The 72,089-nt window shown below is 40.7% G+C and overlaps 2 protein-coding genes across 2 annotated transcripts in view; one reads left to right on the top strand and one right to left on the bottom strand.

Moving 5' to 3' along the window:
* The first annotated feature begins 20,757 nt into the window (after positions 1-20,757).
* On the top strand, positions 20,758-42,474 carry LOC120729968 (homeobox protein aristaless-like 4). The gene is made up of 4 exons (XM_040026003.1): positions 20,758-21,476; positions 31,393-31,706; positions 38,522-38,650; positions 38,936-42,474. The coding sequence occupies exons 1-4, from the start codon at positions 21,134-21,136 to the stop codon at positions 39,254-39,256; spliced, it is 1,107 nt and encodes a 368-aa protein (XP_039881937.1). The 5' UTR covers positions 20,758-21,133; the 3' UTR covers positions 39,257-42,474.
* Positions 42,475-55,805: 13,331 nt separating this feature from the next.
* The window catches only part of tspan18b (tetraspanin 18b), a 35,659-nt gene continuing 19,375 nt past the window's right edge, over positions 55,806-72,089 (bottom strand). The window contains exons 2-9 of the mRNA XM_040026004.1: positions 71,841-71,924; positions 60,719-60,814; positions 59,449-59,643; positions 58,957-59,031; positions 58,273-58,371; positions 57,856-58,032; positions 57,020-57,103; positions 55,806-56,709 (exon numbers count right to left, since the gene is read on the bottom strand). Of these exons, the coding sequence (XP_039881938.1) occupies positions 56,662-56,709; positions 57,020-57,103; positions 57,856-58,032; positions 58,273-58,371; positions 58,957-59,031; positions 59,449-59,643; positions 60,719-60,814; positions 71,841-71,843 (777 nt within the window). The 5' untranslated portion in view covers positions 71,844-71,924 and the 3' untranslated portion in view covers positions 55,806-56,661. The remainder of the gene's footprint in view (positions 56,710-57,019; positions 57,104-57,855; positions 58,033-58,272; positions 58,372-58,956; positions 59,032-59,448; positions 59,644-60,718; positions 60,815-71,840; positions 71,925-72,089) is intronic.

Here is a 72,089-nt window from a genome sequence, read left to right on the forward strand (position 1 = left end):
GAGCCTGGCCTGTGTTTGTGCTTTCCCGTGGTTTTAGATTTGATGAACAGATTGGAGAGAAGCCTAACCTTCTCAACTGCACAGAAACTTCTGACAATTTGAGGGAAACTTTAGTATAGGGATATTTTCCACAGTTCAAACTACTTGAAATACTCTGTGTGTTTTAGCTGAGGCAGCTGTTCCGATAGAGCGGGCAGGAGACAGTGCACATGATGCCTACTCGCTAGCAATGGATGCACTCGAGTATTAGCTGTGCTATGCGCACACTGGGCCAATCAGACGAACTTTATACCACGGAGATTGTATGTAAAAGATCAGCTAATGTTTAAGCAGGCTATGTGAAGTGTTAGAAAAAAATCAGGTTTGAAGTGTAAGTGTGAAAATGACTTAATTCTCTGAAAAAAAGGAAACGTGGCTCCCTTTCTTCATCTCCTAACTCCCTCATAATCCCAAGCCTAAGAAACAGAAACTTGTATTTCAGGGTAATTAAACAATGTTTGATTTGTATTTTGAACCATTAAACACCAAACAGAACATTAGGGTTAAATGAAGGTGTTGTACTCTTTAAAAGGGATGGAGCTGATGGATGGTTATAGCCCATCTCACAACATCCACACAAACAACACACTGGCCTACAGAAACTCTCTACATTGGCCAAGCGGCCTGTGTTCCATCCACTGACTCTCCACTGCTGCCCTGCAGGCTGAGCGTTACCAGAGCACTGCATTGACTTGCACTGCAGCCTCAGCAGGACTCAATAAAGCCCTGTGCCTCTTGTGTCATCCCTACCAGCTGTACACAAGGCCGGGAGTGTAGTGGCGTGTTTGTGTGCTGAGGGAGGCCTGTTTCATCTCCAGTGCCCGTGTCACAGCAGTCCCATATGGGTAAACCTAAAAACATCCAGCTGTGAGCGCATGGAAACCAAGGAAACTTTTTGAGAATTAAACCACAGTGGCTCGCAGCTTGTTTCTATCAAACAGCTGGCCCCACAGAAACAACAACCACTAATAGCGCTCACTCTGGTGCAGTGTGCAGCATGAACATTAGATGGCAGTTCTTCTCCAGGTAGATGCTCTGTGTCTTGGGTGGCGCACGACAGGAAGATTAAGGGAAAGCTGGTTTTCATATGGATGCCAGTTCAGGACCACGATTAGAAGTGAATTGGAAGTGACGACCTACACTCAAAGCTCTGTAGAAATGAATGAAAGTTCAGCAACACCTCTAAAGGAAGATGTGGTTGGACAATTATCTTCAGCACCACAGCGATTAATCACAGTGCGGCCTGTCAATGTCAAAGCCATCTAAAAAAAAAAAAATGAGCAAAGTGCTATTGATCATGCCCGCCTTGGGTTTCACTTGCACTCACACTTTATCAGATGGAGCTAATTGGGAACATATTTAGTCTGAGGTCCTGAGAGATGTGTCTGTCAGGAGTCACATTCCTGCTCCGATTCTCTGATAGCCCGTAGCGCCTGCAGTCTGGCTGCAGGACAGGCTGTGGGAGTCAGGGTTTGGGGGGGTTGGGTTGTAGGGATTTGGTATGGCAGCAAACTTAGACAGGGATAGGTGAGTAATAAGCGTGCATCCTTTAACTCTCTCCGGGCATGTCCTTCTGAACAGATTAAATATGTGCCGAGGATTTATTAGGTAGAGAATATCTGGGGCCCCAGAAAACTCCATGACTGAGTTCCATCCACATTGACTTTTCTCCCACTTTATATTTTCTTTCTTTTTATTACACACAACCTCTTTCACCTATTCTCATCTACCTTCCCATGTGTTGTTACCCCACCATGTCTTTTTGAGTCTTTTAATCTTCCCCCTCTTATTGTCCTTTCAGCCAGCCATATGTACAGACGTGTGACATGATGGAGTCTGATTATGATGATGTTTACCACTTTAGCCTGGAGGCCTCATGTCAAGAGGAAGGCTGAAGAAGTACAGCGCAGAAGCATTCAAATCCATTTACTCAATCAAATGCAATAAAGCAACAATATAAAAGCCCTGCACTAAAAATGTTTATCACTAAAAGAATGCTGTAATCAGGCAGCATAACAAATTGAACTATTCAGGCTATAACTAGACCACATAACTCCTTAATTCATAAGCTAATTGTTTTTTAGTTTCCTTAGTTTTTCTCATGTCTTAGGTACCTAGCTTCATTTGTCTCCATATAATTGAGGTAAGGTGGCACAAAACGAAATAACAGCATATTCAAGTAATAGTACTAAAATACTAGTTGGCATTTTTGCTAATACTCACATAATAAAAAGTGATAAAAAGAAACTCAAAGCTACCTGTTAGCTTAGTTAGCTTAGATCTGGCCCTATTTAACCAAAGTGAAATTCAGTATTTTTCAAGGATTAAACAGGACCTGGAGCATCACTGATTCCCTGCTAGTCCCAGCATGAAAACAAAAATATACAGACTTTGCTACGTCCAAAACCAGGCTAGTTGTTAGCCTTCCTTTTCCTATCCATGTTAAGTAAGCTAGCCAGCTGCCAGCTTTAACTGCAGTTCTACCATATAAGCAGTAAAGTAGTACATATCCTTCAATCTTCTCCTTTATCTCATTGTAAATGAGTGAATTAGGAATTTTCCAAGACATCAGGATATCCAGTTTACATGTCCAAACTCCCTGGGAAATCTGAGAAATCTTCTCTGTGATGCATCAACTTCTGGAAATGTTTGGCATACACTTTGCATCTCAAACACAAACAAATTTGTCTGTTTTATTTTTCAAACTAAATTAGTCTGAGCGGCCTAATATATTTTTATTCGTTTGATATAGATATCCTACAGTTTGTCACGGTCCAAATTCTTTTGATCTATCATGCAGGGATAGTAAATCTGTTTTGAACCAATCTACAGGATGTTTTCTTTTTTCAGCATACAAAATTCTTGGGCCATAAGTCACTTTATGCTCTTAAATGATCCCCATATGTTGAGCAGCGTTGGCTTCTGATAACCCTACTACACAAGCCCTTCATCAAACATGCTGAGGGGAAAAGTGCCGCCCTACTGGGATGGACAAGCAGCAAAACTGCAGAACAATAATAAATGCAGCTGCATGCTGTGAGCACATAATACAGATTAGAAACTACAATCGTAGGAATTATGTGCTTTATAACTCCAAAACCACCGACTTATGTTTTCATGGATGAATAGTAGAGAAAATGAGCTAACGTGACACATGAAAAGATTCTTGAGGGTTCAGTATGATCATGAGTAACTGTTAAAGGTCAAAGGTGAACTGTGCCTGTGCTGAAAGCAGAGAGCAGGTCAGTATAAAGAGCAAAGCTGTCAGGCAATATAAAAAATTATGCTTATAATTGAGAGTCTTAATAACCTTTGTGATTTATTCTCTTTTGTTACATGTGAATACTACGGTAATCACACAGTTAGGAACTTTTCAGTGATTGATTGCTGTGGTGTCTTTTCCTTCAGCCAACTACTTCCTGTTTCTTATTAAACACAGCCCGGTCATGCACGTAATATTTTATAGAGGCACTTTATCCCAGCGACATTAGACAACTTCTTGTACCAAACACTGTTGGGATCCCTTACGTGCTCTATTTAGATGAGCATAAAACGGCCTGCCTGGTATAAATCTAAATCTGACACATACCTCCTTCTCATCAGGCATCAGTGAGAAGCCAGACCATTACCAGGAAGCAGACCGTGGCAGTGTATTTCACTTTCAAGCAATCAGCGATGGAAACTCCAATTAAGGTGGTGGAAAAAGGTGGCTACTGCTTTTAAAAAATCGGTACAGATGTGCAGGTAAGTGACCATGCGGCAAACCTTCGCTATACAGCGCCAGCCTCAGTGCAATTTCCGTCTCTAATTGGACTTCCCATGCAATGCCTGCTTCTAATCAGTGCAGGCAGTCACATTGGCAGGATGGTAGGCCGCATTTGGATGGATTATGAAGAACGTAAAAACAGAAAACTGGCTGGGCAGAGATTTTAACTTGCATATTTGTATTGGCTTTGAAAGTTTGACTAAAATAAAATATAGATATACTGACAGTAGCATCTCTATGCATAATTTTTATGCTGTACATGACTAAACATGGCAAATTTTCAACTGTAACAATGCATCATAATTCATAAAATGGCTCTGAAGTTGATTAATCAATCGCTATTCTTGAAAAGGACTCCCAGTATTTCAGTAATTGACTACTTCATTCATTTTCAAGAAAAAAAAAGAAAATATTTGATGCTTTCAGTTCACTTGATTGAAATGTGAGACTAGGTTGCACGCCTTGGTTTTCCATTATGAACTAAGTATTTTGGGGTTGCGGTATATGGTCGGACTTTCTGTGAAAAATGAAAACAATGCAGGGAATTACAAATAATTTTAACACAAAGAAAATATATCAATCTTTCAAGTAGGAAACTTAAATGTCTTTTTAAGATGTTCTTACTTTGAATTTGATGCCAATAACAACAACAACAAAGAAAGCTGGGGCAGGGGGTGGATGGGTGTGTTGCCTCATTTTTTAGCAATACTTTGCAAACACTTAGAAAGTTAGAAGATCAAATCCTGTAGCTTTGAAAGTGAAATATTTCAGTTTGTCTCTCAGCTCTTCAACAGTTTGTGCTTCCATTTGTCATTTTTTAAATTTCATAATGCAACAAATGTTTTCAGGAGATGAGAGATAGCCGCCTGTATTTCTCCAAAACCTGTGCATACTATTTAGCATTAACGGTGCCTTCACTTACCCATGTGACGTGCACTCCTCCTTACCACCATAGATGCCAGCATTTGAACTGCACTGAGAACAAGCTGAATAGTCCTGCTCATTTTTAGTCGAAAGATTAAACGTAACAGTGTTTCTAGACCTTGTTTATAAATGTTTTTTGTGCCTCAAACCCAATGCAATATTTTTCACTATAGAATAGTTTCGGTTATTAACCATCTTTTTAACCCTTTCGGTCTCGGTTTTGGGATTTGTCCCTTGCATACAAAGATTTCTATGGATTTTCTAAATCATTTAATGCTTTTACACGGTATAGATAATGAGTAAGCCCACATTTTTACAATCTTACATCTTAAACTGATCCACATATTTGCTTATAAGAGACTCACTATCTTTTAAATACTTACTTATGTTAGTATTTTACCTAATTAGTTTTAGGATTTTCCACCATTATATCACAATGTATTTAACTAACATTATAATATATCATAAATGTTCCCCTTTGTTTGTTGTGTCTTAAAACATTTGATAGGAATATAGATTTTTTTAAAAACCCCAATATGTATATTTCTCAAGTTTTGGCATAAATATATTGTCTTTGTATGAGTTATTACCAACCTTTTGGGAAATGGGGATGTCTGAAAGTTTATTAAATGATTAAGAAAGACACTTTCCACAAACATCTGGAGGGCTCCACGCCACCCACTGTAAAAAACAACAACAACACAGTGTTTGAACCTCCTCAATTCTCTACACCTGTTGTTCTACATCTTGCCTTTATGTTTAAATCCTGCCAATGCCATCCTTAGTTACGAATTTCTGTCTTCCCTTTGACTTCTTTACTTTCAGAGGAGCCTCACCTGGAACCAATCTGTAACACAATCAAAGTGTCCTAACATGAAAGCTCAGTTCCTTCCTTTGATAGTCCATTTCTCTCCACACTTGGTCTTTTTCTTTTTTCTCTGGTAGCGCTACAGCATGTCTGGAAAAAATTCAGCTTAAAATGGAGACTCGGTCACTAAGCATTATGCAGATTCTCTTGAAACAATTCACTCATGCTCTGCTTTTTGCTTTTGCAGACAACAGAATGTACCCTTTGTCTAAAAATATGCTGCGCCTAATGACAACTAAGAGCCTCAATTGTTGAGAAATTGAGAACACTGCTGTGAAGGCCTTAGGAAAATTGAGGTAATAAAATTTAACTATGAAAACAAATAACTTGTGCTAGCCATATCATTTACAAGTGTAATCTAGTGGTTTCTAACCCAATTGTTCAAACACCAGGAAAAAGACAATTAAAAAAAAAAAAAGGAAGCGTGAAAAGTGGAAACAAAAGTGTAATGTCATTTCTTTCAAAGCTTTCCCCCCCCTTCCCTCATCACTGGATTGCACTCATCCATCCAAAGCGTTGATTGCAGCTTCTGGATGAGTTGATGCTTATAGTTTGCATGCTGCCTGCTCATCAGTCATCCCTCTCAGCTTCAGAGTGTGTCCAGGATCGCGGGGTGATTAAACTCTAATAACAGTCTTTTGAGAAGTCCGAAGGGATTTACTCCTGAGTCAACATGCCAGACCCCATTTCCTTCACACTCACTGCTGCCTCTCAACACCCGACCTGCTCCAGCCACAGTAGATCTCCACACGGAGCTTGTATAGATTAGGAAAACCTTGGAAGTGACCCTGCATAAGGCCTTAAATACACATGGGTAAATGTGCCAATAAATCTCATGAATAAGTCTCATTTCTTCCTACGATAAAGTAATAAACTTTGCTTTGATTTTAAAATTTAATTGACAAATGAGACATTAAACACAAGTGATTGGGATCATGATAATTACCCCCATTAATCTTTTTTTTTTGCTGTTCCCTTTAGGAGCTGGCACAACGGATCATCTACCTCCATCTCACACTGCATTCACATTGCATTCTCTTCTGTTACACCAACCCACTACATGTCTTCTCTACATCCGTGAATCTTCTTTTTGTCATTGCCACCATCTCCAAACCATACATCTTCCCTTTCACTATTGTTGCTATACTTCTGTCATAATCCAGCCACTCCACCCTGGTTGCATGCTCTTCTTTACCTCTCTTGTGCTCTTTCTGATGCTTTGGGTGGTTGACCATAGGCATTTAAACTCTTCTATCTTCAATACCTAGACACCTCACTAGGTACTGAGGCAGGCTACTGCTGTCTCTTTCTCATTCACACACATACATACCAGTACGTACCTCCCAGTTTTCTTCCACCTGCTCTACTCTCACTGCAGATCACAGTGTCATCTGGTGGTGGTCAGAGGGCCCGGTGGCGCCAGTGTCCGGCAGCCTCGCCTCTGTCAGTGCGCCCCAGGGCAGCTGTGGCTACATCGCCATCGCCAGTGTGTGAATGTGCGTGTGAATGGGTGAATGACTGAATGTAGTGTGAAGCGCTTTGGGGTCCTTAGGGACTAGAAAAGCGCTATACAAATGCAGGCCATTTTACCATTTTACCATCTGCAAACATCATAGTCCACAGAGACTCCTGCCTGACCTCATCTGTCAACCTGTTCATCATTATTTCAAACAGGGGGTTTCAGAGGTGATGCCTGATGTAATCCCACCCCCACCTTGGACCAATCTGTACTGTCACACTGTCTTACATGTCCTTCACTATCCTCACATACTTATCTGCCACTCCTGACTTCCTCACACAGTACCGCAGTTCCCCTATTGGCACCCTGGCATATGGTTTCCTCTAGATACTCAAGTGGAACTCCGTTTGACCTTCTCTATACTTCTCCATCAACTTTCTCAAAGCAAACATCACATCTTTTTCTGCATGATGCCATAATGCTGCTCATTGATCATCACTTCTCTTCCTAACCTGGCTTCAACAACTTCTACCCAAGGTTTCATGGTATGGCTTATCAACTTTATCCCTTTGTATTTACTACAGCTTTGCACATCAGCCTTGTTCTTGAAATTTGGTACCAGTACACTTGTTCTCCATTTCTCAGACACAGTCTTCCCTCTCTCTGAGACATGGAGGTGCCATCTTTCCAGTCTTCATAGCTGCCCTCCTTTGTCCTCACTAATCCCTTTCACCATCTTTTTTCACTTTATTTTAATTCATCAGATCCTCAAAGATTTTAGACTTTAAAGTGGATTCACATAACATTTTTTAAAAATCCTTAGACCTAATGAAATTGAACTCTTGAGTGGCTAATTTATCACTGAAAAGCCATTATAGCACGGACAGGAATACATTTTTCAGAAATAAACGGAAGAAGCTGAGAATATTATATTGTGATAATAATAACAATAACAACAACAACAACAACAACAACAACAACAACAACAACAATAATAATAATAATAATAATAATAATCCTTCTGATCTTGATGTTGCAGCAGAAGGAATATTATTTATACATCCTTTGGTTACTTGGGGTTGGTATGAATATGTGCATTGCTTCATCTGCATCTTGGACGCACATCTTCATCTGCTTTGCTGACAGAACACAGGATCTTCTGCTGCATTAGTCTATTAGACACATCAAAGTGTTACCAAATTGTCTCCTGCACACTTCTGCTGTACAGATGTGGTAATTATTCTCTGATCAGAAGAATTTTTATTCATAGATTAAAAAAACACTCTAGTCATGTATGTCAGTGTACGCAAGCTTTTGTTTGAATGGGAAAACGGAGGGAAATCGCAGTATTTGATCTAGATTCCCGATGGTGCTTTCCCAAGCTGAAGCTGAAGATTGAGACGCCTGTCATAGTGCTAACATTTCAGACATCTTGTTTTGTAACTTCCCACGAAAAACAACACAGTGCCCCTTATCCACCATCCAGTGCCTCGGTTCAGACAATGTATGCTGCTCTTCCATGTGACTTTAATTGAATGATTAGATGTAATTCAATAAGCAATCGAAGGGCAGTGCGCGTGAGTTTGAGGCGTAAAGCAAAAGAGCACTGGTGAGTGGGCTCTTTGTCTGTGACCTTCCATCATTGCTGCTACCTTTCAGGCTAAATCATGCGGCCTGATCGGCTTCTGGCCAGCATCCCTGTGTGGACCACTCCACTCCAATATGCTCGGCCACCAATTTCAGGAACAGTTTACAGGTTTAGGGACTGCCATGTCTTGTGTTTGCCATGTGAGTCACTATCTTTAGACAGGAGTCAACCACACAAAAACATCCAATTATTATTGTCTGAGAGCAGAATTTCCACAAATCCCGTTACTTGGATACATCAAGCTCTGGGAATGTCGGCCTTAGCTAAGTCTGATAGACAAACATTCAGTCCAGCAAGATCACAAAACACTTGACGGTTTTCAACCAAAGAAAAGCGTAAACATCAGCTAAAGCAAGATTGTGAAATTTTTCTGAATTGTGGCAAAATTTATCCCAGCTTGAAATATTACCCGTGCATGAAGACCCATTAGCCACACGTTCACACAGCTGTTTACTGTCATTCTGCCCTAGCTCATGCACATTTGGCAGGAAACAGTTGGCATTATAATAAAGAAAATAAAAATGTCCCGTTCCAAAGCTGTACTATGATGCAGTGAAATAGCTCCATAAATTACCTCAAGTCTGCTAATTCTCAGAGTAAATCAAAGTCCACAGAGGAGCTGCAGTCTGTAAAATATGGCTCATTACTAAACCAAAGAGACGCGAACCCTCGGCAGGATTAGAAAAGTCAAGGCTGGTTATAAAATATAAAAGACAATGTTAATTTTAAATCCAGGATTGTAGAAATGTCAAAGAATTCTTGCCACCATTTGAGGAGCTGACTTGTGGAAGCAATCTTGGCAAATGTGTGTGGAGACAAGTGTATTATCCCACATGTGTCTTTAATGCTTGATCACTGCACATGCCAACTGTCATATGTTAAAGATAGACAGCACCCTCTTCACTTGTGCCAAGAAGGCCCATAGATTTACAGTAATAACCTGCTGCAATAGTGAGAGCCGAGGTCTGCAGGCCAGCCAGAGGCTCCATTCTCAAGTTATATGTTGTAAAGCTTTGTTACTAATAATTGTTATAGACTCCTGGATGCTATGATGACTACTGCAGCTGACTGAGATCACATCTGAACCCACAAATCATAGTTAAGTCAGCTTCATCTGCAGCAATGAACAAAAGAAAAATGGGCTTACAGTAACACGCAGATAGAAACATCTATAGGTAAGTAATTTAATCAACAACCTACAAGGGCACTATGAGAGTGGTCTCCTGACAAGACTATTAGCGAATAGCAAATACTCTGTCTGTCTGCAATCCTGGAAACAGGCAGACTGATAAACAGTACCCCAAAATAGCCATGAGTTATAGCAACAGGCTACTGTAATTGTGACGTATTGACATATGAAATTTTAGTTTTGAAATTTTTATCAAAAATCAAAAATGTCTCAAAAACAACTGAAACAATCATATCTCTACCAAAAGTCTAAATACTGGATGAAACGGTGTCTCCTTTATACATCCACAATGACACATGTTAAAAACAAAAGGGCTAAATAGTGTTGAAAATACAATGTAATGCAATTTTATTTTATTTTTTGCCAGCATTTGTTCTTTGTTTTGAAGCAAGAACGCCTTTTATTTGCTTTTTTTTTTTTGGAAAAGCTATAATTTTTCTTTGAATTTCGCTCAGATCTTCAAACCAAGAGCAAATTGAGTAATTAAAGTAGTACAACAGAAGAAGGTAACGCTTTGTTAAAAGCAGCAGTGAATGGACATGTGATAAGAGAAAAGGTTAGAGGCTGTGAACTAACATTGTGCTGTGGTGGATGTGCGGAGGGGGGTGAGCGGGACTCCGAGTCGCTTCAGCCGTTTGAAAGAGGACAAGGCAGTTGTTCAACAAGTGTCCTACGAAATTAAGTGCTGGGAGCATGACTCTGATTAGACGCCATGTGAAAGAGCTTCTTTTTCGTCTCAATGAGAACATTCCTGACAATTAGGTGAATGAGTGGAGCTCTGTTTGTCTGTCGGAGGCGACCTTTTCTGTTGGGTCAGAGACTACCTGGGAGTCCATGTGATGCATCTGCATGCAGCTCTTCAGTGCCAGCATTAACACATGGCAGGTGAGGAGCCCCTAATAGTTAGTTAAATTAGGTTACAGCAATTACAGTAAATACTACTACTGTTCACATTAGTTGCAAATAATACATCGCAAAGAAGTAATAAAGAAACAGCAGGATTTTTAGCTTTTTTGTTGTTGCCTCTGATATGACTGGAATCTGAAGCTTTATTCTCAGCTGCAGGGTCGACCAACAGCATTTATTGGCTGTTGCATGGTCAGAATATATTATGACACAGCCACAAAAATTAATCTGGATGTTGCCATCTGGGATGTCGAGCAGTCAGAAATGCCAAACCCTCGCACTAGAGGAGAGACAAAGAATGGGAGTGATTATGTGACAAAGGAAAAAAGGTCAGACATAATAAAAGTGGCAACATTGAAGAAAAGTTTTCTTTTTTGTAACAGATGGGAACAGAAAGGAAAAGAGAAGTCAGATTTGAGCAACAAAGGGAAAATAAAAGAAGTCATGCAACCTTAAAATGCTGTGGGCCAACAAAGGGTTTGCAAAAGGAAACTTCGCAAACAATGGAATAATGGAAACTTGGGGAAATTGGACAATTATTTGGCTGGTTCATAATACCAGCCAAACAGGATCCCAAGTCATTTAATGTTCTCAATAACTGACTAATGCAACACCACTGAACCAAGAAAATAAATTGTAATCTGACAAGAATGGAAGCTTTTGTCTATCTTTCACTCGTGTCTAAAATGAAATATCTCAACAACTTGGAGGGATTATTTGTACCTATGTTCATTGTCCCCAGAGGAGGAATTGTAAAGACTATTGTTAGGTAAAAGTCTGACTTCCCCCTTGTATCACAGTGAAGTTCACATTTGTGGTTTGAAGTGAAATGTTTATTGTAGAAGTTCTCAAAGTTTGGTAGGTAGTTTGGTAGCAGTAGTTCCTCTGTTGGATGGATTGCCTTGAAATGCAATATAATTCTGAGTATGCCTCGTTATGATGAATAATAACAATATTTAAACCTTTTCAAAATAGTGCTATGATCAGAACAAGATATAAATCAATTCTTTAAAAACAAACTGCAAAACCAGACCAAGCGGTACTTTCTGTTAATAACTAAATATGAAATTGCTAACAAGCAAAACAGCAATGATGTTAGCATTTAGCTCACTATTGTGTCTGCACCCTCTGAGAGCTGCTCTAGAGCTGCAGGAATCTGGACTTTGTTGTTGGAACAGATAACAATCGGGTCAAGCTGCACTCGTCTTTGCATCTCCCCTTGAACATATACAAGTTGGTGGGGAAGGAGGAGGAGGAGGCAGCTGGGTTAGTTACCCAGTCACTCACATTGCCTTCCTGTTCAGACTCCTTTAAAGTAAGCCCTCTATTGGATTACCGCTGGCCTGAGGGAGAGAGTGGGTAGAGGTAACCTGAATAGAGAGGAAAGGAGGGTCAGCGAGCTGCTTTAAGTGAAAGTGGAATTTCGAGCATGTGTGTTTGTTTGTAATTGGGTATGTTTGGGACTGAGTTTAACATCCTGAAAAGCCTAAGGGGTAGGGCATAGGTTAGTCATCGTAGCCCCGGCATGCACTCTACATGTGCCACGAAGCTGCCTGGTGACGTTCCAGAGCATCCTTGGTTTTCAAAGGTATTAGGGGTGAGTTAAAAAAAAAAAGAGGAGGGGGTGCTTTTGAACGTCTGTGAATCTGTATCTCTCCTTCTCTAATCTCTGAATTATGATTCAAAGCTTTTTGGGTGTGAAGATGTCAGCACACCGTCGCTGGCAAAGATGAAAGGAACAGACAGGTTTGTGATGACAGCTCCTCTCCTCAACTCTTCTCTCAGAGATTTAATTTTCTGGAGCTCGCCTCCATTTTGCTGAGACATGCCAGACTGCTTCAGCTACTGGCAAGTAAAATGTGGACATCATGCTGCCTGTGTAATATACTAAAATCACACAACTTTGATTTGAAAGCAGATACATATGATTTACAGACAATATTAAAATCTCAAACCATGAAAGCAGATCCCAAGATTTAGTGAAATATTACTATCCTGCAGACCCTGACATGGGATAGCATAGCACTCCAGGAAGACCCTCTTATGGTCCACCTCTAAAAACTCCTTGGGTGAAAGGTTACTGCTGTGACAGTGCCGGCTCATCTGAGGATCTCTCTTTACCCCAAAAGCAAAACACCCGAGGGCAGAATGGTGGGGTTGTCTGGCCACCCCAACCTGACTCCCCGGGATCCTGGCAGGGAGGCAGAGAGCTCAGGATCAGGGCTCCCCCCTGCACAAATATAGACGGGGTCGTGGGTCATCTGGGGGGCTCACACAAGGCTTTCATCCCATAGAAGCTCATTTCAGGGGAATGTGGCTCTTTCCCTATTGAGATAGGAGTCCTTGCTGAGCTCTGTGTGGCTGCGCTGAACCCAGGATTGACAGACTTGTTCCCGGAGACCCGTTTGTTTTGTTTTGGTCCTGCGTCTCTGTGCACATTGCTTGGCCTGGTCCAGACATTGCTATGGGAAGATCAGGCTGGGTCAGCACACACACGGTGCTCTGTTACAATCCAAACACTTAACTAAAACTGTATCAAACGGGGAGCGAGAGAAGACCTGGGTAAAAAAAAATAAAGTTGCAGTATTTTTAGCCGTTACCTCTCACAGTCTTAAGATGCCACCAGTGGCTGATATAGCTATAGTCTCACTCCGAAATTAAAACACGAAGACATTTCTTGAACGATGACTTCCACATAATAAACACTTTTGAGTGAGAGACTAATGCTCAAGTGTAATTCCCTTTGCTTTTATTTTGTTCCTTGCCTCCACAAATTCAAGTCACATGTAAAAAGGAAATGACACTGTACTGACACAATGCAAGCCATTATACATTTAATTGAATGAACTTAGCCATTCTCCTTGCCTAAATACTGCACTCTTATTAGGCTGCTCTTATCTAAAAGCATGGAACTGACACTCAGTTTTCCAGCTAATTTGGCCTGTCTTAAAAAACATCACCATGCGTAAGAACATGTATTATAAATCAGAGCAATGGAAACTATAAAACCTGAGTGCACGGAGCTGCAACAAATGCTGTTTTCAGTCTGGAAGCACTTGACTTGCATTAGGCCGGCCTTGAATAGGATCCTCTGTATGAAAGTGCTCAGGAGCAGATATCTTATACTGCTAAATGTGTTTCTAGAAATAGTTTATAATCATATTTGACTACAATGAAGATAAGGAAAACAAAAATTTTAGTGGTAAAGTTATATAATTATGATGTAAGATGCATTCATAGTTTCTTTTCATAAAGAGCTGTTATCAAAGCACATTGTTATCTCTTCAGAATTCTTGGCAGATGGTGCAATTTCTGTCTGCACTCAAATTGTACAGCGTTATCACAGAGACTCATTATCATTAACATGTGATCTACTGCAAACTCAACTAAAACTAAAGATGCCCGCTAGCTGTCGTCAACTAGTGCTTGATATAATGACATTCAACACAAGCGCAGAGAGGTTTCTTCTTCACCTTTCCCTCAGTGTTTAAGGCAGTTTCTTTAGTGCCGTGGCATCCACAATTATTCAAAGTCATGCTCTGAAATCTTTCAGATGTATATACCTGACCTGAAACTGCTTCAGTTTTTCATTAAGGCACCACTATGAATAAATATATTGCACATTCAAGTTTCCAGATCTTAAGTGTTTGTTCTGTTAGCACAACCCTGTTATAATGGGCATTTCTCCAAGGTCATTATGTTTTACTTAAAATTATTATTTTTTCTTTAAGACTACAAATGTTGACAGAATGTCATATTAAAAAAGACCTTATATATAATAATTTCCATCTCCATATTTTTTTCTTGTGCACCACTACAGTAGCTTTGCATTATTCATAATTATAATAGATGTATGCTGATCCTTGGTGCAGCCAATCAGTTATAAGCTATCAATCCCCAGTTCAAGCCACCTTTCTTCTGATTGGCTACTTCTCACAAACAGAAGGTTTGAAAGGTGGTGGCCATTACACTATTAATGATGTCTGCTTTGAGTGACACCATACAGAGCCTGGGGTAACAAAAACAATGTGAAAATCAGGATTGAGAGTGGTCTTAAGTGTGAAAGATTATGTACACATATACTGAACTTTTAGTCTAACGTGAGCATCCTCTCTGACAGCATGTCTCAAGGAAAGGTTTAATCGGTCTTATTTAAAGTGCTAAACCTCAGTGAGAGCAATTTAGGTTATCTGTGTGTGTATACAGTCCTTTTAATACAAAGTGCAGTGAAACTGGGGCTAGAAAAAAAATTGACATAATGTTAATAATGCTAGTTTATTAATGCACAAAACAACTACCTGAAGCTTGGAGTTTAAGTTGAAGAGAATTAATAAGAAGCACAGATGTGGCCATGTGAGTGAAGAAAATAATAATGTGGCTTAAAATAAATAAAATCAGAGGTGGTCAAAAAGTTGCAAACCTGGTGGACAAAGAAGCACAAGTCTGTTGGATAAACAGAACAATAATTTCCATGATGAAGAAAAACCTCTTTGTGATCAGTAAGGCTCTCAAGATGCAGATGCACATGAGGCTTAATGAACCTCAGAAGGTTTATTGAATGGTGCACAGCACTGGTAGACCTCAAAGAAAAGAAAAAACGAAAGACAAGATACAGTCTGATAAAGCAGCGGGAGAAACAAAAGTATTCTTTGTGCTCCAATTCAGCCAAATTCACCAGACATTTCATCATTTAGCAAATTGTTTGGCGAAAAACAACAAAACAGCTTTTCATGGTGAAGAGATGGAATATCCTTCATGGGCCAACTCAGTCACCCGATGAAAACCAGACTAACGGCAAAAAAAAGCCTTCATAAGTGAGAGCTGAACTTGGCTGCAGGCTTTCGCTGAATAAAATATTAAATATTTTGACACTGCTGGACTGAATGTATATGTGTCCAATTACCTTTGAACACAATGACAACACTCGGCTCATTATTACAGTACACATATTCTGTTTCAGGTTGAATGGTTGATATTTGCAGTAAGGGTCTAAACACTTGTTTCGTAAGTTTAGACATTTTATCCTTTTAGCTTCTTTGCATCTAAATGCACAAGGACTAATGTGTACATTCATATAATACTGTTAATGGATGCAGATGTAAATGTGGTTATGGAAAAAACAGCAGTGGTAGTCCAGCAAACGATTGATGGATTTATTATTTCCTAAATTCATCTACAGATTATTTTATTTTTTAGAAAATGGAGAAATAAATGCTCATTATAATTTCTCAGACCACAACATGACACCTTAAAATTGTTTTGTCTAAAAGGAAGTCTATATCCCCAAAATACTAACATAAATATTATGTTAAAAATATGTATATTTTTTAAAACAGACAGCAGCAGCATTTATGCCACTTGAAAGACTGAATATCTGACATTTTATCTTTTTTTCAATTCTTTTAAATAAAATTATAATTAACCTAAGATATGTGTTAACTTGAGAACAGAATCATGACATTGGAGCTGGTGAATGTTTGGGACTTTTTCTTGACAAGTTAATAATGTGATTAATTTGTTGTCAGCAGTTATTCAACATTATTAAAAATGTGCATCATTTGTACAACAATCGAAGTGAAAAACTTTTCAGATCACATTAATTAAACCTAACAGTAAACCTTAAACCTTAGTCCGACACCATTTTTAAAAAAATCATTGATTAATAAATTTTGTTTAATAATTTGAGCTATAATGCATGAATAAAAACTCATAATAAAATCCTCAAATCTTTGCTTACATTCAGCTAATTGAAGATTTCAAAACTGAGGCAGTAAAAATAAATCCTGACTAATGAATTAACTGTAATGTGACAGATCTGTTAGGATACAGATTGCAAAGAGGATATACATTATTTCCTTAGACGTGTATCTATATTTTCTGTTGACTACGACAGCAATGGTGAACGGACGTTTGCTACTTTGTGTCTCCATCCATGGCTGAACCAGATATAGAGCTGAGTGATGAAGGCAGCACAGCGTTCACTCTGTCTGCCCCTACTTGGTCCTGTTTATTGAATTACACATCAGTACAACCGCTGCCTCTTTTTTCTTTCCCCTCATCTCTGCTTAATTTGATCAGAGAATCTGCTGATGCAGTGTGTGCCCAGCTCATGTGAAACCAATTTAAAGCTACACATAAAAATCTGCTGTCCCTTTTACTCTCACACACATATACAAAGGGCGTGGTGTGTGCTATTTGTCAGACATGCAGAGACCCATTTCTATTAATACTCTGCCTGTATATATCTAAGCAGGGGACAGCAGGTGAAAGCTGGGCACTACATATAATTATGGGGCAACAACTGTGAGCAGAGTGATGTTTACAGAATGACAGCAGGTTTAGGAGGGCGTTTTCGTGGAAACGTCAGTGAGGTCCATTATCTTGTTGCTTTTGCTACTGTATAAGGTTACTCAAACAACAGTGGCAACGCGTTCGGACAGAAGAAATTCAACAATCAGTTACAGTAGTGACCGTCTTGTGTGCTGAATTCTTCAAAAGCAGGCCCCTTCTGGACATTATTAAGAAAATTACGCTGCTGTGAATACTGCAGCAATTTGTGTCTGGTATTGTTTTTCCCCAGAAAAACAAAGCTTGATTTCCAAGTTTAAAGTTGGAAAAAGTCACACACACACACACAGGCACACACTGCTTCTCCTTTACTGAAAAACACAGAAAATTTACAGTAACTTCTGGACACAAGATGTTTCCTACTTGAAATGAAATTATATTTAGTCTGTGTGGAGAGTGATTAATTTACACACCAGTTCTCGTGTCAAAAAACAAATGTATCTTTCTCAGTCACAGAAAACAGTGTTCCTGCACCAACGCTGCAAGTTTTTAAGCACCAACATGTGAATGAAGTAACAATAAGCAAAAACATTGAGGGGTAGAGAATTTCAATATAGTCAAAAGTACTGTGCTGTAGCAGGGGGTGAATGCTGGTACTCCATACAGCAATGTCATCCCTAAATTAGACTGTGTCACAAAGGCAGAGGGAGATTTGATCTGAAGCTGTGATGTGACAGGCTCGTCTGAGGAGTCTCAGCCGATTTATGAATTTCCAACATTACTTTCTATAAGGCAACTGGACATCACAGGAAATACTTCAGTTTCAGTAACTTGCTGCTATGACATGTATCTGCTAAATGAACCAGTGATCCATCTGCACGACAACATTAAAATCACATAAAATCATCATTCCAATAGTTTCATATATATATATATATATATATATATATATATATATATATATATATATATATATATATATATATATATATATATATATTCCCAGCAAGCATAGAAACTCTCTGCGGGGTGTATATTTCCTGTCCCTCATGTCTATAGCTTTCCCACTTTCAAACAGAGCATGGCAACGCTGGGACTAAGTAATCTAACCTAAAGCCCTTTCTCCAGCCCATTACCGCTTCGCCACACCTCTCATACAAGAAACTGATAGCCGGAGGATTCTGCTGCTGATGCACACGAGGCCTGTGCCAACACAAACCCCAGAGGCAGAGAGCTGCTGCATCAGTGCAGAGCCCGGCCGCTCAGTGGTGAATACCTGGACATGGTTCCTGCTGGAAATTAAACAGGCAGGTCACCGTTAAGTGGAAACCTTTCACGGAGAATGCCATGCATTGGTGATGTATATCTGTGACAGCTGAGGCTTTAGCCTGTAGCAGTAGAATGGTTTGTATTAACGGAGGCTTGCATATACACTGTAGTAAAGGGAAACTCTGTTATTCCGGTTTGGAGAGCTGTGTGACAACCTTTAACTTCTTGTTCCTTAATTGTGACACGATTACCTTAAAAGATTTGTATTTTCTTTTCTTTTCTTTTTTTTGTAGGATCTTACTCTGAAAATAATAATAAAAATATATAGAAATACAATACAATTCATACCACTTATATTGATTTCCTATAAATGAGGTAAAATCATGCATGTAGAAATTCTCTCTCTTTTTTAAATCCTGCACACACACCAGCTAAACACTCTCAAAACAAACCTCTTTATTTGCAAAGAAAAGCCTGGTAAAATTATAAAATGTGCTAACTTTAATACTCAAAAATCCAAATAACAGAAAAGGTTTTTTTTGTCTTAGAACTCAAAGGCAACAGGGACTTTCGGTTTTAGCGCATAAAAAAGATCTAAAAATTATTTATCTCTCTTATCATTAGAAAACAGTGTGAAATGAATAATTACAGACTGCATTAAAAACCCGTATGTTTGTCTTGTCTTCTGTCTCACATACGATCATAATGCTGATAACGTAAACAAACACTGATCATTCTGTGGGAGCCAAGCTTTCTGCTGCTTGTTTATATTCGTGTGCTTCGTGCTCTCGTCGAGACACGAAGACATAAAACAGCTGAAATAAACTGCAGGGATCTGAAGTATAAAAGCCGAACAGGTTTAATCGCCCCTCACATTACCAGCCTCAACACAGGCTCAAAATAAAAAAGAAAAGAAAATGACTAAAGAAAAGTTGGGGTCGGTGTGGTGTGCAGCCAGAGTCATACTCATTATATCTGAAATGTCTCTTTGCGGGAGACTTTTACTAACAAAACAGTCAAAAGTCTCGTTAAGGAATATCTGCACAGCCGGAGAGAAGCCGGCGGTGGACAGGACATCGCCGACAAACTGCACGTGCACCGGGCCTCAACCGGTCATTTGGCTCTTTTCTTATTTTACAAGTGAACACATTTAAAATGTGAACAAAGGGACCTCCTCAGAGAAAGAAACATAATGCATACTAAAAGATTACTGCTTCGGGCAAAAAAGCAACAAAAACAAACCGCTAACAGCTTAAAAATAGAGCTAATTCGTTTATTGGTGTCTCATTTTATCTTATATGTTTTAAGAAATTCAATCCTCCTGCTGGCTGAGTACACGGCTGCAGATGTGGACTGCATCATGTTGCTAAACAAGAGCCACAATTAAAGTTATAAAATTAATTAAACCTGAAAGAAAGAAAAAGAAGAGGACTCGAGAATTTAGATTAATAAAAATAAATGCAGAAACAAATAATAATAATAATAATAATAATAATAAATATTAGTGTTTGGCCAAATATTAAGGGACTATTACCATGTATATTACCATGTCACCATGTGATATTAATGCGAATCAGACACGCTCGGTTGCGCCAGATTGTAAAAGATTTGGGATTTATTTTTCTCATTTTCGCTGTCTCTCAAACTGTTAGGTAATCTTGACAATATCCTAAAATTAAGGACGTGATTTGAGCCAGCTTAACCAATTTGACTACCGACAGACATAAAGGCCCATCTTGTTTCCTTAACCGCTTCATTCCAGCGTTTTATAGTCTAGAAAAGGCAAATTGCCGGCGCGGCTTCGTTGTACCAGATCTTTGCGCACGAAGCCAAGTAACCTATTTCAGCGAGCATGATGGGCTTAACGATTCATAATTAGGCCAATTCGATATTTACAAGTGCTCATTTTCAAATGGCAAAGCTGCTTAATGATGCTCTGATTCTCCTCCACTGTGAATGGACTTGTGCGCAGTAACAGACCCCCCCCTGATAATGCGCTTCGTGCGGGCCTCCACAACATAAACACAAACAAAATATTTATGCAACACTGAAGTCTAACGACGACTGAATTTAGGAGCTGTTGCTGCTCGAATTTCCGGCTTGATCCATTTACACTTGTGCTGTTTTCTCTCTTTTCCCCCACATATTTGGAACACAAATGTTTCCACAAATGTCATTTAATAAGCATCTGGCTTCCTCGGAAAGGAAGGGAAGAGTCCTTTACAGGTTAATAAAAAGATATAATTTTTTTTCTCTAAGTAGGAGGTTAAGGTCCATGCAACAACAGGAATCAAAGCGGTCATATTCATCCCCTAATTACATTAATGTCATGTGTTGTATCTCCCGCGTGTTTACAAAAAAAGCTGTCCCCCTTCTGAGCTTGACCTCCCATTTCTACTGGCTGCATAATAGCGGAGGTTGAAGCTCGGTGTGGGCCCTACTTCAGACGTGCGTCGAGCCTGAAGGTCGGAGTGCTGCGTGTGCGTGTGTCTGATCCACTGTAGGCTACTGAGGCGGCATCAGCTTGAGGAAGGTATTTCTCTTTACCCCGACAAACCTTCAGGGGGCTTTTAGCATTTGTTCAGTCTGCAGTCTCTGGAAAACATCTGATTCATTTTTTAACCAGTCCCAGATGCGCCAGTGTGAGAGTGTGTGTGCATGAGCGCGGCAGTGTGAGCCTGTCAGTGCGAGAGAAATTTGGGAGAATATCTGCTGTCTGTAGAAGGGGAGGGAAACAAGAACCGTGTGGATTTTTTTTTAAATATATCTTTTTAGGTATGAACGCAGATACGTGCGTCTCATACTGCGATATGACATCGATGGATTCATATTATAGTACATCTACTGCGCAAAGTAGAGATCACCAAGCGAACCCTTTCAGGACTTTCCCAACCACTGAAACAAAATACAGTCCCACGTTCATTCCGGGTAAAGGGCAGGCTTACGGAGAGAAGTCCAGGAGTCCTTTCCAGCCGGACTGCCAGTCACTGGATGGCGCTGAGGAGGGCACCTTCAACAAATACCAGCTCTTCATGCAGCGACCGACCTGCAAAACTCCCCCGGAAGGCAGCAAGCTGCACCCGGACAGCGCACACAACGGGACGCTCATCTCCTGCTATGGTGAGTGCGCACAAGACAAAGTGCGATTTCTGCAGGGAATATATGTGTTGGCCAGAAATTTAACGGAAATGCGAGGCAGGACCGGACATTTGCAAGCAATAAGTGAAATTTATAGTATTGTCTAACACACGGTGTGAAAATGAGCTGTCAAAGTAGAGCAGAGAGGAGGAGAAAGTGTGCGCATTGGTGTGCCATAAGTTCGTTTGTTGAACCCATCAGCCTGACTGGAGAAGCCGAGGTATGAAAAGAAAACACATTTTGAAAAACAGACCTATTTTCTTTGAGCACAACTGGTTCTGACTCAGGAACATAACCTTCACATTAAAGCCCTTAAATCCGGATAATTGCAGAAAAAGTAAATATTAGAAGTAGGCTGATTTTTTTTTTTTTTTTTTTTTTTACAAGTCTAGTGAGATTAAAGGATTTTAGGTACTTGTACACCTGCAAGGTGAGTTATAATTAATGCATCAAACCTCTGGGTTTTATTTTGATTTAATGAGGCGCTTTGACCAAAGGCAGTTTGGTATTTTTGTGCCTTTAAATCGACTTTTTGTCCGTTTTTTGCGCACTGGCGCTACAAAATAATAGCACTAACGGAGAATTTTGTTTCCTGTGTCTGTCACTGCATCGCTGGACTGGCGAGCCCGCAGCACCGCTGCGACTATTCTCACTCAACTACAACTGCAACATGTTATCGTCAACAATAAATTATCTTGATCGCTGACAAATAAACTCAACTCGTGGAATATTGCTGTTATTATTATTATTTGGGGCACTTTGAGACCTGTCTGCGTTACGCGGAACCCTCAGCCTTACAGCCTATGAAACATAAGGCCTAATTTTTTGAGAATTTTTTGGATGTGCAGGAAATGGGCCTATAATTTTTTTTCCAGCAAGTCCTGCTTATTCTGTAAGAGTAAACACAAAAGGGCAAATTCTTCTTTTTTCAGGTGTCTTTGTTAATATTAATTAATCCATTTGATGGAGGTTTATAAGCCAAAAGCAATGCTTAGTTTATGTCCCTTAATTGTCCGTGTAGTCATCTTCGTACCAAATGCATTTAAATAGCGTTTATAATGAAAGCTTTACAGTTTTGCGACAATCAGGACAATTCTGGAGCCACGCTTAAGGTCGGCAAAAGAAAAGGTTCTGCTTTTATTAAAATCAAAACAGACAACTTTATTAAGCCGATGGATCCGATTCAAATTATTCCGAGTGACAAAAGGTCAAAAGGGCAATAGGGTGAAAAAAGTAACAGACAGTAATCTTAAATATTTTTATGTCATATCTCTATAATATTCTACATCAAAAATCAGATTTTGGTGTACACTGAGGCAGACCGGTTGGCGTCAATTCCAGATGTTTACCACAGTGATATAGACGAAAACATCTGTTGGGATCACAGCTAAAACTAAGTGAATCGAGTCCTTTGCAGCAATCCATCCTAAATGCATCTAATGCAGTTCTCACTGAAGTTCAGAAAAGTTCCAAAATTTGAGATCTAAAAACTGCTCATTACACATAATGAATAAAAGTGCTTTGGTCTAATTCTGCTCTGCGTGATCTGCGAGGAGGAGACCGGCAGTATGTACATTTTTGTATAACCACCATCACACAGCCACAAAGTGCAAAGTGTTCTTTTTTGTTCTGAGAAAAAAAAATGGTGTCACTCTTCACTTTAGTCTGAACTGTCACCTTTTCTGCCTCCAACATTTTCAGCACCCCTGCACTGAACTAAATCGACTTGGCAAGTGCATTGACAGAATCATTTAAACACCATCATTAAATGCAACATTGCCTCCCTTGAGGAGAGCTGTGCAATGTTAATATTGAAAATGTTGCAGCCAGATGAAGGCATCGTGGCTCTGGGGAGGATACTTTGGGGACTTGCCAAAGCCTCAGGCGTCAACAGGGTTGTGCTGTTATGTGTGGTCCTCAATGGGAGATATATTGCTCAATGCTGATGCTTTATCTCCATCATGATGACAAAACTGTCTTGTCCCCAAAGGGAATTTTGAATGTGGTAACTTCAGCTACGGCTCTAAAGCTGTTTATGGCAAATCTCTATGTCATTCTGAAGATTTTACATGAAATTGTTTTCATACATCAAAACACCCAAAAGAGAGGCAACCAGCTAGGCCATCTCTTTTAGATATGTATTAAAACTGCCATTTTTAAAATATACATAAAGTGCAAAGAACTGGAATTTTGTATTATCGTGGAATGTATTTAATAACTGCTCCATAATATCCACATTTCTTCTTTTAAATTTACACCTTTGATTTAGGAGATCCAAAACCCCTGAAACACCTTTACATTCACATGATTTCAGTGCAGCTGAGTACAATTCATCTGAGAAAATTGTAAAGTTATAGAAATCTAAGAAATATTTTAAAATTCAATTTAAATATTAATCAAAATATTTCAAGCTTTTTTTATTTTTTATTTTACTTTATTAAAAAAAAAACATCCGGGTTCAGGTGGTGTGGATATACTCTTAAATCTTGTTTATTAATAATACAACGTTGTCTCATAAACCACGTCTGTAGAAAAAGCAGAAAACAACCCTGACTCAGGAAGCATGAATCAACATGCAGCCGTGCACAGTAGTGGCTCCGATCGGTGGGACTGTTCATTCTAAGCCTACGTTAATCAGGTAGACTGTCCTGCAGTGAAGACAGGGATGGAGCCGACTACCTGCTCACATGGCGATGAATGAAATAAAAATCCCTGGAGCTGATCGAGAGCTGAGGAATGCAGGTCAGCGCCGCAGGAGAGGGCCGCATTAATGCAAGGCAGATGTGCATTACTGGATCCTATAGTTATTATTCATACTCCCCAAACATCAGATCTCCGAAGCTACAGAGAGTCCCCAAGATGACAAAGTGGGACTGGTTTACATAACCCTGTCTCAACAATACCTTGTACAAATAAGCAAGGAGTCAGAAACGGACATGGGGATTGGGTAATGATTTGAGAGACTCGAGAGAAATGAGAGGGTTTCCAGGAAAGCGGCACATGTGTGGGAACGACTGTTTACGTGCACAGCACTTTATTGAACTCATTGTTTCATTTTAATTAATTTCAGTTTTTTGCCTTTGATAGGGGCTGCTCGCTTCAGAGAGGAGATCATATTGTTTCATGAACATAAAGCAATCATTAAAGTATTCTCACTCAGTATTTATAAAATGAAAGTAAGGCTTAAAGGTGGCAATCAGAGAGACACTAGTATTGTGGTAATACTAGTACAACTCGGGCTAAAGGCTCATATCCTTTTCGCCTCTTCACAAAATAACCAAAGCAAATTATACACTCCGAAAGTACAACAATTGTCAATCTTTGTACTTTTAAACAACCCCTCCTCCCCCTCAGCGGGACATTGAGCATCCTGTGATATGTAAAACATTTTCTCAGCATATGAAAACCAAAACACAAGCTCAAAAAGTCCTGGCAGCTCTTTAAAAGCGTCCTGTCAAAATACAGTATTCTAAGTACGCATTAAAAGGCTTGGGGAAGTGATGTCACATGATACACATGTGCTGATGACTAACACATTGTGTTGATTTTAGCAAAAACGCGAGCGCCAGAGTGACACCTGTGATCGTACCAGCATGCTTCTGCGAACCAGAATAAATTCGAATACGTAATGAGTGAATGCTTGGAAGCAGTGGCTCATATAAATGTGTGACTCGGGACGCAAAGGAGCAGCAACTGGCCCGCCATGAAAAGAAATATACATCCATATAGCTTTGGCAACCCGAGATCTTGTTCTGTGGGGTGTTGTTTTTCTAAATGTCAAGTTCCTGCTTGTATCTGTTCCTGCACTCAATCTTTCTGCTGTGTTTTGCTGCTTTTTTGCTTAAACATTCAGTCATCCCTCTTGCAGGCGAAGGTAACACACATACCAAAAATAAAGCGACTGACTCGGGCCAGCTGGCACACACTGTGGGGCCTGTTGTGCTGAGTCTGGCTCTGTGGCTTCACCTTTACTACTTTCATCAGTTAAATCTGACTCTAATCTAACCTCTGCAGGGTTGTTGAACAATGCGAACATATGGCCGCACAGGACTGTAGTGTGATCAAAAAGAGACATGGGAATGGCAAGAATTTGCTTGCCACTGTGATCTACTAGAAGAGAGGGATTTTGTAATGACCAACCTAATTGTAATGTTGCAGCATTGCCACATTACATTGCCAATAAATTACATTTGCCTAGAGTGGCAAATGTTATTTATCTTAATGCTTAATATGCAGTTTATATACAGTTCAAACACATGAATGTTTTTCTCAAGATTCTCCACGTTTAAGAAAGACACTTGTGTTCTTCTTCCACTAGTTTCCCCTCAAACGACCTTAACCCCACAACTATTTTTTGCGCATTTTGATATGAGACAGTGAGCGACCCAGCCCAAGGTAATATGACAGCAGTGAGGTTTAACAGAAAGACTTTTTCTGTTTCCCAGGGAATCTGCATTCTTGCATGAGCCGCTGGCATCGATCTCTCCTCAGGAACATCTGGGAGCCTCCCTTCCACTGAGGAAACAACAGTCAACATCAGGTCTTAGAGCGCGGTGCAGAAAAAAAAAAAATCCGGGCCGAAGCGTGTCTGCGAGCCAACATTAACTGTAAATTAATAGTCACCTGTTGACAACCAAACCTGAAGGAATATTTGACTTTATTTGGTGGAGTGCTGCTGTCAGCTCCGAATGCTTTGAGAGAACATTTCAGAGCACTTTGTTTAAAAGCATTCCCTTCCCTATTTAGTGTTTGGTCATTAACCCTTCCCCAGGTTACTAATTTATAGTGTTTCTTTTATTTGGCTTCACTTGACCCTCCCTGTCCCGTTCCATAAAAACCGAGAGGGTGCCCTGTTGCTTTACAACCAGTTAAATTACACTTTGATGTTTTCTCTCTGTTTTCAGCAGTGATTAAATTGCTGACCCTAGTAAACATCTGACCTCGGCTAAATGAAGAGGTCTGCAGCTTGTCACAGAGAAACTGGCACATTGCGCAGATGGTGCGTTCACATATACGTTGCTGAATGCTCAAACTAGAACAACTGTCAAAAACACATTCCTGTGAATGCCAAAAAAATTCGGAGCCAGCGCAGTGGAATCTTGGCTCCCAAAAGAAAGCAGTGTGTGATGGCTGTGTTCTCCGGAGCAGCGTGCAGAAGAGACAGCTCAGCATGCGGGAAAACTGAAAGATGCTTGTGGGAAAGGATTCTGTGTGGTTAGCGTGACAGAGAGAAAAGGGATGAGTTTGGCATACTAGACAGACAAAAGATGTTGATTATTGCAGATTCCAGTGTAAAATATGGCGGTAAAAGACTGGGTTAAGCTCAGAGACTTAAAGGGAGAGTTCAGCGTGGGAAAATCCCTGATTAAGTCTCTTCTTGGATCTGATGGATGAGACGGTTATTAACACTTATAGGGATGTATGCTGTAGCCAGTTAACTAACTGTAGACTAGTAACTAGTTAAGCCCAAAATACATCTATAAATAGATTTCAGGAAGAGCAAAATACAGCCAGGTGATCAAAACTGACTCGTAACAGTCTCAATTTCTCCTGCAAAATCGCCAAAGAACAACGAAAGAACAACAAACAAAGTTAAGGAATCTTGAGGCAAATGATTGCAAATAGTCAGTACTGCTTTATGGGATTTCCAGTGCAATATACTGCAGTATAACAACATCAAATCCCAACCTAAATGAATGGAGAGAGACTCATAACCGCAGTTTAAACAGTGTAAGGGGCATAAAAACACACCACTCAGATCTGATGAAATCTGTTTAGATGAGTGACTTTGCCTCAAAAAAAATGTTCCCCTTTAACGTTATACCTCCACCACGCTTGAGCAAAGTTTTACCACATTATGGATGAATTTACAACCCAGTCCTGAGTGCTGACACAATCACTGTCACTGGGTTATCCCATCAGAGTGCTGAAAATGGGATATGAGATACAGCATGCCACCACACAACTGAAAGGGTCATGAAAGTTAAATGTGTGTGTGCATCAGTGCAATAAAACTGGATTGAATTATATGTTTCTGGGTTCAGCTGATATAAAGCACGTAGCTCAGGATGGCTCTTTGGATGCAAGGGCAGGACAAAGCCCCTCTTTGGTAGTATCTTTGGCAAATTCCCCTATATATTTCTATTCAGGATTCTTTGATTGTCATACCCTACAATGTTTCTGTTAAAGGGCATGTTTTTTGGATCTATGCACAAAGAACTGAAAATGACAAAGTTTTTACCAGACACAGTCCTATGACAAATTAAGTTCACCCTTACTGCTTCCAAGGGAATTAAGAGGGTAAGTAGGAGCCAGGCACTGCTAATCAAATGCATTTGAATAATTGATCATTAGCAAATGTGAGCACCTCTCTAAAAGTAGAAGTTTTAGCACTTTGCTGATTTGGAGCATTCAGATGTGTGTTAACACAATGTTATCATTACTGTCCCAGAAAATCCACTCCAAGGTCAGAGACAAGAGCGACATTTTAAACTCTACAGTCCTCACTTAGCATGTTAGATGTTAAAGTTCAAGGCAGTACAATTAGAAAAAGACAGAACAAGTATGGCTTGTTTGGAAAGTTACTCTTCTCTCTAAAATAAAAAATAAAAAAAATGGCAGTACGGCTTAGGTTTGCACAGTTGTATCTAAACAAACCACGAGAACTTAGTGACCTTTGAGCAGAGGAGGCCAAAGTGGAGATGTCTGGCCATAATGCACAGTGCCACGTTTGGTGAAGAGAAAATGCAGCAGATCCACACAAACACCTCATACCAATTGTCAAGCATGGTGGTGGGGGGTTGATGATTTGGGCTTGTTTGGCAGCTACAGGACCTGGGCACCTAGGATCACTGAGTCGACCAGTGAACTCCTTTGTATACAAAAGTATTCTAGAGTCAAATGTGAGACCATCTGTCCAAAAGCTATAAGTTGGGCAAAACTGGGGTATGCAAACAGACAATGATCCTAAGCACAGCAGCAGATCTAAAGCAAAATGAGTGAAAAAGAAAAGAATAAAGGTGTTACAATGGCCCAGTATAAGCCCGACCTCAACGTAATTGAAATGCTCCAGAAACCAGAGACCTTAAGTTCTTGCTACAAACCTCAAGGCCAGCAAACCTCAGTAAAATGAAGCAACCTTATAAAGAAGAGTGGGCCAAGATTCCTCCACAATGATGTGAGACATTTGGTAAAGTCATACAGAACACAATTATTTCAAGTTATTGCGGGTGAAGGTGGTTCTACAAGCTACTGAATCATGGGGTGTACTTAGTTTTCCTCTTTTACATGACTATATGTTATATATATGTTACTTCCTGGTGGAATTTTTCAGTGACAGGCAAGCAATTTACCTCATCTTTCCAGTCCTTATGCCTTTAGCAGGCTGCTCACGGTAGCCTCACATTTAGTTACGGTTATGGGATTGGCACTGATCAGTGGATCCAATGTCTGGATAAGAAAAGAAATATGTGTATTTAACAAAATGTTAAATCATTTTTTTAATTGCACTGACAAATTGGAGTACCTCCCACACTCCATCCTACCCTTTTCCCATCTCCTCATCTGTGTGCAGCTGCAGTCTCACAGGATATGTGCCCCTTGCTCAGGGGCATAACTGGATTTTCTCTCACAGATGCAAATGCCAGACAGGAACCTGGAGTTGACCTGTCTTACTTTACTAACACTAGAGCCATGCTCCTGCCCAGAGGCAGAATAAAATGACTGTACGTAGCTCGAGGATACGAGGCCAGCTCAGGGGTTGGTGATGTCAGAATATCTGCCTGCATGGAGACTGTAAAAAGATCTGACAGGTAGGCCACTGCTGTATGAGGACATGAACTCCAGTTGGGCAACGCTGTGTTGTTCCATTAGTGTTTCAGCCCATGTAGGTCTGAGCCAGAAAGCAGGGAAGGGCTGCAGCAGTTCTGAGGGGATGACTATTGACATTTCATTGTGGGACACACAAGCCCAAAGTGTACTAATCCATGAAAACAAACATGCTTGTTGCAGACAACCACCGCCTAACTTCATCACCCTAAAACTATTCAGTCATCTTGTTAACCACTAAAAAACAAGACTCTGTGACTCACTGTGTGTCAAAAGGTGTCAACTCTTTCAGTGAGGTAACTTTCTAAGAATGACACACAGCGATTACTGACGTTACTCAGAAGAAAATGCAACGTGACAAAAGCAAATGCATGCATACAAGCCCATAACTTTCAATCATTTGGCACTTCCTAACTCTGAGAAAAATTCTGTTGGATTAAAGTAATGGTGGTGTTGCACAACACTCACAAGTCTGTTTATATGGAGGAGACCATTATGCGCTGGTTTCAGACCAATACAGTTAGGACAGGGCACTCTCCATGCCCATTTGCAGGAAAGGCAAACAGAGGCTGACCGAGCACACTGTTCTCACTGGCCTGCAACCAGAGCCCTTCTGCTTATTTATTCACACGGCTGTTTGTTTATTGAAGGAGAAGGGACAGCTTTCTTCATCTCTTAAAAGGAAACAAAAAGCCAGCATGTGCTGACAGGAACAGAGCAAGGTCTGTAACAAAATGGATGCACTGAAAATTGAAGGTGACAAACACAATGTTGTTTACATCTCAGGGGAAAGGCCGTGGGGTAAGCGTGGTTGCCCCCATACACAAGGCCCGCCATACACACGGCCCGAGACGCACAGGATTTTGTGTGGCTCGGATTTCAGGTGGCGTGATTGAGAGATGTGAAGGGAGAAGGGCTCGAGGGTTGTGTCGCAGGTCACACCAATGCGTCGTGACATATCTTTCAAACTTTCTTTCCTGCTGCACACAGACGAGGCCTTTGAACCTTAAAATAAAACATCACAGAGATGATCTGTGCTTAAAGTAAATGTCATTTGGCGGGGATGCTGTAATGTGACGATGAGCAGACACTCTTGGTGGCTTGAATGTGATCATTCAGCCACATTTTAAAGACACGTTGCTCTAATTAATGTTCTAACTGTAAACGTGGGACTATTACTGAGAACACATGGCGGTTTTTATTCATCTGTAAGATGGTCAGAAAGATAACTGTCTGTTTATTATTACACAAATGAACTGATTTCACAGTAAAGCCACACTTTAGTCAATTTTGAGAATATTTTCTAAGTTGTTAACACCTTATAATACGAACAGCGACCAAGGGTGTAATTGATATTTAATCAAATGGAATTTCAGCACATTTCATTTAAACTTACAAGGTAATTATATTTACATACAAATACTTAAAGGTTGGTACTCTAGAAAAAAAGGGGGTAACAAGTTAGGTTTTTACAGGAAAAAAGAAATAATTATACTGTCAGTAAATTTAAGTCGTGTGTGAGTAATTTTAAGAACTACGTAAATATCGTTAAAACGTTGCATTTTTTGGGTTGCATTATGGAGTTACTTAATCTTGTCTTTTTATATCTTTATATTTCTACATTGTTATTTAAAAGTCCTAATGATGGTGAGCATCATGGTTCATAATTTTGTATTATTTAATTGTCCTTCTCTTGTAATTAAAAGGCAAGGTACCTACCTTTAAGTATTTATATATAAATATAATGACACTGTAGTTTAAATAAAAATACATTGAGATTCCATTTAATTACAGGGGAATTACACCTTTAGTTGTGGGTATAGTTATAAAGTATTACCTTCATCTTTTAATGCTTCACCCAAACGCTTGTATTTTCACATTTTAAATTCCACATTAAAGTTTTGAGCAGTAACAGGAAGCCACAGAAGGAGTACTTGAGCGACTTAGTGCTTGAGAGCATTTTGAACTAAAACAGAACGTATAAAATTTGTGTGGTGCCCCTTTAAAAGAACAAACTGTTAAAAATAAATGTTTTGACCTCTTCTTTACTTTTCTTATCTCCAAAATACAGGAAAGGACAGCAGCAGCCTGACAGAGTCTGAGCTGCCCCAGAGCGTCGACCCTCCTGGGATGGAAAGCAGCTACCTGAACCTAAAGGACACTGGAGTGAAGGGGCAGAGCGAGCGCCCGGGGTCGGACCTTTCTAGCCCACTGGAAAAAAGCGAGGCCGAGAGCAACAAAGGCAAGAAGAGGCGCAATCGCACTACGTTCACCAGCTACCAGCTGGAGGAGCTGGAGAAGGTTTTCCAGAAGACACACTACCCTGATGTATATGCCCGTGAGCAGCTGGCACTCAGGACAGACCTGACAGAGGCCCGTGTACAGGTGAGGATGAAGTCAAAACAGAGGGTTACGCTTGAAAAGCACCTTTCTGCATTGACATAAGCTAAGAAGTCCTTTATTTATAAGAGAAAATGAATCTCTGTCATCTAATCAAAATATCACCAGATTTTATTTATGTCATCGAAACAAATGACTGTAATACACAATTAATCTATTTTATGACATATCCCCATGTTGTTGTTGTTCCTATATCAATCACAAAAATGTTGATCCAGGATCAAGATTGCAACTGACCAAAACTATCACTAGCAACTTGATAATATATTTATCATATTGTATACATTAACTAATAAAAACAGTTGTAATGCTTGTCCCAGAAGAGACTTTTATATGAACAAAATCATTTCTTTTCGTTTTCCTCAACAGTCCAAAGCAACATCACAACAGTGTGATTGGTCAGTTGCACTTGTGGACAAACATAATTATGATGACGTAAGAACAACACCAGCATAGAGATGTCAGACAGACTGGGTCACATGCATAACCCCCCCCCCCCCCCCCACCCACCCCCCCCCCACCCCACTCAGAGTCATGGTTCAGGGAAAAACAAACAAACATTAGGTGTTTTGATTCTATTGGCACTGTAATAAAACATATGGTTTAGGAATGAGCATGATCGTGTTAAAGACAATGTTGCATTGTGAGTAGGAAATTAACAACTGTCTGTCCACTGGAGAACTTTGAGACTTTAATACAAACATATGTCATTTCCGTGCACTTGCTGAAGCAGCTGATGGTGTCCTTCTGTCTTGTTAAGACAGTTTCCATGAGTACAGTTGTTTGCACGCTGATAATCATTGGGGGAACTGACAGGGAAGGCTGAGAGTTACAAAGACTGTTCCTAGCATTAGACAGCAAAGCCTATTGTTCTCCATCTGTCTTTGTGCCTGCCAGTTTTAGATCAGAGTGGGATGGAGGAGACTTAGGGAATACGCTGCTCTTAGCACTTACATGGTGTAGACTCTGGAAAGGGTCAGAGGCCAAGGGTTTCTCCCCACACCGCCATGTTTAAACTACTTCGCTGCACAGCTCTGGAGGCAACGAGGGAAAACACATGGAACACCATCAAAGCTATTTTGGCATGGATATAAAAAACACTTTGAGATGCCAGTTTCAATTTCCACACATAGTCCGAGACATAGTCAGGGACAGAGAACCGGGCCTGGTCCTTGTGGTGGTACAGTAAAATAAGTACATTCATGTTGCATTCACACAGACCCATCTATGCCCCAGATGAATATAATTAACGTCTTCATCTGACAGGCACACTGCAGACTCTGTTGAGTCACTGTGAGGTTTGACCCATACTTCTAAAATCAAACCCTAAATATGCACGCAATCAAGACTAAACCCCACAATTTCAACTGAAGGTACATTGAGACAAAGTCCAGGGATATCCAATTGTTGAATACCGAGGGGCACTCGATGCTCGGAAAGCAATCGAGAATCCTTTTCATCTGCAAAACAACAGCAATTGAAATCCAGAATACAGATGTTTTCTGCCAAATTGCTAGTGTCAAGGTCCTACGGTTTCATCCTCAGTTTTGATGTTGAATGTCTTCATAAAATCAGGCTGCAGCTTTCCAATAACACAATCTGTGACTTCTGGTGCCATTACTTTCTTTAGAAGCAATTAGCTCAGAGCCTCGTGACTTGAACTTCACCATACAGCCTACTTTTTATTGAGGAGGAGGAGGCTGTACGTGATTGACTGCTGAGGCAGTCTATCAATTGCAGTGGTCCTAGATGACAGAGATGAGGTGAGACGGCTGGACTTCAAAGCTGCTTTTGGAGTTGTGGACTCTGCCCTCCCTTTCTCCCTCTTCCTTTCTCTCTGCCTGCTGGCTCTGGAGCATAAATAAAGCTCTTTAATGGCTCTGTAAGCTGCTTTTCGCTGTCAGCGTCTTTAGCAATTACTGTATCACCGCCAAGCTATTTGAGCTCCAAGACCACTGAGCCACCTTCCTTGCAGATGTCTGCTAAAATAAAATGAACAGGAGTCGTGAGTGTGTGTAGTTGGTAAATAGCATCATTTTGGGTTTTATATATTATTAACCACTGGTGTTCATCATGACAAACAATTAAGACAATTTATGTTAATTGGAAAACTGCTTGCACAAAGACAGCAGTGACCTTCACTTTCTCAAGAACTGCATGAATTTATAAGTCAGGGACTATGAGAGATGGAGCAGCAAGGGACACATCTGACTCCACAATGTTCCCCGAATTATCTCTCTGCCAAACTATTTGGCAGGGGTCTTGTTCCTACTGCCGTTCAAAGGAAAAGCTACGTAGAGCAAACTCTCTGTGAAACATTACACACTCAGAAACCAAGACAAGGGAAATATATGTGCTCAGAAACTGTTTATGAAAAAGCTTCCAGTAAGTGCTTGAGAGGGTCCAGGTTAAAATACTGCATTTTTTGGAGAGCAACTTTGAAATGTGAATATAACATGGTATGCAAATGTGTGTGATTCTGTGTGTATGTGTGTGCACGCCTGGTCCACTGCTCTTGTCTGCACGCCTCTCAAAGGTCAGAGGGGTTAGCTGCGGAAAGCCGAGGGCTTAGGCATCAGGAAATTAAACATGAAATGAAAACAAGCTCCAGTTTGAACATTCTCCCATCTCACTTTCCAATATCCCCACTTCCCCTCACTGACTTAAAACGGAGGGAGGAGAGAGACATGGAGAGAGGGGTCGGAGTTGGGGGCGGGGTGGCGAGGGACAGAAGAGCCTGAGCTTCAACACAGGAGTGGGAGTACAATAACGGCGCTGGGTGACTGACAGCAGAGCTTTGAAATATGCGATTTTTAAAAATATTTTTGATAACAATCTAAGACCAGAATCAAGAAGGTCATTCATCAGGCTCTGTTGCTATTCTGACAACATTTCCTCAAAGAGTTTTATAAATATTTAAATGAAATGTGACTATTTTCATAATACAGGTAACCAAAAATTAAGACTAGTTTACAAAGACGGAGGGAAGGGCAGTACGACTCTGATAGTTGATCCAGCAGATGCTCTTGTCCTGCATGTATATATATATTATAAAAATCCAGGAAGTCTAGCTACATATCATGTGGTGCCAGCACAGTATGAAAACTGAATGAGGCATCTCTATTTGTCAAAATCACAATTAAAATTAAAAACTTAGGTTTGCTGAGAAAGAAAAACGTATTTTTCGTGCAGGGCACTGAAAAATTCTTGAAGAGTCTGAAATGGCTTTAGAATATAAGTAAGTTTACATTGTGATTAACTGTTTACAATGTACCTGGCTTGTACCAATCACTGTTGTATCAATAGACTGTTACATTTACTATAAAACTAAATGAGGGTACCGTGGATATCATAAAGACCTTGTGGTTTACCTGTGGCGAGTTAGTAAATGGACAAACTTATACGCCATCTTTCAAACTTTGCCAGAATTGCATATATCTGGAGGAAAATTGAGTCCTTGAGCTGGTAATACATTAATCACATTAGTAACATATCTTTGTAGAACTGAGGCTGTAATGAAACTTAATGTTGGTGTTTTCATGTTGGGGCTTATATTTGGAAACTTGTGATATTATGAGCTTGTGCAACCAAAGAGCCACCAGAGGAAAGGCATGACAAATCTTAAACAATAATAGATCCCAAATCCTCAGGAGGAGTATAAAATAGACCCACAAACCTACTTCCAAACATATGATATAATTCAAAGGGCTCCAACCCCTCACCTTGACATTGGGGTTCAGTCACAACCTCACATATCAGCTTACCACTCAGTAAGGGTGAGCTGTTCTCTAATCTCACCAGCTGACCCAAAGAATGTCGGAGTCAGGCGAGACTTCTTTATGTCAGTTTCTTGCAAAAATACAGACATATGGATATGTTATTCACTTTGACTTTGCTAGGAGGTCAATGCATCTAAAAAAAATGAGACGATGAGTTTGCAGGTTAGGGTGCTTATAGGTGGTCTTATCTCATATGTTTAAAGTCAAGTCCTTACTATAAGAAAATCAGCATTTTGCAAATATGCATTTGTACGACAGTGCTCAATTCTGCCACCAAACTTTATTGTTGACTGAGAGAAATGGCCAGAGACAAGAGTGGGGATTTGAAGGGGATGACTGAAGGGAAATTGCATGTCAGGGACTGTGAAAACCACAAGCTGATTGGGCTGGGAATCAGCCCAACAATCCAAGTCCTAACCCCTGTGTCAAACCGAGGCTGCCCTCTCTTTTCTCTTTGAAGAAGTTTCCCCCTTCTCTCCAGGGAGGATAAGATTCAAACAACCAACAAATAGATACAGATAAACATGTGGAGACTCCCAGTAACCCCCTCTGCTTTTTCTATTCTCTTGCAAGGAGATGTGAGAAAATTCTACAGAAAAAAAGTTTAATGAAAGATGCAGTTGCTGTGATAATCTGTATGGTTTAATCTGTATCTGTTGACTATTTTGAAACATACAGTACTGTGTAAAAGTCTTGGACTACCCTTTATTTCCTTATATTTTGCTTCCAAGGCGCCAGACTTTCTCAGAAGTTTTTAAAGTGGTCTAAGGTTTTGTTTGGACATTGGCTCTTTTTTCTCTCTCATTTTCAGTCCAATCTTTCTAACTGACCATTTTTAGATGAATGTTTTTTCTTGTTTGTTAACCCAGCTAACAGTGACTTATGCATCACTCAAATATAAAAAAGCATCTAACTCAAGGGATGGGGACTCAAGGGAACTCAAGGGAACCAGTGTTGTATGTAAAACGCATCTTAGTAAAGAATCACTTTTAAATTGTATCTTTAGGCACTTTTATACTAGCCAACTGTTACAAAAGCGCATCATTTGGTCATATTTATTTTATTGAATCTACAAAAAATGCCAAAGATAACACACCATGGCAGAAGAAGTGGCAAGTCTATCAAAAGGTCAGGTCCTTAAAAAATAGGGGGGGAAATCCAGCAAATACCTGACCCAGGACATGTGAGATCCGTCCATCTACTGTTTTACTGGAACCACATCAGAAATTGCCTGAGTGGAGGGGTGGCTGTCAAGAAGTCATTCTGAAGGTAGAGAAATGGAGAAAAGGCAGAGGTATGCCACATTACACAAGAACTGGACTGAAAATCAGTGACAACAGCTCTTCTGGAGTGATGAAGGTAGATTTTATATTTCTGGTTGTCGATATGTACGGAGAAAGTGAAGAGAGAGGTACTGCAGTGAGCGTCTACAGCCTCCTGTAAAATACAATGAAGGCTCTGTCATGGCTTGGAGCTGCATTTCAGCCCATGGTGTCAAGGATCCAGTCAGATTTTGATGCAATATCGTCTGGAAAGCATCTCATTGGCAACAGCTTCAACATCACAATGATCACAAACATACTGACAATGCAGTAAAGTATACCTGGATAGAAAAAAAATACACTGTAGAACACTACTGCTTATGTAATGGCTTCCCCAGAGCCCAGACCTCAAAATCTTCACAGAGAATAGAACAAAAGACCGCTAACACCCAAAAAAGACCTTTAAATGTCCTTCAAGAAGCCTGAAGAACTATTCCCACAGACCGCTTAAAGAAACTACATGCAAGTTTGCCTGAGAGAGTTCAGGTTGTGTTGAAGAATAAATGTGTTCATGCCTATGCCAAATAAAACAGTACTTTTGCAAAGTACTGTTTTATTTGCTAATCATCTTCTTTTCATTTTAGTTCCCAAAACAATAGGACACACAACTGGGCTACATAAAACAGAATAGTACTAAGTTTGCAACTGAATATTATTTTCATTGTTTGTTATTAGAACAAATGAATTCTTCATTTATTAAAACATTAATTATTTTACCAGGTAGTTGTATGTGTGTAATCAATATCTAGTATCTATTTTTCCTTATTTTTATCCACACTCATCAATATCGTGTAACCCTAGATAAGGAAGAAACCTTTGGAAGAGCAAAAGTGATGAGATTTGTCTTCCAGTATGCAGAACATCATGAATTTCTACAGTGTATTAGGCATCACATCAATTAACACTAAGATTTTAGGGGGGAAGTGTTCTTGGGGAGTTCTTTTAGGCTTCAGCCTTCATAGCCATCTTCTACTTTGCAGTCATGGAGAAGTGGACTAAGCAGCCTGCACTTGGTCTGTCAGCAGGTTCCCGAAAGCTCAACCCTCTGAGAAGTAGCAAGTCTACAAATCTGAAGAGCAGTAGTCATTTCATGTGCTACAAACAATGCTCAGTAAAGCTAAAGATGAATATACACACATACATATACTCTATGCTCATATATACAGTATATATGTCCTGGTCAAAAGTTCAACATTTGTTCCATGGATTATACAGAGGATTCCCCACTGGATCCCACTGTGCTGACATGTGGGAGAGAGCACACCTTTCTCAGAGTGATTTATGAACGGCTACAGGCCCAGATGTGGATCTGTCGACGCGGGCAGCCTGAAGGGAGGCAGACGTCTGTGTATCAAAGGGAGGAGCTGAAACATGCAGCACCAGGGGAGACTCACCATTTTCACATCAATAGCTCAGTGTGGACGGCACTTTAAAGACACGTCAAGTCTTAAAATCGGGTCTCGGACTTTCATGTGCGGGAGAATTTATTTGCTTCACTGTCCTCATTTTATGTGGTCTTTTACTTTGTCTTTCTTAGCAAGAAGATGGCCCAGTTTTCTGTGGGAAAAACTAAAGCACTCTGTGTACTTTTTAGGAGCTTTAATGGCCTCGTTTAAGAAGGATATTCACATTTCTGTTTGATAGTGTTTGGTCTCTATTTGGTTAGAGGCATTTTCCTGATAGTCTGTTTTCTTTGCAGGTGTGGTTCCAGAACCGCAGAGCCAAGTGGAGGAAGAGAGAGCGTTTTGGCCAGATGCAACAGGTCCGCACGCACTTCTCCACAGCTTACGAGCTGCCGTTGCTCACTCGACCTGAGAACTATGCACAGGTAAATGTTCAGTCCTCAGTGGTGTGCACATTACAGATACACCTGATGGCAGATATCAGAATTGCAGTTAGGAAGTGTGAAATTTTCTCTCTCTTAACGTTTCTTCGGTCTAAGTGTTAAATTTGAGGGCTTCTACTATTAACAGCAGCTGATGTGGCAAAAAAATAAAATCAAATCAAAAATAATTCTGTGCAGGTGACTATTACTATGGCGGGACTAATATTTTTCATGTGTTCATTTGAAACAACAGTTATTATGAAAATATCTCCTCCTTTTCTTCTCCAGATCCAGAACCCTTCATGGATAGGGAGCAGCAGCGGGGCATCTCCGGTGCCCGGTTGTGTCGTGCCTTGTGACTCTATGCCCTCCTGCATGCCCCCTCACCCTCACGGTCCTGGAGGCGTCTCTGACTTCCTGGGCGTACCAAGTCCAGGAAGCAGCCACATGGGACAGACTCATATGGGCAGTCTGTTTGGGGGCGCTGGGATCGGTGGGGGAATCAATGGCTATGATCTCAATGTTGATCCAGATCGAAAGTCCTCCAGCATAGCTGCGTTGCGTATGAAGGCCAAGGAACACAGTGCAGCCATCTCCTGGGCTACATGATGTTCCAGCCTGAGCCCAACCTGCCCCCATAAGGCCCCTGCCCTGGAGCAGCCGTCAGCAAGCACTATGGGGGGAGGAGGCGAGCACTAATGATAACACAGGTCAAATGAACAGGGAGAGACTGTGGAGATAACAGAGGCCACCGCAGCTGCCGATGCAACCAAGACAACTGTGTCTATGATAATCAGCAGATGCTGAAAGTGAGAGACAAGCAGAGGTGTGACTTAGATGAGAATATCACCTAGATGTTCATTCTTGATTCCTTGATCTCTCAGGTCTCATGCAACTATGGTGTTTACACCCCAATAAACCGTTTAACATGACGCTGTTTTCAGTAAAATTCAGCAAACCCAAACCTGGTTTTATTAATGTCCTCATAGCCTTATAGCCTATAATGCCAAGTACGGTATCGTCATTTAAAGAGCAGATCTTGATTCACATCATTTGCCTTCTTTATCCTATCTTTTATACCGACCATCCCACCACACACCATTCTGTTCCACTGTATAAACCAGTTCATTTCTGTACATTTCACTAGTATGTTGTTGGGAGTTTATTTCCCTGCAGAGAAGGGCAGAGTAAGTGAACAGAGTCTAACTGAGCGAGAGCAGACATGGCCTGCCAATTGAGTCTGGGTGGAGGGCAGGGCTTGGATTGGCAGCAATTTCAAATGAAGTTGTCATTTCCCTCCCAGGGTTCCCTCCACAGGTTCAACTAATAGGCTCAGGCTTCAGGTTACAGGAAATGGTGTCTCCATTGGCAGACAAGGCACAGGAATGCACAGCAGCAACCTTCAACACCAGCTTACCACGCCAGCTTTAATCAGCAACCAGCAGGAATAGACACAGTTAATTAGCATCAAAGTGAGCCTTTCTGCCCTGTGAAAGCTGCAGTACATCACAGTCTACACGGTGAGGACATACTGCACACACACAGAAGTGATCGCTTCATCGCTAGACGCGGGTTCAGCAGGGATGAAGGGTCGATTCATAGCTTGGTAACAGAATCTTATACATGCCAGAGACTGCAGGCCAAATCAGTGGGCCTAATCGTCCCGAAGAGCATTCGGTAATGTTTGGTCAATGTGATGACATTAGAGCTGGACTACAGGAATGTGGTGAGCATGTCCAGTGATCGTAGGGGTATCTGTGTGTGTGTTACCCCGCCGGAATAAGCTTGTCACCAGAGCTGGGCTCCAGGCCGAGGCTAGAGACAGGCTTCATTAGCCTTTTGGCTGATCTCTCTATGACGCATGCTGGGCTACATATCGGTTTTCTTTTCTCCTGCGTGGATGATGGCAAGAAACCCAGTGTGACGTCTTAAAATGTCTCGCTGCCCAAAACCCAAAGATATTCAGTTTATGGTAACATAAGATAAAGTTAAACATCAATTCAACAGTTTGTTTGGTGCTTTTGCTTGACAAATGACTTCATTGATCAAGTGCATATGATTATAGTGGTTGAGTTACTGTGACCCACTGCTGCAGTCACATCTGAGATTTCAGCAATATAAAAAAAACCCTCTTTTAATGGTGATACTTGTCTATTCAACTACTAAATGTTGCGTCAGCATCTCAAACCAAAACAAAAGGGCCCGCTGGCCACTGCTCACCTCCCTCATTTCATATTTCATTTACAGTTAGGAAGGTATTTTACATGGCAGCCAAAAACACCAAAATCCAGTCATGATAATTGGCTGACGTCTGCATTGTGAAACTTATTGCATGGTAGCCATGTGCTTTAAGTCAGCTGATCATGAGCCCACCGTGGTGATGAAAGTTTGTGTTGCCGTTCTCCTTTTCCGTTCTGCTGCGGCTGAGGTGGTAGAATAATTTGACAACGAAGTGGAGGGTTAGCAGTTTGATTCTCCTCTCTGGGCAAGACAGCAAACCCAGTTTAATCTCAGTGACAGGCCCACACCTTGCATTGCTCTGTCCTCTTAGTGGTTGCTTACTGGTCTTAATCTTCAAGGTTTAGTTTCCTGGACTTGGAATAATTCTAGTCCTGGACTAAAACGTTTTTCAGCGGGGATCCTTATCAACGTTTTCTTTTAGTCTTGAGCTAGGCTTAATATAAGCCTAGGACTGATACAAGCAAACGTGCTACATAAGAACTGTCCATTTACTACTCCTCTGCTCTCTGTCTCACTGTGTGTACAGTGCGATGGAAACAAGCACAAGCAAAAGAGAGCAAAACAACAGGATTCAGATAATCTGAAATGATGTGACTGCACAGAAAAAGATGGATAAAATACTTATTTGCTTCTTGGGACAAATGCTGATTGCTCAGTCTCTGCATTGTCTTTTCATTTTTAGTGTCATTCTGGTCTCTTTATGAAGACGTCCCAAAGAGAGGGACTCACATGCACTAGCATGTACAACCATGTTTTCCGTTGAGAACATTTATGAAAAATCAAAAATGTTAACGTTTACCTTTGTGTGTGCAAGGAAAGACCATTTAAGGAGGACCAGATGATGTATTCTCTTTATATATTCCCTGCAGAGGGTACTCAAACCTCAGCAAAGTAAAAGACAAGGACCTCTAAGATTAGAAATGTGTGGCTCAATCCTTACTTTGTCAAGTTGACCTTGCGTTGCCGGTACTCCCTCAGTGCTCCACTCCTCTGCAGCTCCGTCCGTGTTGATACTACTGAAATAAAGCAATTGAAATCCATGGTTGTAATGTCATATTGTGTGAATATGAACAATATAAATAATATTGTTCGTTTGCTTGTACATTTGTTTTGCTTATTTGTCAAATAATGGACCACAAGAGATAAGCCAATGAAGTATTACCTTAATATTGCCGAGAAATGTAAAATTATGTTCTTTGTTATTTTGAAAAGTAGCCATGGAAGAAAGGCTGAAAATTTGTTCACATTTTTTTATGGCTTTAAGCGTTTTTTTGTATATTAATCAAGTATTTCCATGTATGATTGTGCCAGTGCAATAAGTTATTGCACTTAGATTGTCCGAGTTTTTTTTTTTAATCATTATTTTTGCCTATTCCACTGGGACGCTTCCTTTAATAAAGCCAGAGACTACGTGGTTTTGTCCCAGGAGAAACTAAGAAAAACTAAGAAAAGAGAAAAAAAACGAAGCCCGTCCATATTTAGCGCTGCTCATGTGCTGTATTTTTGTACAGAAGTAACTCGCTGTGTTTGTTAATGATGGTTTCTAAATGATTTTGAAATAAATTGATCTCCAGTGGCAGAATGAGTGCAAATAGTTTTGTTTTTCTTTCTTTGAAAGGTTAAGAAATTTAACTCATGTCCACCACAATCATTTTCTGAAAGAGAAGGAGTTTGGTTTATTTGGGCTGTTTCTTTGGGTGAGTGAATGCTGGCTGTAGGATTGTATTTAATGGATAGATGGACAGCGAGTTGTAAACAATTATTAAACCGACACATTGAAAAACCAAAAGTAGTGGCTCTATAGTTATAACTTTTGGAGCTACTTGGTGTTTTTGTCCCTTGTGAATTTGGGAGCAGCTGAAAATTATTTCTTGAATAAACAATAAGAAATAATGTTGTGCAATGTTTTATGTTTTCAGCAGTAGCACAATAAAGAGAAAAGTAAAATTTTCAGACTCTAAAAACACTCAGCAGTGTACGGCATGATCACAACAGTGACCTACGAACTTTTCATACAGTATATGCAAAAAAAGCACTGACAGTAGAACCTATTGTTTAACTGTTTATCTATGGTCAGCTAGTCAAGAGTAGATCATATTTCTTCCATACACAGAGAAATCATCTTTGTTGGTTTCTTGTTAAATTCAGAATCCGTTTAAAATGTGTCTCCTTACATAAAAAGTTCTGAACGATCAGACCTCATAATAGTTACCTCAAATCTCAAAAACATCAACATATTTCCATTTGAATGCATAAACATTCTGTCTTCTGTCTCTCTTCTCTTTCTCCTCATTCCCAAACCAGTCACGACACATAGCTGCTCCTCCCTGAGCAGGGTTCTGCCGGAGGTCTCTTCCTGTTAAAAGGGAGTTCTTCCTCCCCGCTATTAGTAAATTGTTGTTCACATGGGATCATGTAATTGTTGTGGATCTCTCACTAAAATTGTAGGGTCGTTTCTTTATCTTGCAACATAAATAGCTCTTATGGTGATACAAGAAAAACATGTAACTGAACTGAACATAAAATTACACGCATTTATTAACATAAATAGAAAAATACAATAGGTGCCTCTAAAAATGAAATAATTAACATTTTTAGTGATGTGTGTGTGCGAGTGTGGATGTGTGTCTTTCTGTGTTCTTGGGGTTGATATCCGATTCCATCCTTTTCTCGCATCAACAGCATCCAGATGGGATGCTCTGCCTAAGCCATTAGACTGAAAGTTAAGCCTAATAGTTTGAATGTGCTTTAAATACCTACAGGTGGTCAATCTAGCTGTAGCCAGAGCTAGAATAAACTGAGATGTAAGAAAATATAGAACCTCTTTTCACACAGATGTTCTTTGTTTTTGCTTTACAAGTCATGAGACAAGACAGTGTTCAGGAAATCTTTTCTTATAAATGCTCCAAAATATCTTTCCTACACTGCAAAATCTCTGTGTGTAATCAATCCCCCCGTTATTACCCTTTGTTCTGAAAATCCTTCAGAGAAGGAGCAACTGCTTAGAACAACTCTCATGTAAGAGGAAGAGAAAGCATGGCTAGGAAAAAAGAATAAAAACAATTATAGAAAACCTGTGGCAATTCACATCATGCCACTGCTTTGGTCTTTGGCCTGGAAAAAAAGAAGAAAAAAACATTGCACTGAGGCACATCCATTTCTGCTTGTTCCCAGAAACAAATGCTAACTTTTCCACTGCGCCGCAACAGTTTACTGGAGCACTTCGATCACGTTACAATGGCAGAACTCATGAGACGCCTGCTGTCACCCAATAAAGCTTCCATGTCTAGCAGAGGAACTGGCAATCGTGAATACGAGAAAAACCGCTTCATTGCAGGCTTGCACATTTCAGACAAAGCATACAGATTTTTCAGAATAACGTAATAAGTAAAGTTTACTTAGACTAGAAAGTGCTCTTTAAAATTCTAAATGGTCTGCACTTATGAGGCACCTCTTAACCTGAGCAGTTCTACAAAGTGCTTTACAATGTGCTTCTCGTTCACCCATTCACTCACACACTATTGGTGGCAGAGCTGCCATCCAAGCCTCTGGCCTGCCATCCGGTGTTTTCCAAAGTCACTTGGTCAAGTTGGAAATGCCTGGGATGGACCCTAAGATTAGAAGACAACCTGATCAAACAACAAACAGCATTAGGAAGCCTCATAGTGTTCTTACAATAGCACTACACAAAAGGACAGCAAACTCTAGTGTTACCATGCTTTTCAGTACCTTTTTACCTTCTTATCTTGTCTTTGACACCCAGCTCTAAAGTAAATCTTAAAGCCAATCACAAACTTTCTCCAATTAACTTGGTAGTTGTGTGATTCTGATGTTTTAATACTTTTTAAACAAAGTAAGTCTGTAGATCAGAGGTAAACAGAACAATTTCAGTGTTTTTCCACTGCAAGAATATGGAAAATACAACATAATTCATCCTTGTTAACTGACCATTAATCACACAGCCCTATTAAAAAGAGAAAGACCCACAGAATAAAATGGACTGTGAGCGTAAGAGACATTGCCGCTGCCTTTGCACTTTGCTTCAGTCCAAAACACAGCTAGACGAGATAAATAAACACTTACAGAGAGGAAGAAGAGCAGCCCACTGTGCCCTTAGCAGCACTCATTAAACCTAATAGGTCACGCTGCTCCAGCCAGGCTCCACTGACACCCCTAATAGAAGCCTGCATGGTTAAAGGACCATGAAGACCATTAGGGCACTTCAAAGTTCACCCCACTACATTAGGGCCCCGCTGATGTGGCAAAGAGGGGACAGATCCAATTCCTCATTCAGTACTTTATTTTTCCATCAGTTGACCTGTCAGTCAGTCTGCCCTAATAAACAAGTAGATGCCTGAGCTGCTCATTAAGGGCCATCGTTAGCCAGGCTAAGGCTGTAAATGAGTGCTTATATCAGCTTTCAGCAAAGATTTCTTATAGGTCATATTTTAGAGCTGGCACTTGCAGTGTTAAATGATCCCTTGGTTTGAAAAGAAAGCTGCTGCTTGCACTGTAAATCAAATTTCTGCACACATTTTTGGGCCAATGAAGAGACCCGCAAACTGTAAAGGACTGTAGCCGAAGCAAAAAGACGTGCAAGCTGGCCAGTAAAAGGCCTCACTCCTAACAGGCTTAGACATGCGAATTCACACCAGTCATGTTCACTGCTCTGAAACCAAAGGATACCTCGCTCAAATAAGGAGTTGTCATTGTTAATCTAAAGAAGCTGATTTGTTGATTCTGCCCTATGGGAAGTATAAGCAGCAGCAGTCCCCTGTTGTGGCTGTACATCAGTGCGGGGGAGTAGGCAGCAGAAGATGAATGTCCAGCAAAACATCCCAGTAAATAACTCAGATTTATAATTTTTGACACACATAAGAAACGAATCCTCAAGAGGATAAATAATGAATGATCTAAGAGAACTGACATCTGTTTTTAAGTAGGCTCTACAACTAAAGAAGGAAAACTGACAAAGAGCTTGATCGAGAAATGTGATGATACTGCCTAGAATACATTTTGTGACTTGCTGTAGTATCCAATGAAAATTTTTCCTCACAAAAACAGAAATCACTGGGGCCCAAAATGTGTTGTGTCTGCACAAGAGCATGACATGTCACAGGTTATTGTGTTTGCAGTAGGAGATAAATGTTGCAGGAGGATATGGCTCACAGCTGAGATTAGAGAGGCGAGCGGGTGAAGCATATATACCTGCCTTCCCTGGGCTCCTTCTAATGGGGTCTTTGGCTATGAGCCAGCCTTTGCTATTACCTTTAACTGAACTATCATTGAGATCAGTTTCATGTCTTTTCATGCTCATACAGAACATCTGCAGTGTTGTAAATTTGCATTTACAGCAGTTATACCTGACGGGCACATGTGTTTTCTACTTACTGTTACTGTCTGCAAGAAAGAAAAAGTGTTGAACTTTTTCAAAGGATCTAAACCAAGTATTATTCTCCTTGTTGACTTAATTAATTTCAATTAAATTATTTTCAATAAAAAAATAAAAAAAAAAAAAAAAAAAATATATATAAATATATATATATATATATATACATATGTACAAATCAAAACAAGGGTGCCTCAAGGTGCTTTATCCTATAATAATAGAGAGAAAACTCCAACAATCAGACAACTCCCTATGAGCAAGCTCTTGGCAAGAGTGGTAAGGAAAAACTTCCTTTTAACAGGAAGAGACCTCTGGCAAATACAGCGTAAGGGAGGCAAAGGTTAGGGGAGCGACACAGGACAAACTCAGCACTTAGTACTCAAGTGGTATTATTGTCAAAAATGGAGATTCCCAACTAATGGGCTACAATTAGTCCTGCTAACAGTCACTGCCAGGCTACAAAGAAACAATATAATTTGACAAAAAGACCCTCAGAAGATACAGAAAAGGCTCTCCTGTGAACTTAACCTTGGCGGAGTCTCTCTTTGCTGCATTTTCTCATCTCCACATGTCCAGCAACAACACACAGTCTTTTGTAGGTATGCAACACAACAATCTTTTTGAAACCAAAATTTGAATGTTGTTATGAAAACTTTGGTGAATATAGGAAGTAATCATCATGAAAGACAGTAAATAATAACTTTATTTACTATTTACTATTAAATAATAATAAAGTTAAATTTCCATTCACACCTTCTTCCAAGGTTTATTTGTGCAATAGCAGCAACAAATTTGCCAACTTCCATCATCTTCTTCCGTTTATCCAATTCAGGGTCATGGCTGCCGTCACAGGTGAGAGGCGGGGTACACCCTGGACAAGTTGCCAGTCTGTCGCAGGGCTACTTTGCCAACTCGAAAAAACAAAACTCCCGATTGAAAGCCTAAACGAAGGCCCAGGTGAGAGCAAGCATACTTGGAAAGGAAAGCACAGTACACATGCGCTGGGTTGTCTTCAGCCATCAGCTGATGGTGGCCACGAAACACGCCACGGTCAGAAGCTGCTTGACAGCCATCTCTGTGGTCTGTAACCATGGAGATGGCCTGGCTGCAGTTCCCATCCTTCACTGGCTCTCACTAATAAAATCTAGTTTATTACAGTGTGGAAATGTCTAGTGTGGCTTTTTGACATGCTAACATAAATATAGAGGCAAAGGATTTAAAGTGGTACTGGCACGTGGGTGTAGGTTTGGGCAGGCTAAAAAAGAGATGAACAGCATCAATGTAAAAAAACTGGGTTAGTGGGTTAAACCAGCACTCATGTACTGTTATAGGGACTGTTAAGACACAAGAATAAAAGTGCATATTTGCAGAAGCATTACATTGGAAGAACAGCCTGGTTGGGTTTATAACAGCAGCTTTTTGCATTTACTAGACACGTGTGGTAGAACATGAATAATACGACGGATAAAACATGCTTCGACTGTGAGCTGGCATGCTGTAGCCATGAATGACTCACTGTGTTGATTGCTGTAGTTTTTTACTCTGCCTGAGTCAACATACTGAAAGCCTGACTGCAAGTTCCACCCCAACACCCTTCACGTTTGCTATCAGCCTGTGTTTTTAACCCCTCTACGTCTTCGCTCTGGAGCAGCCTTTTGTCTCTCCGCTCAGCAATATGCTTCCAATTATGAATCCTGTGTATATGGGGATAGTAAAGCGTTCTTCTGATTTATTACACGCTCAAGCCCAGTTTTGTTCAGTGCATTTGCACATGGATCCCTCCTGCTGCAGGGCTCAAAGGTCAGACATACACAACAATTGACCTCTCGAGGACTCATGTGCGCCGTGTCACTCTGGATGTGATTGACAGGCAGAGATGATGGCTCAGCAGCGAAAGCCAAGGGGCCGACGCAAAAGCTGCCAAGCGCTGCATTAGCCTCACGTTGTGTGGAAACTTTGGAGCGCAGAAACACAAGACAAACAGTGAAACAAAAATAAAACAAACAAAAAACCCCCGACAATGATACTAATCCCAAGGAGGCTCCAGCACTCACTATCACCAGATTCATGGCCGGCCACTAAACTTTATTTTTCTCATTTGTAACCATAGAACACTTTGCGGTCCTCTCACATGGGTTTGCTGGGGCCATCTATTTGTAGTCATCTGTCCCACGGACTGAAAACACATGCTCCACAAGTGAGTCACAGATCTCTCAAGCCAGTGGTGATGCTTGGCCTGAGAAGCAACTCATCCCCGTAGACTAATTTCCCGGCCTTTCTCGCTTACTTCCTGTTTCATGTTGGGCCGTAGGCACCGCATTGTGCGTCACAAGTGCGGCCTGGTCAAGTCCAAAACTGCTGTTTCTGTGGGACAGTTCTGATGTGCTATACCACAACACTGCACAGGGACCTAGAGCATTACCGAAGCTATTATGCTGTCATATGCATTTCCTAGATCCTTACATTTCTATGAGGGTTTTTGTGGATAGATGTGAATCATCTCCCGTGGTATAGTTTCTGCTAAACTGTCCTCAAGGGCTTCTTGTTGAGCACTTCAGCTCTGCACCGGATGTAACACCTTTCACACTGGATCAGCAAAACACAAAAGAGAAACCCAAGTTTTATGTTAAAGAGTGGGTTATTACATGTAGGAAAACGACTCTCTGATTCCACTGGGAATCTAACCACCCATAAATCACCAAGCAATGAAAGTTTCCTCTCCAAACAGAGGGCTAAAACAAACTGAACATGGAACCCCTCGGCCTCACCTCACCCCCATCCTTCACTCCTTCGCTCTCCTTCCCGGTAGGAATTTTTATGAGGAAAGAAGATATGCGGCAGTGCAAACATACACTCGAGCAAAGAGGTAACTGCTACGACATCAATCCTTTAAGATGCCCCTTTACTATAACAAACCGAATAAATAAATAAACAAATAATAATAAATAACTCTAACAATATTTTAAGACCTTCTAGGTCCTTAATCAGTAATGAATGGACTTCAAATCCAACCCCAGTAACTCATAACTGGAGAACAAAGGCGTATTCTCAAATAATGCCTTACAGGGTTTCGTTCTTCTATTGGAAAATCCAAAAGTTCTGGCAGCAGCAATTAATATGGAAAATAATCACACACTGAAAGCAGTTTTTTCTTAAAACCACAAACTGTCAATTCATTTCACTAACTCAAAGCAAAAATGTTTCTTTTGGTGTTCTTCCCTTGTATGAAAGAACTCTCAAATGGAGATCGAAGATGCCAGATTTTGAATTTCAGCTGGTTTTAGTTTGATTTCATGGGTCCAAATGTGTGTCGAGCTATGATATCCCAGAGGCAGAACAGCAGAAGGATATCACAATAAATGTCACAGTACACTGTCTCCCGCGACTTTGTGCAGTGCTTTTTGGAGCCTCGTTAACATATAACGAGGTGACCCGAGCGTGCTGCAGAGAGTAAACACCCATGATGGGGAAGCGCTGTGCTGAACACCTGTAAGGCTTCACTGCTGAGATCCTGAGCAGATCCGAACATTTCAAATGACAGCAAAGGGAGTGGAGGGGGCACAAGTATACACAAACTGCTACTGGTGCTTAAGTCATTAACAGAAGGTCAAATGCAAAACGTGCTTAAAGCACCACATTGTTTAAATTTGCTTCACAGTCATGTCATGTTTGCAGGATTAAAACAATCAGGCCTCTTGAGAGGTTTTTCCACTGTTTACAGATCTGATGAAATGTTACACTTTAACACATCCACTGGCGATGCTGCGTTTTGTGGCGATCCTTTATGCCATTTTAAAACACAAAACAACCTAATCTATAGACATTAAAGATGACAGATTTACACTCTGGGATCGACGTTAAAACACTCGCTACACAAAAGACCCTTCTTGTTCATGCTTAAAGAAGAAAATGTAGCCTCAAGAGAAGTGCATGGAGGAGTAGGAATGCTACTGCCCTCGTGTGGTGAATTAAGTCACTGCTGCCTTAAAATAACCACAATTTTAAATAAATTGGCGTTATTCACAACTAATTTAACATCTACAGTGATGTGTAAAAGTGAATTTATTGGACATAAGACACAAATGGAGTTGGAACAATTATTAATTAAAAGCTCTTCTTCTCTCAGCACAACCTGCTGACGTGTGTGAGGTAATCACCCTTTCAGCTGAATACATTTGGCATTTTTGTAACAAGTGGTAAGTAAAAAAAAAGTGCCCCAAAGTGCAAATAAAAATTGGTTCTTTGTTAATTTTAAAAAAAGTATCTATTCCTTGGGTTTGGTTCCCCTGTGCTTGAATAATTCATCAGTCATTTCTCTGATAATGTTCAGTTACAAGAAATGGACTGAAAATGAGTGGAAAAAGCAGCCAATGCCCTAAGAAACTTTCAGAAAGCTCAGAGAACTATTGATCAAGAGTACTTTCAAAATGACAAGAAAGTCTGGCTTGAAAGCAACATATTGAGAAATGTATGGTATAGTAGGGGGATGATTATACTCTGCATTAAAAAACTTTCAATTTTGAAATAAGACAATTAAGACTCTTCTTGTGCTCATAGAACAGATGATACACATTAAATTCCTTAAATACTGCAGAGTGAATAATAATGCTGCGGTTTCCAAAACCTCCAAAATAACATCCCGGTGAGCTCTAATAATTGAACTTGGACTGATTCAGTTTGGCAACAATTCACTTAACACTGATGGTTACTGTTTGGGCCCATTTTTTAATGCCTTTGGCATTTCTGGAACAAGAAACGAAGCTGTACATTCTTCTTTTATTTGAGGTGGCAGTAATGAGCTCCAGTATATGGTAATGAGGCAGCGAAACTAAAAGAAGTCAGCTGGTCATTGTTTGGTACACCTTGAGCTTAACAATTATTCATGCATGTGTAAAAGTGCACTCTTAATAGGGTCGTTAGGAAAATTGTGATCATATGTTGGGTCAGGTTGAGTTTTTGAGAGACTGTGAACAGTGTAAATGGTTTATAAAGAAAGGATGAACACAAATTATACATACAATTACAGGGAGTGCAGAATTATTAGGCAAGTTGTATTTTTGAGGAATAATTTTATTATTGAACAACAACCATGTTCTCAATGAACCCAAAAAACTCATTAATATCAAAGCTGAATGTTTTTGGAAGTAGTTTTTAGTTTGTTTTTAGTTTTAGCTATTTTAGGGGGATATCTGTGTGTGCAGGTGACTATTACTGTGCATAATTATTAGGCAACTTAACAAAAAACAAATATATACCCATTTCAATTGTTTATTTTTACCAGTGAAACCAATATAACATCTCCACATTCACAAATATACATTTCTGACATTCAAAAACAAAACAAAAACAAATCAGCGACCAATATAGCCACCTTTCTTTGCAAGGACACTCAAAAGCCTGCCATCCATGGATTCTGTCAGTGTTTTGATCTGTTCACCATCAACATTGCGTGCAGCAGCAACCACAGCCTCCCAGACACTGTTCAGAGAGGTGTACTGTTTTCCCTCCTTGTAAATCTCACATTTGATGATGGACCACAGGTTCTCAATGGGGTTCAGATCAGGTGAACAAGGAGGCCATGTCATTAGTTTTTCTTCTTTTATACCCTTTCTTGCCAGCCACGCTGTGGAGTACTTGGACGCGTGTGATGGAGCATTGTCCTGCATGAAAATCATGTTTTTCTTGAAGGATGCAGACTTCTTCCTGTACCACTGCTTGAAGAAGGTGTCTTCCAGAAACTGGCAGTAGGACTGGGAGTTGAGCTTGACTCCATCCTCAACCCGAAAAGGCCCCACAAGCTCATCTTTGATGATACCAGCCCAAACCAGTACTCCACCTCCACCTTGCTGGCGTCTGAGTTGGACTGGAGCTCTGTGCCCTTTACCAATCCAGCCACGGGCCCATCCATCTGGCCCATCAAGACTCACTCTCATTTCATCAGTCCATAAAACCTTAGAAAAATCAGTCTTGAGATATTTCTTGGCCCAGTCTTGACGTTTCAGCTTGTGTGTCTTGTTCAGTGGTGGTCGTCTTTCAGCCTTTCTTACCTTGGCCATGTCTCTGAGTATTGCACAGCTTGTGCTTTTGGGCACTCCAGTGATGTTGCAGCTCTGAAATATGGCCAAACTGGTGGCAAGTGGCATCTTGGCAGCTGCACGCTTGACTTTTCTCAGTTCATGGGCAGTTATTTTGCGCCTTGGTTTTTCCACACGCTTCTTGCCACCCTGTTGACTATTTTGAATGAAACGCTTGATTGTTCGATGATCACGCTTCAGAAGCTTTGCAGTTTTGAGACTGCTGCATCCCTCTGCAAGATATCTCACTATTTTTGACTTTTCTGAGCCTGTCAAGTCCTTCTTTTGACCCATTTTGCCAAAGGAAAGGACGTTGCCTAATAATTATGCACACCTGATATAGGGTGTTGATGTCATTAGACCACACCCCTTCTCATTACAGAGATGCACATCACCTAATCACACTGGATATACAGTCTGTGTGTGGCATTCCCGTGTTGCCCCGGGGAATCCCAAGCACAGATTAGTGAGGATGATTTAAAGTATTAAAGTATGGATGATATAACCTGCATCAGTTCATTTTGCTTTAGTTGCTAAATCCAGTTATAAAGTATGCTATATTGTCACATATATAGTGTAGGATGCCTGCAGTAGATGACTGTAGGCAGCTGTGTTATGTTGAGGTTAATCCAATCGTTTAAAGTGAAGCAAATACTGATTTTCTTCATGTTTGGCAAATCTAACCTTTTATTAAGAAAATCAGTCTCAGTTAAACAACAACATATGACATATTATACTATTTATTTAGCAAAACCTACACCGGCATTCAAAAGCAGCATGTAATAACTACAATCCTGCTACTTCTATAGGAATTAAGAGGGTGAGTAGCAGCTGGGTCCTGCTAATTGTATGCATCATCACCAGGAAGTGTGAACATCTCTGTAAAAGCTGAAATTTGAACCATTTGCTGATCTGCAGCATTCAGGTGTGGTGGTAATAAAATCCCAAAAAGGAAATAAATCATATCTTAGTTGACATACGAGACCAAAGTGGAGATGTTTGACCAAGATGCACAGTGCCGCGTTTGATAAAAATCAAAAGCAAATCGGCACAAACACTTTGTGCCAACTGTCAAGCATGATGGTGCAGGGTGCTTGATTTGTGCTTGTTTTGCGGTCTCTGAACTCCTCTGTGAACCAAAGAACGGGATAACTATCCCAACCACATCAGAAAATCTACAGCAGAATGGCTTCAAAACACCAGAGTTATGTTTAAATAACTATATGACATGATGTGATGTGTCATGTGTTTCATCTCAAGTTGTATTTACCTAATTTTAAGACCTGCTAAGGACTTTTTCATTATCTACAAATGGAATAGAATAGTCATTTTGTTAAGTGCAACAAATTTTAGACTGGCATCTCTTCTATGATCATCAGAGTGTTATCAGTTCAAGTTATTATAGCGTATGAGTGGGGGGTTAAAGGGGTTTAAAAAAAAAGCGGTTCCTTCCTGGCCTTCTTCCTAAGATAGTTAGCTCTATTGCTATCACACGCTGTGTACTCTATTATCTCCTGATATGTAAAACCTGAGAATTGACAGAGGGTGCCATTTCTTTGTACCTCCTTATTTTGTTCTTTGTTTGGTTTCAGTAAACAGTTTTCTGCTGTCATCATGAGAACCGAGGAGCTGAAGCCTGGTTAATTTTTTTTATTTTAGATGGAGAAGAATTCTAAGTGACATCAACAGAGCCAAGAACCACAAAAGGTTGGTGCAACTGTTGAGCTGAAGCTTGAAATTCGACTACTTGTTAGACAAAAGACAGATTCAGTGTGGGCATTTAAGAAGACAGACAGATTTAAACATGCAAAGAACTCTTTACCTTTTTTGACAGTGGAGGTAAAGAGCAAGGGGTGAATCTGGGAGACACTGTACATTCGTGCTGTAGCAGCTTGTTAGGAGATAAAGGCTGCCTGAAAACAAAACCTGCTTTTTGACCTTTTTAACTCTAGGGGAGGGGTGGGGGCTAATTCATAAACTAAACATTCTGCTGTAGTCAATAAAACATGAAGCTAACCCATAACTCATCAGGAACGCGTTTACTGAGATCATCAAAGGAGCCAAAGGGCTGTTTTCCCAGAGATTTCTTGTTGTAACCAGAGGCGTCGCCCTCTGCTGGCTGTAAGAGAGACTGAAGACTTTACAGGCATCACCTCGCTTTTCAAACGATTAAGTTATGTCCACCTCTCAGAAATGTTCTACAATGTGAACCCTTTCAAGTTGACTTCAACATTAAATTGCTGTTACAGAATTCTTCCATAAATTCAGGATTCTCTCAGTGCCATCTGTCTTCTGCACAAAGTCTGTGGGAACCAGCATTCACAAGCCACAAAAAACAGCCTATGTACTTTGCACAATCGGTTTGTTTGCATATGCAAATAGAAAGATTAACTGTTAGTAGCACAACCCTCAAACACTATAGCAAGCTAACAAGCAACACACAGCAGGACTGAGGTTGCAAGCACTACTCTAAAAACAATATTTATGTTACAGAATAAGCATTTTTGCTTCTCTTTGGATATCACTTACCAGTTGCTATGATCTTGTGTTTTCCCCTCCAAATGGCTACATTTTGCTGAAAATGTGGATTTGTTACTAAATGTCAAACAAAGCCATACTTGGGTTTTTAGTAGGCTTTGTCATGCACGCTATTTGGAGGGAGTATGCAAAAAGGTATGCAGTAAAAAAAGAAGATGAAAAAAGACCACATTAAAAAAAAAAAAAAAAAAAAAAAAAATAGGATGGCAAAACAAGTGAAAACTCATGTATGTAGGAACTAACCTTCATTTTTACCCATGTTAAACAGTTTTGCGTCTTTTCAATTTCCATCGGTTTCTTTGCTCTGAATGCAATACTAATGCAAATTCCACAAATGATGGGTTTCATTTTCATCCCTACCATGCTTTTTTGTTGCATTGCATGCCTCCCCTTTTTTTCCTTTGATGTATTCTTCTGCCATTTTCTGAGGCTGCTGCAATAGATCAATGTCCACAGGCATTTCTAATCAATACCTTTACTTTTTTTTGCAAATAAAATCAATGCACTCCAGCAATATGGTTGAGATTGATTTCATTACAAAAGCTACACCCGGAGTCATATGGACACTAAAGGCTAATGGCATTTTCTTATGGTTTGGCTATTCAGCAAATAAAACCCCTTCTTTGTTTCCAGACTTCAGTAGCACAGAAGAATAATTTCATGTGGGAAATGTGTAACAGTCACATGTATCCTATAAATGATCATAAATGTGACATAAGCTCTTAAAAGTTAAGCTAGTTAGTGATCTAGACTTGATAAGCAATAATCTTTTAACAAACACTTGTTTTTAATTATCCTGTGATGCAATATCATTACTTACCAGTGTCTTTATAAACGGGGTCGAGCTTTCATTTAAAAAAGAAAACGAAAATGGTGTGAAATTGTGCAACCAGCTTGAGAAAACACACGGGAAGGGTCAGGTAAAATGCCATTTATGTAACTTACTTTTCAAGAATCTAATACAACGGCATACACATTTCACCACCAAGAACCACATATAACCACTAATGCAATAAAACATCACCATACAAAAGAGGAAAAAAATGAATTGGAGTAGTTGGCTTTGAAGCTTGGGAGAGATCACGGAGAGCCACAAGCTCACATGCATACAAATAGGCTCATACACATTCATAAAGAGCATTCAGTATATACACGCACACTCATACACACTCGCACGCACACACAAATAAACAGAGCTTATATAATACAGCATTGAAGAAGTGTGGCTGTAAAAAAGGCATGTGGAGGAAGGGAGGTTATTACATTATACAGTATGAAAGGGGAAAGGATAACAGCCAGAGTTTACAAGAAACACATTTTTCATTTTTACAGTCAAGCCAACTTTACTTAATATAAATATTCTTCATCCAAAAGTCAGTGCAGTGCCTTCTGCTCAGGCTTCACCTGGTCCTCATCCCCGGTCCACTTTACACCCAATCTGCTCAAGACCTGGTCCACAAATTACCCTTTCCACTTTGCACACAAATCTTTTTTTTTTTTTTTTTAAAACATCAGTTTTCTCTCTAGTCTAGTCTCAATGCAATGTGTGTGTCTCTATGTCTGTGTGTGTGTGTGTGTTTGTATATTTTTTTAAAATCACTCAGTACCTCAAAAGTCCAGCTGTGAAGTACAAGAGTTTGTTTTTCTATCAATTAGCCAATAGAAAAAGAGATCCACAAAATTTACAAATGTCCATTTTTTTTCTTCTTTTCTCCTGAATTCCCTTTTTGTTTTTTAGAGAAAAAAAAAAGAAGTTTGTGGATGGAGCAGCTCTACTGGATTCCCCTGAAGAGACACATTGCAAAAACCATGGCAAAAAGCTGAGGAAAGAGGGAAAGAAAAAGAAATAATGAGCACACATACAGAAAATCCCTCCCTCCCAAATTGTTAATAGAAATAAATACACTGTACTGTCCAATATTCACCTCATTTTAAAAACCACTATGTTCTGTGATACTGAATTTTAGCACAAGGTGGCGATGTTGCTATTCAAAAAGCATAACACTGGCGTATTCAGGCAAATAGCCTTGGGTTAAAGCAGCCTTGCAAATTTTCTAAAATGAATATTCAGAATACACTGGAGGCAAAAAAAAAAAAAAAAAGGTTGCATATTTTAAAACTTGCTCGTACCTCAATGGTTAGTACCACTATGGCCAGGGCTCCAGCCACATAGATGTACAATTCGAAGTAGTCAACTACTGCAGAGTAACAACCCTGTGGACACAAAGACGTGACACTCAGCAGAGAATCAATAGGCTATAAACTTGCAGAATTACAGAGACAATTAAAGTAACATCCCAGCTTCAACTGAGTGAGAGTCTGAACAAAGGCCTGACTGAATGAGTGGGAAGAAGGGCCTCCAGCCTCACTGGCTTTTAATGAGAGCTCTTTGTGTGAATGAACAGAGCGAGGCACACACGGTGGATATCTCTCATTGTTCTAATGGGCTGAAAAACAACAGGTGGAGACTGCAGTAAAAAAGCTCTTCCTATCAGCTTTCACTGTAATTACACTCAAGGCTTCCTTTGTGCACATGGAAGCCATGTGAGCAGGGATGTGGGCATGCACATGTGTGTGTGTGCGTGTGCGTGTGTATATATCTCACACAAAACACACGCACACATCCACACACATACATAGCGCTGTTGTCTCTGTGCTCTACCACACAGTAAGATGGTCTTCTGTGACACCCAAAACACAGAAAAGCACTAATCAGCCATGGAGGAGTCAGCTAGTCCCTGGATGTCACCCCTCAACCGTCTTCAGCTCTAATTAAGCCTTGAGGAGGTTTAGAAGAAGGAAGTGAAAGTGAGAGAGAGAGAGAGAGAGCAAGAGGGAGAGAGCGAGAGAGAGAGAGCAAGAGGGAGAGAGCGAGAGAGAGAGCGAGAGAGAGAGCGAGAGAGAGAGCGAGAGAGAGAGCGAGAGAGAGAGCGAGAGGTCTTGACATGGTGGATGTGAAAAGTTACCTTATTATTACGGAACATCATATTGCCCGATAAGCACTGCTCCTGGCTGGTATAGGCTGACTCGGCAGTCTGAGCGGCACGCTGGCAGCAGGCTTCTGGCACCACATGATTTTGGTTCATCATCCTGAACATGCTTTCCTTAAAATCCTCTGGGCTGTTCACCCCACAGCAGTCAAACTGAGAGGAAGGAGAAGAAGAAGAAGCCGTTATTGTTAAGCGCCCATTTGCGCACTGGCCTGTGGTCCACTGTGTGCGTGCTGCAATCCAGCATGAATATTGACCTAAATGTCTCGGATTTATCTATAAAATATAGCCCTGGCTGTTAACCTTAACGTTTCCACAGACTGTTTGGTGGAAAGGGTGAGTCGGTAAAAGCTGCATTACATCAGCTCTCTGCCATGTGTGCGGTGGTCTTACTGTAGTCATGATGGCGTTCCATGTGGAGGTGAAGACGTCGCTGTTATTGTAGCCCTGATAATGTTTCTTCAGCTCTTTGGTGAAGTACTCTCTGGTCAGCTAAAGCGAAGGCGCACATGTTAGCGTCACACAGATAACATTGGTTACTTCGAATGATTTCACTGAATTCTGGGTTGGGCTGAGTGTCATTTATATTAGGGAACTGCGCTAACTTAACACATTAAAGTCTTCTCAGGGAAATCTGGTGGTGCTACGGCAAAATCTAGTGGTGTGGAGTTACAAAGAAGTGAGCTCACCAGCAATCTGCTCCTCATATGTGTTTGGGGCTACAGACTCGAGGCTAGATTAGGCTAAATCTTTGTGGTCACACGCCTAATGAGTAATGTACCAAACAGGTTTTGACATGGAGAATTAGAGTGCATCTCTGGTTGCTGAATAGAATTTGATCCCAATTTTTAACTGTGCATCACAAGCACAACATTGTTATAGGAATACAATGCTATAAATACAAACACTTATGCAATACCTGAACACAGTCAAAAGAAATTTTCAGAATCATGATTTAAATTAGCAGCTGTCAGGTCCGGAAGTACAAAAAGTAAGAATCTGAGCTCTTGCGTTTTGACACTCAGCCCAACTGCAGACTTGTGATCAAAGGTGGGGTGAACTTTTTAAGAAACTTACATGCTCCCGGAATATGAAGGCTAGGATGGCAGCAGCCAGCTCTGCTAAGAAGATCAGGAGGATGAGCATGAAGAACTGCAGTAAGACAAAAGGAAAAAGGAAAGGGTGAGAAAGTATGACAAGGTAGATGAGAGTGAAGACAAAAAAGTGCATGTTCATGTGTTTAAAAAAGAAAAAGAAAGGAAAGTGAAAAATCACATTTTGGTGGTGCTCACTTCACTCAGCACAAAGACAACATACAAAGGCATTTTGCTCTTTTGGCTTTCTGTTTCAAGACTGACAGAGAGAATAATCAACACACACACACACACACACACACACACACACACACACACACACACACACACACACACACACACACACACACACACACACACACACACACACACACACACACACACACACACACACACACACACACACACACACACACACACACACACACACACGAGCGGTAACACAGCAATGTTTCGACTTTGTCAGCCAACTCACAAAGAGGAGCAGACACTTGTTTTCACGGATGGCTCCACAGCAGCCCAGGAAGCCGAGGAGAAAGAGCATGCCTCCCATACCAAGGATGATGTAGACACCGGTGAATAGCAGGGGGTTGGTTGCTACGATTTCCCTGAACCCTGTGGGGTCCACCAGTACCCACACTCCCACTCCAAGGAGGAAAGAGCCCCCCAGCTGATAACGACAAAAGGGAAAGAGTACATTACTTAGACAAAATAGAAATTGACAATTCAGAAGATATAGTAGCTTTGTATCCCCAGCAACTCAAAAGATTCAACCAGAGGTCATACGGTGACTTTTTTCCTCCACTGTTAGCTATGCAAATACCACAGAGGTTGGAGGTAAAGCTAAAATAAAAGGCTGGGTATCTGCAGAGCCACAGTACCTCAGTGGGGGTAAGGGGGGATAAATCTACCCCCTTGAACTACTCCTCCCAGCCTCCCCACTTGCTAAAGAAATGCAATGAGCTGCCATCCTTTCTCATCCTCCCTTTAATAAAATCCTCTCTGCAGCCACTGTGGGGTGACTCATGTGATTAAGAAAAGAAGATATTGAGTCAGGGGGAATAGATCTGAGCTTCCAACATTTTTACCCCAATCCCCTTCTTTCTGTCACCTGGGGTTTGTGCAAATGATAGCCACTCTGTGGTACGAGGAGAAGAAGCAGCCATTTTCAAGGCACTGGGCTTTAAAAGAAATGCTGCCGAGTTACACGAGTGTGAAACGGCCTTAGATAGACACACTTAAAAAAATAATAATAAAAAAAAGAAAGCTGTGAAAAGTAGTTGTTACAGTGATGCCGACAGTCAAGTTCATTCTTTGCTCTGCTGGTTGCATTATTACCCCAGCCTTGAGCAACCTCATCTAAACAGAGACTCTAAATGGTTTGGTTGTGCTTAATAAAGCAGGAAAAGAGACAAACCTTCTTACTCTGACCCTCCCCCGCTTTACGGCTTCAGACTAACAGGATTACCCTTGATTGTCTGATCAAGACCGATAAACTCAGGTGCCAGTCACAAACTCCACATGGCACAATGTGCCTCAGATGTGTGTCAGCACACTAAAATTTAATCAAAAGAGAATTTGATAGAATCAAGATTGCCTCATCTAATGAAATGCAAATGTGGCTCCATTAGTCAGTCAGGCGGGGAGCACGCAGAAGCCCTTCTTAAATCATTAGATTGACACAAACTTCAGAGACGGCCAGATTAAGTGTCTTTGAGAAAGAGATGAAAAAAAAAAATACTCACAAAGATGAGGAAATTGAAGACAAACATGAGGTACTTGATGCAGCTGAGACAGTCCCCCTCCATGGTTGTCCCCCGTGCTGAAGCCTCTCCCTGCCCCTGAAAGAAAAAACATTAAACACAACATAAAACGTGCCACTTAATGACTCCTGCCAAATGCTCACAGTATTCCCCACTTTGCTGCACCCTGGATAAGCATTACGCTGAAACTGCCAAGAAAAGGATGCTCTGCCAGAACCTGCTCACATTCTTAATGAGTTCTGTCAGTCAAACACACAGCACACACACGCACGCCTGTCAGCTGATTTGGTCCAATTTCAGATGAAAATCCTCATATTATCCCTTTAGGTACATTGTCCCCAGCTATAGTCCTGGAAATCCCCAAGCAACTACGAGATTAGGCAGCACAATGTCAACCTATCTGACACATCTCATTTTAGCGTGCTCTCAAACTTAGCCGCCTGTCAGCTCCTCCTGTCTCCGGAAAAATGGCAACCCTATGTTAGTGCGACTGGAGGGGACGTCCATCTCTGAAGCATTTTAAGGAAATGAGTCCTGACAGGGGTTCCATGGTCATTAACCGACAAGAGATGGCCTTTGCTATGGAACTTCTTCTTCTTCTTAATGTAATGAGAGGCCTTGTGCTCCCATCAGCCACCCCTCTATCTGACACAAACACACTTTGCTTGATGAAGACCCATCCTAGAAGCACTCCTGGTTAATGAAGAACACCTCTCCTGCATTAGCAGACAACACTGGGGTGACAGTGTGTGTGTGGGGTGGGGCGTCTAAGAATCCATGGCCCAGTACACCTAAAAATGCAGCGTGCCCTCGCTGAAGCAAATGTTTAACCTTTCAAGCTGCAGATGAAAAGATTTCTCCTTCAGCCTTTGTGAGCTGGGGACTAGCGCTGTGCGATATGACCAAAATCTCATATCTCGATATAAGACATTTATCATCCGATAACGATATAAATCACAAAACTTTAACATTTTCTGTAAATTCTGTGAATCTCGAGCAGCTCGACTTGAGCGAAGTGTTTCCAGCTGGGCATCGTGTACCTGGAGTCGAGTGTTTTAACCGATGCATGAAACGATACATTTTTAGACATAAGTTGTAACAGCCGCCGTTTTCTTTGTGAGTATTTATTACACGGCGTGCTGCGGGGAAAAGCCTGTTCTAACGCTTGAGTCTAATGTTTATTTTTTAGCACCTGATGGCTCTTTTTTGCTTCTCAACAGTAAGCACTCCACATAGTCTTTCACGTGGGTAAGTTTATTTTGAAAAGTCTCAACAGGATCTTGAGCTTTACTGTGAAAGGTTTATGCGGAAAATAAACAAGCAGACATGTGATGGTTTTACCGTCATTGTTGCTAACGACAACGCATAAAAACAGGCGCTTGTCCGTCTGTAGTGTGGTTATATTAAATATAAGAGAAAGAGAGAACTTTAAGAAATTAATATAACCACTACAGTGACCATCAAAACGATGAAAAAAATATTGCCGTAAACTGTTTATTTTGCGACACCACGAAACAAACGATAGTGTAAAATGAAACGATAGACGTTTTTATATCGTCATCCGATATATATCGTTATATCGAACAGCCCTACTGGGGACTGTGTAAGGATTCATATCTACATATTCTGCACAAACTGAAATGAAAACAATCTGTGGGGCAGCTGTAATTGCAGTCTCAGTGAAGGAAGAAAATTAATTATTTGGCAGAAATGAATTGGCACCCTTTGCTTTGTACTTTCTGATTATTAATTTGCTCTCCCATAGTGATAGCCAGGATTGAGGCTGGCTAACAAGCGGATTAAAAAACGATTTCTCAGAGGAATTGTAAATAGGTTTACACAGCTACACACTGCACCTGCAAATTGAAAAAAAAGAAAATGTTTAAATGCCTTCTTCGCACCTCTTTTATCCGTACTTGCAGAACATCCATCAGCTGTAATTTCATAACGTGTAGGCAGGCTTTCCTTTGCTTGATGTGATGTCAAAGGACTCCTCTGGGTGATCTCTCTCTGCTTCTCTGAGGCAGGAGTGAAGCCTCTGTTGTGATCAACACCGGGCTTGATTCCCGTCCATCTTTGAAGACCCTCTGCTGTCGCTCAAATCTCATAACGCCTTGACCCTTTCATCCCTGTGCTGCACACAGCAGACTCACGAATGTTGGCTTTCAGGTATGATAAACCATAGCCCAGCACAAAGCCCTGCCTAGGCACAAGCAGTTTTGAGCTGCTGGAGCAATTATTTCCCACAGAAGAAAAGGAAGCGTGTGAATAATTAAGGCAGAACTGATATCTTTTTCTAATCTGTTTTTCTATTATTACAGCGCACTAACACTGGTTTGTTTTTCATTCTGCGAGCCTCATGAAAAGCTTTTTTTTCTTCCCCCCCATTGCATTGTTAACTCGCATAAGTTGCCGTGACAATAAAATTAAACAGTACTAAAGATATGACGGCATTCTTTGTCTGCTGTGAGAAGAAGCTACCCTATAAAGAGAACTTTTCCTCTCCTCACCAGCCAGAGGGCTTATGCTTCTGTTTGTTCCCCTTTACCGCTTTCCTCTTTGGACCCAGGAAATTGATTTAGACCTATGGTTAAACACTTTCTGTAAATCATAATAATATGCTTAGGTATTGATTACCCTTCTAGTGGTACTCTGAGAGCAACCAACAGATTCATTGTCTGAGATGGGTTTTAATTAACCCCTCCCTTTCCTAAGCCCCAGAAAGGTCTAATGAGGGCACAGGAGGTCTTAACTGAGATTTGCATACATTACAGTCTCATAGAAAAGCATCCGAAAAGGTCCATTCCTATCCCTCCAGCTCGAGCCTGTCAATTCTGGGCCCTTATGAAGGGTGCAAACTGTATTTATTGAGGCAGGGGATGAAGAGGTTGAATGAATAGGAGCGGAGGAGGAGGAGGAGGAAGAGGAAGGGGCCGGCTGGAAAACCTCTCAGGGCACAGCTCACTTCTTATTCTCTAAACAAAATGTCCGATTTCTTTTCCAGCTTCACCCTTTTGCTCTTTGCTCCCATTTCAGGGTCAAGCTGACTGTCAAATCTGGAGCCAATTTTCTTCTGTGCATTAAAATGCATTGAATATTTAAGAATAAAATGGGTTATAGTGTAAGGGCCCAGACAGGCTCCAAATAACAAGCCTATGGTTGAAAAGCAGCATGGTATAAATCAAAGTGCCACTGAGACCCCGGAGAAAGTGCAGAGTAAACAAACCGGTCTTTCCCATGACTCCTGTGGGATCACAGGTCCTCATCGATCACTGGCCAGTCGCAGAGATCAGACCACTAAGGCTTTCTCTGAATATTCTGCAGTGTATATGATGTAGACAAGGAAAAACATGGTTCACACCCCAGGAGCTGCAGGCTTATATCATTTTTGAAAAATTGCTACTAGGTTAAAGGCTGGTCCTCCTCAGGTGTGCCGCTGAGCAATGCTAGCGATGTGTTAAGATAACACGCTGTACTGGCTAAAATCTATTATAAATAAACATGCCACACATGCACACACAAAAACAGTGAGGAGTACTGCACTGCTACAACTACACAATGTGCTGGATTTTTTCTTTAAACATGCAGGAAATACTGTATGTCCTCAATCTGACAAGCTAAGCGACAGTCTTCGCCCCGAGGTATCCAGCAAATGCCAAATCTGTCTCCATCTCCTGTAACTGACATCATAAAATGTCATGCGGCACTAAGAACCCATTGTTTACTCCTGGTGAAAACTGATCCGCAGTCAGCTTAGGCTGTGGAAATTGGCACAGATGAGTTTGATGGTGAATTGATGTGAACTGATCCTAAAAGCATCAACCTCACACTACCAAAAGAAGCAAGAGCTCTCTAATGAGGACAAACTGATCCGACCTATATTCGTCTCAATGGAAGCGTGAGGAATAGACCTTTTCTTTTTTTTCCATTCCTAACTCATAAAACCAGAAGTCTGTTCAGTCGGCACCTACACGATCAACCATTATGGTGGTGTCAACCCGCTGTAATTAAAAGATAAGGAAGACACAGACTAGATTGAAAGTACTCCACATATAAATAGCACACCCGTGGGTGATTCTCCTTGAAGATGTCACTTTCAGCAGGATTAATGAAACCAGTCCATATTCCCTTGCTCCCCCAGCCGCTGCCCTGGACAAAAGGATCAGAATTACAAGGACACTCTGTGTCTGCTCCTCGTCAAACTGTCGCCATCCTCCACCCTCACATAACCAGCAAGTTCACTTCATCTTGAGCATGATCCTGCATTAAAAACAATCATTAATACTGAAATCCTCTCGAGATTTTATGGTTTGTATCTTGACCCCTTTAAATATCATTGACCCTCTAAGTGATCACCTGTAATTGAACCCTGGGGAGGACACATTCGTTCCCAGGCTCCCCGATGCAGCTGGAGCAGGTGTGTTTTGTCATCAACTGCATGCCAGTCTAAGCTCTCCGTGCATGCGCTAATACCCTCCGACAATGACACTAGGGGACCACACACATGCCACATCAGCCTTTATCTCAATTAAAAACCCATTTTCATATTTCTCCATGACTTCCTAGATCAGCCACAGCAAGTAAACACCCCCAAATCCGAATAAAGACAGGCTCCTCTGGCAATAAAATGGGTTCCCGTGAGGCGCACCAAGTCCTTAATGAACCTCCAATTAGGAGAGAATGAGCCCTGGGCTCTGCTGTCACACGGAGGAGCTTTGAAGTGCACTGAATGCTAAACAGCAATAGCACTGTATACTTTAGAGGGTATACAGTTCTCAGACAACAGCAAACAACCACACGGAGAAAGTGTACAAAAGTAGCTCAAAGGCAGCTCGCAGTGTGTGCGTGTGTGGGTGTAGCTCTCACACAGAGAGGAGTGCAGACACTGAGCCGGGCAAGCTAAAGCAAAGGTCCTAATGCTGGTTAGATGCTCAGGTAGATATTTTAACTTGTCTTTCCTCAGGCAAGTTTAGCTTAATGAGTTTTCAGAGTACACACAGAATATCATCAGCTTCTGCACATTACAGGGAATGCTAGTTTACTCCCCTCCAAAAGTGGACAGTTTATGATGAATTGGTTCAGTCGTGCAAAACCCTTTATAATTTCATTCAATTCGTGCTGGGACTACAAAAGAGTTATACTCCAGCACTGTAACTGGTGCAGACAGGCTACTTTGGTATTTTTCATGGTTTTTTTGTTCATTTTTTTTATTTTTGGTTTTCAGTTCACTTTAATTCCATTACGTTTCCAGAGTAGGGTTCTCTCATTTTGGTTTAGTTTTTATGCAACCCCCCCCCCCCGAAAAAAAAAATCGTTTTAAAACATGCCTCATTCACCCATATTTAAACAAGCCCCCTTTTTTCTTCCCCCTATCTGACATTCACGCACACTCAAACTCCGATTAACGCATCAGAGAGCAACTCTGGCTTCAGCATCTTGCCCAAGGATAATTTGGCATGCAGGCTGTAGCAGCCAAGGATTGAACCGCCAATCTTTCAATTAGTAGGTGACCTGCTCTACCTCCCGAGCCACAGCCACTCAAAGGCATAAAAGTTCAGAATAGGTACAAAATCATTATTAAGGCAATGAACTAAAAAGACTACATACACACAATATGCATTTCAATCAGTTAATTTTCATCTAAAGTCAAATTCTTCTATTTTTACAGTTCAGATTTCAGTTCCTAGCCTACTCAGTTTGAAATGACACTATGTGAACCCCAGAAGGAAGCAGTCCTCTGACCAGGCAGCTGACACACTCCTGAAAACCAGGCTGATTAACAAGAGGAAAACTCCCAGAATGAACACTAAGAAACAGACTGACCATGTGTTGTCAACACTGCTGCAGGCTACATTCCTGACATCCCAACTGGGCACACATCCAGCTGTTAGTTCAGTAGTAACAGTTGCTCCGAGTCCTACAGCGAAATCGACTCTCCAGCTCCTTAGATTAGAACTACTGGACGGGGGAGGGGGAAGAGCGCTAATAACTTCTCGATACTTATCTTAAGCAGAGGACATGTGATTGAGTGATGAGCAGATTTTGACTTCTATTGAACCCTGCTGTGTGTGAGATCCTCCTTCGCTCATAGCAGAGGCTTTCACTTAATCGTCTCGGCACCTCTATCTGGCTGAGCGAAGATACAAACTGGCTGCGTGAGGATGGATCGATACCAGGCCCGGGCACATGGTCAATGATGCATTGATCCCCTAGAGCTCCAATGCTTAGTCCACTGGTTGTCTGGTAGTGAGGGCATGTGGTAACAGCACACAATGAACACATAAACACTTCGGCGCTGCCGGCTGTTAGGACTCGGCTAAGGCTTTTCCCACGTTTTTAGAGAATGACACATTGCCTTTGGGACTTTCCACAAAAATGAGTTATAACTCAATTCAAAACTAAATGGTCTAAAATTACTGAGCGAACAACCGAGGGAATTATATCACTGCACTGTCTACTTCTGTGGGTTATTCCACAAGTTTCTCAGTCTCCTTCTTATATATCGGAGTCACAGGGAGAAGAATCGATATCAGTTCCGCGCTTAACAAAAACTTGGAAAAATCCAGTCAATAATTTCACCAGCACTCCCCTGACCACCATTTGACCCTCAGGCAAGAAACAATTAAACAATTATTTTCTTAACACTGAATACTGTTTTAAACGCCACTGAATACGAGGTTGTTGTCTCTGTCGGATGTCCATATCATCACAGATGGCCTTTGCAGAAGTAAACAATGGACTATTTCAGGAAAGACAACACTTTTAGCCTCAGGGCACTAAACAAGAACAGGACACTGGGGGAAAAAAGACAAAGGAACACAAAATACACGCAAGTCACCAAACATCACTAAATCCAGGCTGAAAACCCCCAAAAAACAAAACCATGAAAAATTAAAAATCTTATTTCTTAAGCAAACGATACACATCTTTCAAAACAGAAGGATTTCCTAAATCACGTGCTGGAATATTTCCAAAAAAAGACTCTGGTCTCTACGGCAACCCGGATATGGGGTGAGAGTGGCCTTTGTCTGCAGAGGACTGTTTGGCATCTCCACTTAGCTCGAGTTCCTGTTCGAAAACAAAGGGGAGCAGAGCAGAGCACTTTACAACGGGGGGGACAGCTTGGCCAGCCATTTGTCTAATGAGCAATCACTCACACCCTGTTGCAAGGCCATATGCTAGTTTGAATACAGCTAGTTCCCCCGTGTGGAAAGCCTAAAAGCTGTTTTATCACTTACTGATGATTCTTGTGTGTGGCGTGCACACACAAATATCACGCACTTGGTGAAAGTTCAACAAAATGAAAAAGAAAAATAGCAAAAAAACCAAACCAAAAAACAACAGTGTAACCTACTTTGTGTTACAGGCTGGGGGTTTCAGTGCAATGCAAAGATCAAAACAAAGCCTTGAGGATAAAGCATGTGAACGTTTGTGTTTTTGTGGAAGCCGCAGATAAAAGAGATAACGGCATACTGTATATTTGAGGCCCCACTGCAAAACAAGTTGATATAAGTAAAACCAAAAGCGTGTTAGCAATACTTAATGTATCAGAGAAATTAAAAGATTATTCCAGTTTGTTTGGATCTCGGTGGATCGCGATTTTGTCTTTAAATACTGAACTGTAAAGGAGGAGCTAAAGCTCGCCTTTCATTCCAGGGTGGATAAGAACTAGATTAATGTTTGTGGTGAGATTGTTGAAAATGAGCTTTTAATTCCACCACATTTCATTATTAAAAAAAAAAAAAAAAAAAAATCCTCAAGTGAAAGCTCAAATCAGACCTCAGATGGCATCACATAATAACTATAAGGATCGAGCAAACATCACAGAGAGATTATTGGAAGCAGAAACTCAACTAGAAAATTAAACTAGCTTTAAACACACCTTACATTTTGATTAAACTAACTGAAAGTTTAAAAACCAGACTTCAGGGAAAGAAACTCCGAAATAATAGAGAAGCAGAAGAAGACTATTTCATTTTAGATCATTGTGCATGTATCCATCATTAAAAGGTTTATACATTAAATGTCTTTAGACGTCGTCAGTTTTATCAGATTTGTTAAGACAATTATGAGGTGGTACTAGTTTAGGTCCAGGGTGTCTACATGCCTGTGAGTCAGCTGCTGCTACTGTATGTGCATGGGTTGGTATATTGGTTTATACATGCATACTTTACAGCATACAGGAAGACAAGGATTGTTGTTATTGCTGAAATTATTGTTACTATTAGCATTTATTGTCAAAGGAGCTTGCAAAGAAAAGCGTCTGGACTTCTTTAAGTTACTTGAAGACGTTTCACCTCTCATCCGAGAAGCTTCTTCAGTTCTAAGGTCAAATGGTGGAGAGTCCCAGATATAAGCCTAGTGGGAGTATCCCCCCACAGAGGGACAAAAGGACCCCCTGATGATCCTCTAATCGCCTGAGCCAAGGTGTGAAACTGGGTGTGGGTCCCAATCAGCCAGAGTTTCGGGTGAGTTCATTGTGAAACCTGGCCTCCACCATTTGACCTTAGAACTGAAGAAGCTTCTCGGATGAGAGGTGAAACGTCTTCAAGTAACTTAAAGAAGTCCAGACGCTTTTCTTTGCAAGCTCCTTTGACTACAATGACCTGGATGACTGAGAACCTTCACAGACATTAGCATTTATTTTGTCCCATCTTTTATTTGATCACTGGGGGAACATGACTGAACCCACTCAAACAGCAGATCTTCGCACAATTTGCATTACACTCATTTTTCTATCCCCACAATCCCCCTTTTCCATTCATTGTTTTCCTATTTGCGCTGTTCTTTTGAGTCTTCTATATCCTTGTCCTGGATTTGTCTCATTCAATTGCTGTCCTGCGGTAAAAGTAAAACTAAAGTTAAAAAAAGAAACTCAAATATAAAGCTGGTTCAAGGTAAAACTGAAAGTGACCCCACCCAACAATGTTGAAATAAAAAAAATAAATAAAAGAGGAAGACATGTTTATAAGTGAAACCAGGAAGCCAGTCTAGACTGGATGTTTAAATCTTATATCCTGGCTTGTATTTTTTCCTCTTTTAAGTGTATTTATTAATATGAATGTTTGTTTCTTAGATCAATCAAACCAGCAGTTCCTCCACTATAAGGGAGTGACTCGAATGAGTGACAAAACGTTACTCCCACTGAAAACAACGCCCAGATGAACAAAATCCACTTTCCTGAATTTCCTTAGCTGAACAACTGAGCATGCATCAAGGTGTGACTCCTCATATATAAAAGCTGAACTCTTCATATATGATTCTAAATCAAATTTAGGTCTTAAATCTTTGCAAATGAACCTCAGCTGTAACGGTCGAATCAGAATTCACATGACTCATCAGAGCAGAGTGCAGCAGAGCATCTCGTGGGCTAAAGCGGTCCTTTATATGCTCAATTTTACATAACATCATTTCCATGAAGCAGATTCACCATCCCACCCCTCTTTGCTGCAACTCCATATCCACACAAAGCTCTGTATACAGGTAGCAGCTACTGTGCCACAAAAAAGCCGATGTTAAAATCCTCTTCCTTATGAAAATCAAATTAGAGAACATATTTTCTGGCACCTACGGCACAGAAGACTTACAAATGAAACCGTTACTGCTGGTTTCTATGGTCCTCTTGTTTACATCTATAAAATAACATTTGAATAGTTTTTGCTGCACATACACGTCAGTTTAGAGTTCACTCTGAAATCTGTTACTCGTACTGTCCAGATTGGGCTGGAGTCAAACCTAAACTTTTGCTTGTGTTAAGTGAATGCGTTAACCACTACACTACAGAGCCACTATCACTCAAACCATTTTATACTATTAGTTAAAGAGCACCAGATTTGCTGTAGTCATCTCCTGAATAACACATCCTTGCCACTTACAAAAAACCTCTGCATCAGTGTTGGTATAACAGCAGAAGAAGTTGAAAGAGGAAGCAAAGCGATCAGAGATTTCTTCAAAGTTTTCTCCCAAGTGTTTGATCTTTTCAAGCTACTGCATGGCGGTAAAGACCAATACAATCACACCCTTCCATCTTCAACCCAACCATGCCGGCTGCACATCAGCTCACAAAAAAAAAAATCAAACAGCAATGGTGCCACTTTTGGCACATGCCGCCATCCGCAAGGGCAATAATACGAAAACCATAAAAAGGACCGTTAGATTTGCAGTCCGATCATAGCCATAGAGAAGTTCAAAGGTGGTAATGATCTTGCAACCAAAGATAGCTTGGGAAAATTCCAAGATGGTCATAGCATGGAAAGAAAGAAAGAGCAGGAGTTGCAACTGTGCGTGTCATAGCCTCCAGTTCAGCAGCCATTATCACTGCACAGTCTACATCCAACAAACCTGATGTCATTGCCAGGTTCATTAGATTCATGCACAGTGTGACTTGACCGTAAGGCGCCTGAAGGGCACCCAACAAGTGACTGCTTGAGCATTAACACACACGTTGCATTAAACTAAAATGAAAAGTTTAAAATCAATACTTATGTAACTGAAAACAGCTCGACTTTGCTCATGATCTTACATGTCACTTGCACATGTAGCACATATTATTTGCTTCACTGGATGCTTTTTATGCTTCCATGTATGACTGACTGCAGCTGATGTGTCTGGGTCTAACATCCCCTTTAACCTTTCAATCCATACGTGTCTGCTGCTCTGCTGTGTCTGGAATACTAATGCTACAAATGCCAATGCAAATCAGGGACTAACAAAGACCAGTGCAAGACTGCTATGATAGCAAAGGGACAAAAGCACGTCTGCCTCTTTGCAGGACCGGCTTCACACACACACACACACACACACACACACACACACTGGTTCTTGCTCTAGCACTGTGCCTCCTGTCGGCGATAACAATGGTTTTGCGCCTGTGCTGTCAGCATCTTACTGAAAAGAGTCTGTCAACAACCTCTTTATGCAGCGCCTCTCAAACAATTTTAAGTGTGTTGAAGTGGAATTATTGTTGGATTTGCTAGAAATTATTCATGAAAACACCCCCACGTTCCAGACATATGCTGAGGAAAATGTAAAGGAAACACATATATATAAGGTGAAAATGAAAAACTGCGCGTGTGCCGCGTTAGCAGATAAAACACTACCGTACCATGTGTATCTGCTTGTTCCTAGTCTTCGTTCAGGTGAAGCTGATGACTTCTCTCGCTTTTCTCTCCTCTCCTGTTTTCATGGGCTGTTGGAGAGAAGCACAGCAGAAGGAGCACAGGTCAAGACTGAGGTAATGAGATGAATGAACAGTGAAGCAGCGGCGAAGAGAAAGAAAAGTGGTACATTTGTCTTGGTGCACGTAAGTCATCTGAGCAGAGTAAGAGCGAGAGCTTGGAAAAAAACCAAAACA

The sequence above is a fragment of the Simochromis diagramma genome, unplaced genomic scaffold (assembly GCF_900408965.1).
Source record: "Simochromis diagramma unplaced genomic scaffold, fSimDia1.1 OVJJ01000293.1, whole genome shotgun sequence".
Classification (NCBI taxonomy): Eukaryota; Metazoa; Chordata; class Actinopteri; order Cichliformes; family Cichlidae; genus Simochromis; species Simochromis diagramma.

What these genes read in the sequence shown, in the direction of transcription:
- LOC120729968 (XM_040026003.1), top strand. Translation starts at nt 21,134, where the DNA reads ATGAACGCAGATACGTGCGTCTCATACTGCGATATGACATCGATGGAT. An exon ending in GACGCTCATCTCCTGCTATG is followed by an intron (nt 21,477 to 31,392) that starts GTGAGTGCGCAC and finishes TCCAAAATACAG; the next exon opens with GAAAGGACAGCAGCAGCCTG. An exon ending in TGACAGAGGCCCGTGTACAG is followed by an intron (nt 31,707 to 38,521) that starts GTGAGGATGAAG and finishes TTTTCTTTGCAG; the next exon opens with GTGTGGTTCCAGAACCGCAG.